We start from the raw sequence: 72,089 nt of genomic DNA, 5'->3' as shown, positions 1-72,089 counted from the left end.
TATTTTATTAGGAGCTTGAGGAGATTTGGTATGTCAACAAAGACTCTAGCAATTTTTTACAGAATTCTAACTGTTTGCATCACTGTCTGGCATGGAGGGGCCCTGCACAGGACTGGAAAGATCTGCAGGAAGATGCAAACTCAGCTAGCTCCAACATGAAATCCATCATTAAGGATCCCCATCACCCTCTTCTTATTACTACCATCAGAGATCCTGAAGAGACACACTCAACGTTTCAGGAACAGCTTCTTCCGCTCCACCATTAGATTTCTGAATGGACAATGTACACTACCTCACTACAATATTTTTTGCTCTCTTTTCATGTTACTTATTTAATTTAATTATATATGTCTTATTGTAACTTATAGCATTTTTATTATGTATTACTCTGTACTGCTGCCACAAAACAACAAATTTCATGATAAGTGCCAATGATATTAAATCTGATTCTGCCTCAACAAGGCAAAATCCCTCATTATGGACACTATCACCCAGGACATGCCCTCTTCTCATTACTATCATCATGCTGAAGACACACATTCAATGTTTTAGGAATATCTTCTTCCCCTCAACCATCAGATTTCTGAATAGTCAATAAACCCATGAACACTTCCTTGGTATTTTTGTTCTCTTTTGCACTACTCACATGTTTTTTTAAACTATATATATTTCTTCTTCTGATTTATAGTATATTTTATGTGTTGCACTGCAGTGCTGCCACAAAATAACACTTTTCATGACATTTATCAGTGACAATAAACTTGATTCTGATTCTGAAATTATAGAGAGAAAAAGGATAAAAAATGTAATGGTTTTGATGTAGGATCCCTAATCTGAAATATCAACCCTGTTTCTCTCTCCACTGCTGCTGACTGTTTTCAGCATTTTCTGTTTTTGTTTCAGATTTCCAGCATCTGTAGTTTTTCCACTTGCTGAGAACTTTATACTTGAGTTAATGCTTACCTGGGGGACACATTGTCAAGCACGGTTATAGCGTGGTAATAGGATTTGGTATGCATTGTGCTAGGATGATCAATTTTCAACATTGTCAAACAAGACATACAGTTTGAGAAATTGGTCACAGAATCCTATGTATTTTCCAGCATTAAGTTTTAGATAGAGACATTTTTCCAGAGGGAAATGTGATAATGATCATTTAGAAACATAGAAAACCTACAGTACACTACAGGCCCTTCAGCCCACAATGCTGTGCTGAACATGTACTTACTTTAGAAATTACCTAGGTTTACCCAGAGCCCTCTATTTTTCTAAGCTCTGTGTACCTATCCAGGAGTCTCTGAAAAGACCCTATCGTATCTGCCTCCACAACTGTCGCTGGCAGCTCATTCCATGCACTCACCACTCTCTGCGTAAAAAACTTACCCCTGACATCCCCTCTGTACCTACTTCCAAGCACCTTAAAACTGTGCCCTCTCATGCTGGCCATTTCAGCCCTGGGAAAAAGCCTCTGACTGTCCACACGATTTCCAGTCTGTTTTGCTTTACTCTAGAATATCAACCAGTCATTTGTTGGAGAGGTAAAGACTTGTATAGATATACATTTACAACCACAGATTTGTAACTAGTGATGTTGATTTTTTCATGTTTTAATGAACTTTGGGTGTTTTATGCCAAACACTGATTGGCCACTCCCACACCAGCTAGATTTTCACAGAGATAAACAAAGGATTACAATATTATTTGACTACTTTTTTATTCTTTGCAGGATTTGTTCTTCCTTTGTTGTATATTGGATGTTTGACTGACTGTGTGGGGTGGGGTTTTTGTGAATTCTATTGTGTTACTTTGTTTTGTGACTACGAGAAGATGAACTTCAAGTTTACATATGGTATACATTGAAAATAAATGAACTTTGAACTCCTCATTCTTATTCTCTCTATAATCTTTTCTAATTCTGTAATCTTCTGAGTTACCTATACTGTTTTAGTTCTGTCCTCTTGAATATCTGGATATTTGGTTACTTCACCATCCACCCTCATTGAATCCCACATGGACAATTAGTCCTATCTTGACCCCTTGAATAGGCAATATCCACACAAGCTAAGCTTTACAAATGTACTAATCCAAGATATGTCTTCAGTAGGCAACTGTAGGTTTCTCCCTGAGCCTGGACTAAGACAATTAGTAACCTCTTTACCCCAGGATCATTCCTGAGGTGTGGCTGATCTATGACATATCCTATGGTTTGCTGCTTAACATGACAATAGGAAGCTTGCTGAATGGAAAAAATTGAGAAAGCCCAGATCCGGTCAGATGAGATACAGTTCGGCAAGGATTTTCCTGCATTACTGGGCTCTCCAGTGCAAGCTCATAATGAGGTGAGTTGTAAGACCAAGTCCATCTTATAGTACAGGAGGTCTGTTCATGAGACTGAATACAGCAGGAGAATCTCTGTGTATAATGGGGAGGAGAGAAGAGAGAATGTCCGGGACAGGCATGGTTTTTGATTATGCCAGCTACTTTACCAAGGCAGCAAGAGGTGTAGACTTAGTCTATAGAGGGGAGGCTGGTTCCTGTGATGTGCTGAGCTGTGTCTGTAACTCTGCAATTTCTTGCAGTCACATGTAGAGCAGTTATGCATCCAGATAGAATGCATTTTATTGTGCATCAATAAAAATTGATAAGAATTGAAAGGGACATGCGGAATTTATTTCACCCTCTGGGGATGTAAAGACGAGAAAGAAGTTACGGGAGATGGGGTCTGGGAAAAGATCTGGGTCATTACCAAGGACACCAATAGCAGCTGCATGTGGAAGAATTATATTTGTCCTTCCACCCCTTCCACTTTTTTATACTGACATTGGTGAGGCCTCACAAGGAGTATTTTAATACATATAAAATGTGGAGGAACTCAGCACACCAGATAGCATTGATGGAAAAGAGTAAACAGTCGACATTTCAGGCTGAGACCATTCATCAGGACTTGCAAAAAAGAGATTAAAAGTCAGAGTTAGCACAGAGGGGGAAACAGTGAGAGAGAGTCTCATTGAACTCCTGTTGAAGGGAAAATTTGAAATTCTTCAGGGTCCCTGGAAGAGACTTTCCAGTGTAGTTGTTGAATCACAAACAAGAGAAACTCTGCTGATGCTGGAAATCAAAGTAATACACACTCTCTCACTGCTCTCCCTCTGTGCTTAATTCTGAGAAACTTAGTGTTGCATTTATTTTCTATTTATCATTCAATTTTCAGTATCTGCTTCATTGCTTCTTGTCTTCCTTCATCAGTCTTGGCCTTGGCAAGTGAATAGATCACTAGGCCTTTTCAGAGACCAAAAGTCAACTACATAGAAGCCAATCTTTGTCCGTTAAAATTCAAAGAAAATTTATTATCAAAGTACATATATGTCACCATATACAACCCTGGGATTTATTTTCTTGTGGCCATTTACAGTAAATACAAATAAACAAAGATAAAGAATAAATATTGAGAACATGAGATGAAGAGTCCTAGAAAATGAGTCCATGGATTGTGGGAACAGTTCAGGGTTGAGTTGAGTGAAGTTATCCCCTCTGTTCATAAGTTTGATTGCTGAGGGGTAATATCTGTTCCTGAACCTGGTGGTGTGGTTCCTAAGACTCCTGTACCTCCTTCCTGATGGCAGCAGTGAAAAGGAGAGCATGGCCTGGATGGGGGGTGGGGGTTACTTGATGATGGGCACTGTTTTCCTGCAATAGCACTCCATGCAGATGTGCTCAATAGTGTGGAGGATTTTACCACTAATCTTTGTAGGCTTTCCCATTCAGTGCATTGGCGTTTCCATACCAGACCGTGAAACAATCTGTCACTATACTATCCACTGCACATTTATAGAAGTTTGTCAAAGTTTTAGAGGACATGCTGAATCTTCACAAACTTCTAAGAAGGGGTGTTTATGAATCAATGTGGTACCTTTGTGATCATGACTAGGATCTTCAAAATTCCAAATTACTCTAAGTCGGCCCAGGTTATGGCAGGGCTCTGTTTTTGAGAGCTGTTCATAATCCAAGCTTATTATCAGTGGGAAATAAACAAAAGCAGTGTATGCGAGAGGATTACAGAAACAGCTGTGCTGGGAGAGCAAGCAGATATGAGAATAGCGGCTGCCAGCCCTGACTTCACTGACTCAGTAAGTCTGCTCAGCTTTCCCAACTCTATTCAGCTCAACCCCAGCCCCTGATTATTGAGGCTTTTGGCAGCAGGTAGTGCAGAATGCCTCATTTGTACTGTAAGTGTATTTAAAGATAATTTAACTATATTTGTCACACGTACATCAAAACATACAATGAAATGTGTCGTTTGGGTCAAATCAAATCACCATGGATTGTTTTGAGGCAGCCTGCAAGTGGCACCATGCTACCATGCCAACATAGCATGCCCACAACTTATTCACCCTATACCATAAGTCATTAGAACATGAGAATAAACCAGAGCACCCAATCCTGGGGAAAATGATCAAACTCCTTATAGACAGCATTGGGAATCGAACCCCAATCGGTGATTACCATAAAGCGATTGCACTATGCTATATCGGAATTTAAATTCCACAGTTGCTACATTTGAACTCTGGTTCCAGGCCTGTGAGTAAGGCCAGGCCTTACTCAAGTGTCATCACTCGAGTCGAGTATGATGTTCTCCTTTGGGGTTGCCTATTGGTGGGTCCTCAGGTGGCTGTAGAGGCCAATCAGGGATGCACATATACTGGTAAGTGGTGGCTGTGGTTAATAACTGGGTCTTTTGCTTGTTCAGTCTATCCTTTTGCAGCTGCTGCCTGTTCTCTGTGGCACAGCAGAGTTTGCTCTCAGGTAGCACAGCTCCCTCTTGAATAACTTTCCTATCTATTGAGTGCAGTTCTTTCCAGTTTTAAGATGTGATGTTGAATTTCTTCAGGCTGATTTTAATCTTAGCTTTGAAACATTTCCTTTACCCACCTTAGCTGTTACACCACCACCATCTCCCAGTGACGAAAGAGATAGAAGCAGGAGTGGGCCAGCTAGTCCTAGGCCTTCTCTACCATTCAGTCAGAACATGCCTTATCTCAGTACCACTTTCATGCATAATCAAGGAATAGCAAGCCCCTTATCAAAAGGGGTTGAAAGCAAAGCATTCCTCCTGTGTGATAGCAGAGAACACAGTATATTCATCTCAATCATAGTAAGAAGACAAGTACAAAACAACTTCGAAACACACACAGTCCAAAAATTGGTATCTGATTAACCATGTTATCACTCAATAATGACACATACTTGGCATCAGAATTATCAGGATAATGTGTGATGAAGAATGTAAGGCAGACCACAAATCCACAGTTAAGTCCAATGTTCAATCTGCATATTCTCCCTACACAGCACAAGTGCTCTGAGCTCAGCAGAGCAGCCTTTGAGTAACTGCACATACAGCAGATGACAGGCTTACTTCACGGTCACCACAACTGCAGGCACATTACAAGACATTCCATCCTTGCATTCTACATTGATACAAAAGGTAGGTTATAAGCTTAAGAGAAAACAGCCAAAATAAGTATATACGTCTGACTAATTCAATTATGTCACTGCCACAGATCATGTAAATCTAGTACAGGGCTATTTATAAAGTCATAGAGTAAGCAACTGGCACTTCAGCCCATCTAGTCCATGCCAAACTAATTTCCTTCGTCCCGTCAACCTGCACCTGGAACACACCCCTCCTATCCATGTACTTTCCAAACTTCTCTTAAATGCTGAAATTCGACCTGTGTCCACCACTTCTGCAGACAAACACGAGAAAATCTGCAGATGCTGGAAATCCAAAGCAACATATACAAAATGCTGGAGGAACTCAGCAGGTCAGGCAGCATCCATGGAAAAGAGTAAACAGTCTATGTTTGGGGCCAAGACCCTTCATCAGTTGGATTTGGCCACATTGATGAAGGTTTTTGAGAGATTTATGAAGAAACATATCAACTCCTGTCTGAAAAGCAATTTGGATCCACTCCAATTTGCCTACTGGCATAACAGGTTCACAGCAGATGCCATTTCATTGGTTCTTCACTCAACCCTGGAACATTTGGATAGCAAAGTTGTATACATCAGGATGCTCTTTATCGACTACAGCTCGGCATTCAATACCATCATCCCCTCAAAACTAATCAGTAAGCTTCAAGACCTTGGCCTCAATACCAATCTTGTGCAATTGAATTCTTGATTTCCTCACTTGCAGACCCCAGTCAGTTCAGATTGGCAACAACATCTCCTCCACAATCTCCATGTGCACAGGTGCACCCCAAGGCTGTGTACTTAGACACCTGCTCTACTTGCTTTACTCTTATGACCATCTGGCTAAGCACAGCTCCAATGCCATATTTACGTTTGCTGATGATGCCACTGTCATAGGTCGAATCAAAGGTGGTGATGAATCAGCATATAGGAAGGAGATTGAAAGTCTGTCTAAGCAGTGCAACAACAACAACCTCTTACTCAATATGAGCAAGACCAAGGAGCTGGTTATTGATTTCAGGTGGAGGAAACTGAGGGTCTATAAGCCTGTCTGCATCAGGGAGTCTGAGATGCAGAAGGTCAGCCACTTCAGATTCCACGATATTATCTTTTCAGAGTACCTGTCCTGAGCCCAGCATGTAAGTGCAATTTTGAAGAAAGCACAGCAGCGCGTCTATTTCCTTAGGAGTTTTGTGAAGATTGGGTGGCACAGTACTATAGCAGCACAGCACTTTACAGTACCAGTGACCTGGATTCAATTCTCACCACTGCCTGCAAGGAGTTTGTATGTTCTCCTTGTGACTACATGGGTATCCTCTGGGTGCTCCAGTGTCCTCCCACAGTTGGTAGGTTAACTGGTCATTGTAACTTGTCCTGTGATTAGGCTAGGATTAAATCAGGGAAATTGCTGGGCGGGGTGGTGCGAAGGCCAGAAGGACTTATTCCACGTTGTATCTCAATAAGATTTGTCATGACATCACAGGTAAATCCTTCCCTACCATTGAACACATCTACATGGAGCATTGTCACAGGAAACCAGCATCAACCATCAAGGATCCAGCAATGTTTTGGACCGAGACTCTTCATCAGGACTATTCATAAATCCTGATGAAGGGTCTTGGTCAGCACGTTGACTGTTTATTCTTTTCCCCAGATGCTGCCTGGCCTGCTGAGTTCCTCCAGCATTCTGTGTGTATTATTGTGGATAATGTAGAAGGTTGTCATAGGTTACAACAAGACATTAACAGGATGTATAGCAAAGAAGTGGCAGAAGGAGTACAACCTGGAAAAGTGTGAAATTTGAAGGCAGAATACAGGATTAATGGCAGGTTCTTGACAGCGTGGAGGAACAGAGGGATCTTGTGGTACATGTCCATTGATCCTTCAAAGCTGCTGTGTAGGTTGATGGGGTTGATAAGAAGACATATGGTGTATTGACCTTCATTAGCTGGGGGATTGAGTCAAAGAGCTATGAAGTGATGTTGCAGTTCTGTAAAACCATGGTTATACCACACTTGGAAAAGCATGTTCAGTCTGATAGCCTCATTATAGAAAAATGTGGAAGCATTGGAGAGGGTGTAGAGTAGATTTACAAGGATGCTGCCTGGTCTACAGGGCATATATAACCTATCAAAGATAGGTTGAGTGAACAATTTTAATGTGATTGGAAAAACATATAGGGAGGATGTGAGAGGCAAGTTCTTTACAGAGAGTGGTGGGTGCATGGAATGCACTGCCAGGAGTGGTGGAATTGCAGATACATTAGGGCATTTAAGAACCCAATGTGCAAAAGAAGACAAACTGTACAATACAAAAAAAGAGAATAATAAACAAATAAATATTACACAAGTTGTAGAATCCTTGAATGTGATTCCACAGGTTGTGGAATCAATTCAATATGATGTGGGACCCAAGTCACCTGCACCTTCTTTGTGATAGCAACAGTGAGGAGAGAGTATTGCCTATATGGTGGAAGGCTTTGATGATGGATGCTGCTTTCTTGTGACAGTGCTCCTTATAGATGTACTGAATGGTGGTGACGGTAACGGAATGTTGTGTGGTAACCACTCGAAGACGATATTCCTGTGACAGGTCATTTTTGGTGATACAGTAATTGGGATGTGGATTTGGATCAACACGATGGACAAGATCTACGGTGACTAATACTTTGTTTACCTGGCATGGAACCTGTGGAATACTTTGTACTTACCTTTTCTCTCCATTACAACGTGGATTACAAATATCTCTCTCCCCTCATTTATTACATGGATGACTGAACTTTCCTACTTTACCATCTCAGGACTCAAAGCCTTGTTCTCCCCAAGCTCAATATAGTTTGGGAGCTATATTTACACACATATACACATAACACTGTTAACTTTTGTTTATCTTGGTTAAGTTACTATATTATAAGTAGATACTAATAAAGGTAGTGATTTTAAAATTAAAACCAGACTCAGTGTGAAATCTCTTGCTGTTGATTTGTTTCTAAAACATTGCAGTTTGTAACGCCGCTACTTTTTGCAGGTTTTTTTTCCATTCTTAAGTATTGGCGTTTCCATTCCAGCCTTGATGTAACCAGACAGGATACTCCCCATTGTGTATCTATAAAAGTTTTGTCAAAGTTTTAGATGACATACCAAATCCGTGCTAACTTCTAAGAAAGAAGAGGTGCTACTGCGCCTTTGTTATAATGACACTTACATGCTGTTCCCAGGGCAGATTCTCTGAAATGGTAACTTCAAGGAATTTAGTTACTGACCATCTCCACCTCTGATCTCGTAATGAGGACTGGCTCACTGACTCTTGAATCATCATTTCTTTGAGTTTGCTGATGTTAGAATCAGGTTTATTATCACTGGCATGTGACGTGAAATTTGTTAACTTAGCAGTAGTTCAAAGCAACACATAATACAGAAAAGAATAAAAATAATAATTAAATCAATTACAATATACAGATATTGAATAGATTAAAAATGTGCAAAAAACAGAAATAGTGTATATTTAAAAAATGAGGTAGTGTCCAAGGGTTCAATGTCCACTTAGGAATCAGATGGCAGAGGCAAAGAAGCTGTTCCTGAATCGCTGAGTGTGTGCCTTCAGGCTTCTGACCCACCTACCTGATGGCAACAGTGAGAAAAGGGCATGCTCTGGGTGCTGGAGGTCCTTAATAATGGACGCTGCCTTTTTGAGACACCGTTCCCTGAAGATGTCCTGGATACTTTGTAGGCTAATGCCCAAGGTGGAGCTGACTAGATTTACAACCCTCTGCAGATGTTGAGTGAGAGGTTTATGTTATGGCACCATTCAACCAGATTTTCCATATCCCTCCTATATGCAGATTCAACAACAACTTTGATTTGGCCAACAACAGTGATGTTGTCAGCAAACTTAAATATAGCTGTACTTGGCCACACAGTCATATGTATAAAGCAAATAGAGGAGCGAGCTAAGCACACAGCCCTATGGTGCACCTATGCTGATAGTGATTGTGTAGGTGTTGTCAATCTGAACTGACTAGCAAGTGAGGAAATCAATGATCCAGTTGCACAAGGAGGTTTTGTAGCCTAGGTTTTGGAGTTTTTTGTTTAATTTCAGGGGGTGTTAGTGTCGAATGCTTAGCAGTAGTCAATGAAGAGCATCCAATGGAGGGCTATGTAAGAAGGAAGGGCTAGAGTGATCTTAGAGTAGAATAAAAAGTCAGCAAAACATTGTGGGCTGAATGCTGTGCTGTAATGTTCTATGTTCAGATTGCTGCTACTCTAATCTCTCTCAATTGTTTGCTTCTAAATGCAAGATTATATACCTCATTGCTTGCTTCCCTCATCAAAAGAAATGCTTTTCTGACCTGAATTGTGTACACCCAACAGTTATCTATCTTATTAGTGATTATCTAAACAAATCAGATTAGTCAAGCATGACTGTGCATGAACAATGTCATAGTTGCTCTCTCCAGCTAGCTTGTACTTATGAAGTGCTTTGTCACTCCATGACTAATTCCATTTGCATCCTTACAACTGATGGCCTCTGCCTACTTTTTCTTGCTTCCACCCATCTGATACATAGATGTGCCAGTTGCACTCTGAAAATATTATTAATGCTTCTGCAATTTCATGAGGCATTTTTTTTACTAACCTTGAGAAGGAAAGCATCAGATCCTGGTTGTGACATATTATTTTCTTCATTGCAAAACACAGAATAGGAACTAAGGAGGTCAGCCAGAATCTATGGAAATGAACAGTTGACATTTCTAGACGAAACCCTTCTTAGGGACAGGAAAGGAAGAGAGAAAATGCCAGAATAAAAAGGTTGGGGGTGGGGAAGGAGGATAGCTGGAAGGTTATAGGTGAAGCCAGGCTGGAGAGGAAGGAATCTGATAGGGGAGAAGAGTAAACCATAGGAGATGGGAAGGAGGAGGGGCATCAGAGGGAGGCGATAGGCAGGCGGGAAAAGGGGAGGGGAGGGATTTTTTTTAATGAAGGGAGAAATCTATGTTCATACAATTAGGTTGGAGGCCAGCCAGATGGAATATAAGGTGTTGCTCCTCCAGTGTTTGATTGGTGGAATGACAGGCTGGATTAATCTGCAGGACTTGTTGTTCAGGGTCTCTGACTAAAAATGTGTTTTCTTATATGATGACTTTTTAAAAAATTTCTTGCTATTTTGAATGTATGTGTATGTTTTTGCACTTTGGCCCCAGAGGATTACTGTCTCATTCACGTGTATCCATATACGGTTTGAATGACAATTAAACTTGATTTTATTTGAAGGTGGTTTGGGATGCACAAGGTTCTAGGGAGAAATGAGAACAAACCTAATGTTTCTATTCCTGTATTTGTTATTTAACTAACTCCTATGCTCATCCAAAGAAGAACCAATTTTGAATATATACAAGAAGCCATTTAGCCGCCCAAACCAGGTCTGCCATTTGGTAAGTTGAATGGCCAAGAAAGGAATAGAATGAAATCATAGGCTGATGAAACAATGTACAATCGGTGGCCTCTTTATTTGATACACCTGCTCATTAATCTAATCAGCCAATCATGTGGCAGCAACTCAATGCTTAATAAAATGAAGATGTGGTCAAGAGACTCAGTTGTTGTTCAGACTATACATCAGAATGGGGGAAGAAATGTGATCTAAGTGACTATGACTGTGGAATGATTGTTGCTGCCAGATGGGGTGGTTTGAGTATCTCAGAAACGGCTGTTCTCCTGTGATTTTCTCACAGAATTCTTTAGAGTTTACAGAGAATGGTGCCATAAACAAAAATACATCCAGTAAGCAGCAGTTGTGTGGGCAAAAACGCTTTGTTAATAAGACAGGTCATAGAGGAAAATGGCTAGACTAGTTTAAGGATACAGTAACTTAAAAAAACATGCATTACAACAGTGTTCTGCAGAACAGCATCTCTGAATGTCCAATAAGTTGAACCTTGAATTAGATGGGCTACAGCAGCAGAAGACCATGAACATACAGAAATACACTTAATAGCCACTTTATTATGTACCTTCTGTACCTAATAGTGGCCACTGAGTGTAGTTACTAATTGAATAAAAACATGACAATCAAGAAATGAAAATTGTAGCAGCATCTCTATCACAAAGGAAGTTGTGGGAAATATTAAAACTTTATTCCAAGCAAATTTTTTGAGATATTTTAACATAATTACTTTGCACCATTGCAGTCTATTGTTAGCAACCCAAAATAAAGCACACAAAGCAGCTTTTGGGTGATAAAATTGCCTCATTTGGGCTTTAGGTTTAGTAAGACTTCAAGTCAACTATTTGCCTTAAGTAGATACATTTATTAAAATGACAGGTTGAGTTTAATTCTAATAGGTCAACAGCTTCTTAGACAAAATCTAAGATGCAAATATTTAATTTTAAGATTTTATTGCATTAAGTATTTCCAATAATTATAATTATCATCAACCATTAACAAGATCATTACACTCCTCATACCGTGAAAGACTTCACTTTTAAATACAGATATGCTTCATAAACAATGTAAATGTAAAACAGCAAATAGATACAGTGATTACAAATCAGCAATGAATCAAAGTTCTTTTCTTTACAGTGGAATGCAGCAAGACACCAGTAACCAAAGCTGACTTGTGGTGAAATCACTGTCTTCAATCCGAATCTGAATCATCTGCTTCATCTGTCTTTTGGTGGATTGGGATTAATCCTTCGCCTGTGATACCTTTAAACAAAAACATTTTTATTCCTTTATCATGGATTCACAAAATATTTGTATAAATGTTTTGGTGCTTCTTGAATTAAACTTCATTAATGGTTCTATTACAACAATGAACAGTAAAGAATTTCCATTAACAGAGTAATTCATAGAGTAAATAAGCAGGCAAAAGTCTGTTTCAAGAGCGAGGTCTCAGCCATTTGAAACTGCAGTAGTAGAGTTACAAAGATTTAAATGGTAAGAAGTTAGGGTCCTAAGACAAAGCTAATGGTTAAATGTAAAGCAACACACACAAAATGCTGGTGGAATGCGTCAGGCCAGGCAGCATCTATATGGAGAAGCGCTGTCGATGTTTCGGGCCGAGACCCTTTGTCAGGACTAACTGAAAGGAAAGATAGTAAGAGATTTGAAAGTAGGAAGGGGAGGGGAAAATGTGAAATGATAGGAGAAGACTGGAGGGGGTGGAGTGAAGTTGAGAGCCAGAAGGTGATTGGCAAAAGGGATACAGTGCTAGAGAAGGGAAAGGATCATGGGACGGGAGGCCTAGGGAGAAAGAAAGGGGGACGGGAGCACCAGAGGGAGACAGAGAACAGGCAGAGAGAGAAAGAAAATAAAGGGAGGGGGAAAAAAAACTAAATATATCAGGGATGGGGTAAGAAGGGGAGGAGGGGCATTAACAGAAGTTAGAGAAGTCAATGTTCATGCCATCAAGTTGGAGGCTACCCAGCAGGTATATAAGGTGTTGTTCCTCCAACCTGAGTGTGGTTTCATCTTGACAGTAGAGGAGGCCATGGATAGACATATCAGAATGGGAAATGGGAATGGGACGTGGAATTAAAATGTGTGACCCCTTCTCCCGTCTTCAACGTTCCTCCTCTTCATGGACACCCCGCTCTGGTCTTCTGCCTGCTCTGGATCTCTTTATTGCTAATTGCTGACGGGACCTCAACCATCTCGACTTCACCACACCGTATTCCAATTCCAACCTCTCTCCTTCCGAATGCTCTGCTCTCTGCTCCCTCTGCACCAATCCCAACGTCACTATAAAACCCGCTGATAAGGGGGGAGCTGTTGTAGTCTGGCGTACTGACCTCTACCTGGCCGAGGCACAGCGACAACTATTGGATACCTCCTCTTATTTACCCCTTGATCATGATCCCACTAAGGAGCACCAGGTCACTATCTCCTATACCATCACCAACCTTATCAGCTCTGGGGATCTCCCATCCACTGCCACCAACCTCATAGTTCCCACACCCCGCACTTCCCGTTTCCACCTCCTACCCAAGATCCACAAACCTGCCTGTCCAGGTAGACCCATTGACTCAGCTTTCTCCTGCCCCACCAAACTCATTTCTGCATACCTTGACACTGTTTTATCCCCCCTTGTTCAATCCCTTCCCACCTATGTTCATGACACTTCTCACGCTTTGAATTTTTTCAATGATTTTAAGTTCCCTGGCCCCCACCGCCTTATTTTCACCATGGACGTCCAGTCCCTATATACCTTCATTCCCCACCGGGATGGTCTCAAAGCTCTTCGCTTCTTTTTGGATTCCAGACCCAACCAATTCCCCTCTACCACCACTCTCCTCCGTCTAGTGGAATTAGTTCTTACTCTCAATAATTTTTCCTTTGGCTCCTCCCACTTCCTCCAAACCAAAGGTGTAGCCATGGGCACCCACATGGGTCCCAGTTATGCCTGCCTTTTTGTTGGCTTTGTGGAATGGTCCATGTTCCAAATCTATACGGGTATCCGTCCCTCTCTTTTCCTTCGCTACATCGATGACTGCATTGGCGCTGCCTCCTGCACACATGCTGAGCTCGTTGACTTCATTAACTTTGCCTCCAACTTTCACCCTGCCCTCAAATTTACCTGGTCTATTTCTGACACCTCCCTCCCCTTTCTTGATCTTTCTGTCTCCATCTCTGGAGACGGCCTATCTACCGATATCTACTATAAGCCTACAGACTCTCACAGCTACCTGGACTATTCCTCTTCCCACCCTGTCTCTTGCAAAAATGCTATCCCCTTCTCACAATTCCTCCATCTCCACCGCATCTGCTCTCAGGATGAGACTTTTCATTCCAGGATGAAGGAGATGTCTTCCTTTTTTAAACAAAGGGGCTTCCCTTCTTCCACCATCAACTCTGCTCTCAAACACATCTCTCCCATTTCCCGCACATCTGCCCTCACCCCATCCGCCCACCACCCCACTTGGGATAGGGTCCCCCTTGTCCTCACCTACCACCTCACCAGCCTCCGGATCCAATGTATAATTCTCCATAACTTCCGCCACCTCTAACGGGATCCCACTACCAAGCACATCTTCCCCCCCCCCCCCTCTGCTTTCCGCAGGGATCACTCCCTACGCTACTCCCTTGTCCATTCCTCCCCCCCATCCCTTCCCACCGATCTCCCTCCTGGTACTTATCCTTGTAAGTGGAACAAGTGCTACACCTGCCCTTACACTTCCTCCCTCACCACCATTCAGGGCCCCAGACAGCCCTTCCAGGTGAGGCGACACTTCACCTGTGAGTCGGCTGGTGTGGTATACTGCGTCCGGTGCTCCTGGTGTGGCCTTTTATATATTGGTGAGACCTGACACAGACTGGGAGACCGTTTCGCTGAACACCTACCAGAGAAAGCAGGATCTCCCAGTGGCCACGCATTTTAATTCCACGTCCCATTCCCATTCTGATATGTCTATCCATGGCCTCCTCTACTGTCAAGATAAAGCCAAACTCAGGTTGGAGGAACAACTCCTTATATACCAGTTGGGTAGCCTCCAACCTGATGGCATGAACACTGACTTCTCTAACTTCCGTTAATGCCCCTCCTCCCCTTCTAACCCCATCCCTGATATATTTAGTTTTTCTCCCCCTCCCTTTTTTTCTTTCTCTCTCTGCCCATCACTCTGCCTGTTCTCCATCTCCCTCTGGTGCTCCCGTCCCCCTTTCTTTCTCCCTAGGCCTCCCGTCCCATGATCCTTTCCCTTCTCTAGCTCTGTATCCCTTTTGCCAATCACCTTTCCGGCTCTCAGCTTCACCCCACCCTCTCCGGTCTTCTCCTATCATTTCCTTTTTACCTCCTCCTCCTACTTTCAAATCTCTTACTATCTTCCCTTTCAGTTAGTCCTGACAAAGGGTCTCGGCCCGAAATGTCAACAGCGCTTCTCCCTATAGATGCTGCCTGGCCTGCTGCGTTCCACCAGCATTTTGTATGTGTTGCTTGAATTTCCAGCATCTGCAGATTTCCTTGTGTTTGCGGTTAAATGTAAACATAATTTAAAAAGCCCAGTGTAGTGAATGCTTCTATCTCAAGAACAGTATGAAAATGTGGACGTAATGTCTCCACTGTACAGAAATACCTCGTGTACCTAATAAAGTGGCCATGACACTAGACACTAGAATACTACAGCACAGTACAGACCCTTCAGTCCTCCATGTTGTGCCGACCCATATATTCCTTTAAAAAAAGTACTAAACCCACACTACCCCATAATCCTCTATTTTTCTCTCATCCATGTGCCTGTCCAAGAGGATCTTTAATACTGCTAATGTTTTAGCCTCCACCACCGTCCCTGGCAAGTCATTTCAGGCACCAATAACACTCTGGGTAAAAAAGTTACCCCTGATGTTTCCCCTCAACTTCCCTCCCTTAACTTTGTACATATGCCCTCTGGTGTTTGCTATTCATGTCCTGGGAAACAGGTACTGACTATCCACCCTATCTATGCCTCTCATAACCTTGTAGACCTCTATGAAGTCCCCTCTCATCCTTCTACGCTCCAAAGAGAAAAGTCCCAGCTCTGCTAACCTTGCCTCATAAGACATGTTTTTCAATCCAGGCAACATCCTGGTAAATCTCCTCTGCATAGCTTCCATATCCTCCCTATAATGAGGTGACCAGAACTGAACACAATACTCTATGTGTGATCTCACCAGAGATTTGTAGAGTTGCAACATGACCTCTCTACTCTTGAACTCAATCCCCTTATTAGACAGACAGACAGACATACTTTATTGATCTTGAGGGAAATTGGGTTTTGTTACAGTTGCACCAACCAAGAACAGAGTAGAAATATAGCAAAATAAAACCAGAAATAATAACATAATAATAGGTAAATTATGCCAAGAGGAAATAAGTCCAGGACCAGCCTATTGGCTTAGGGTGTCTGACACTCCAAGGGAGGAGTTGTAAAGTTTGATGGCCACAGGCAGGAATTACTTCATATGACGCTCAGTGTCACATCTCGGTGGAATGAGTCTCTGGCTGAATGTACTCCTGTGCCTAACCAGTACATTATGGAGAGGATGGGAGTCATTGTCCAAGATGGCATGCAACTTGGACAGCATCCTCTTTTCAGACACCACTGTCAGAGAGTCCAGTTCCACCCCCACAACATCACTGGCCTTGTGAATGAGTTTGTTAATTCTGTTGGTGTCTGCTACCCTCAGCCTGCTGCCCCAGCACAGTCAGATAAAGCAAAAGAAAAGCGCTAGGTAAAGTATTTTTCCCCTTTCCTTCTTTATATCTGCTTAGTAAGGACAGTGGAGATGCCAGATCCTTCTGCACTTCTAACAATCCATGTTAAGGAGTTGGAGCTAGAACCGATGAACTCTGGATCATTTGGGAGGCTGACGGGGTGATAGAGAGGACATATAGAGAGGTAATTACACCAATGGTACAGGACACAGGAAGCTGGATGACAGTCAGGAAGGGGAAATGGGTTAAGGAGCCAGTGCAGAGTACCCCTGTGGCCATTACCCTCAACAACAGGTATATCACTTTGGATACTGATGGGTGGAATATCCTAACAGAGGAAAGTCACAGCAGTCGGGTCTCTGGTGCTGAGTCTGCCTCTGTGACTCAGAAGTGGGGAGAAGAGGTGCGTTGTGGAGACAGGGGATTTATTAGTAAGGGGAATGAATGGGAGGTTCTGTGGATGAGAACAAGATACCTGGATGGCATGCTGCCCCGGGTGCCAGGGTCCCGGACATCTCGGACTGAGTCCTCAGCATTCTTAAGTGGGAGGGTGAACAGCCAGAGATTGTGGTCCATGTAGGATGACACGGGTAGGATGAGTGATGTAGTTCCAAAAAGGGAATTCAAGGAGTTAGGTAACACACTCAAAATGCTGGAGGAACTCAGTGAGCCAGGCAGCATCTATGGAAACGAGTACAGACGACGTTTCGGGCCGAAACCCTCCGTCAGGGAGTTAGGTGCCAAGTTAAAGGGTAAGACATCCAGGGTTGTGATCTTAGAATTGCTACCGTGCCATGTGCTAGAGAGGCCAGAACTAGGAAGATTATATAGTTTAACACATAGCTAAGGAGTTGGTGCAGGAGGGAGGCATAAGATTTTTGGATCATTGGACTCTCTTCCAGGGAAGATGGAACCAGTTCAAAAAGGACAGTTTCCACCTGAACTGGAGGAGGACTAATATCGTAGAGGGAAGGTTTGTAAATGCTGCACAGTAGGGTTTAAACTAGAGTTGCAGGGGGATGGGATCCTGAATGCCAGAACAGATAGTGGGGAGGTTGTGAAGACAGATGTTGTTAAGACCCCAAAGTCAGGCATTAAAAGGTTGAGTGTGGTGCAACTAGTGTCTTGAACTGTGTATATTTCAAAGCAGAAGAATTGTAGGAAAGACGGAATAGCACAGGGCATGACTGTCAGCTCAGTGTTCCATTGTTTCAGATGAGACAGAGCAGGAGGGGTGGCCTTGCTAGTCAGGGATAATATCACAGGAGTACTCAGTCAGGACAGACTGGAGAACTTGAACAGTGAGGCGTTATAGGTGAAACTGAGAAATAAGAAAGGCATGACCACATTAATAATTAATAACCACATTACAGACCACCCAACAGTCCTAGGGATTTAGAGAAATAAATTTGTAAAGAGGTGCAGGCTGCTGCAAGAAACATAAGGCTGTTATAGTAAGTGATAGTAACTTTCCGTATTGACTGGGAATCCCATACTGTAGAGGACTAGATGGGATAGAGTTTGTCAAATTGTTCAAGAAAGTTTCCTTCATCAGGACGTAGATTTCCCAACGAGAGAGCGTGTGATAGTGAATCTACTTTTAGGGAATGAGACAGGACAGGTGACAGAAGTTTGTATAAGGGAACACTTTTCATCCAGTGACTACAATGCCATTAGTTCCAAAGAAAATATGCAACAGGATAGGTCTGAGATTCTAAATTGGGAAAAGGCTATTTTTGATGGTATCAGTAGTGAGTTGGCAAGTGTGGATTGGGACAGGCTGTTTTCTGGCAAAGCTGTTCTTGGAAAGTGGAAGGCCTTCAAAAATGAAATTTTGAGAGTACCAAGCTTTTATGTGCCTGTCAGAATAAAAGGTAAAGATAACAAGTGTAAGGAACCTTGGTTTTTCAACAGATATTGAGGCCTTGTTTGAGAGAAAAAAAGGAGGTGCATAGCAGGTATAGGCAAGAAGGAACAAATGAGGTGCTTATGGAGTACAAGAAATACAAGAGAGCATTTAAAGAAATCAGGAAGGCTAAAAGAAGACATGAAGTTGCTCTAGCAGACAAGGTGAAGGAGAATCCTAAGAGATTCTACAGATATGTTAAGAGCAAAAGGATTGCAAGGGGCAAAATTGGTCCTCTGGAAGACAGAATGGCGATTTATGTGTGAAGCCAAAACAGATGGGGGAAGATCTTAAATTAATTCTTTGCATCTGTATTTCACTTGGGAGATGGATACAGAGTTGATAGAAGTGAGGTAAAGTGGCATCAAATTCATGGACCCTGTACAGGTTACAGAGGAGGAGATGTTTACTACCCTGAGGTAAATCAGGGTGGATAAATCCTCAGGGCCTGACAAGGTATTCTGTCAGATCCTACGGAAGGCAAGTGCAGAAACTGCCAGGGCCCTAGCAGAGTTATTTAAAACATCCTTAGCAACAGGAGAGGTTCCAGAGAATTGGAGGGTAGCCAATGTTGTTCCACTATATAAAAAAGGCTCTAACCACAAATTATGAAATTATAGGTCTGTGAGTCTGACATCAGTAGTGGGAAAGTTATTGGAAGGTATTCTAAGTGATCAGATTTATAAGTATTTGGATAGACATGGACTGATTAATGATAGTCAGCATAGCTTCATTCATGTAGGTCATGGCCAAACAATCTTATCGTTTTTCAAGGAAGTTACCAGGAAAATGGATGAACGCAAGGCAGTTGTTGTCTACATATCGTACATTCGACAAGGTCTCACATGGGAGGCTGGCCAAGAAGGTTCAGTCACTCGGCATTCAGGATGAGATAGTAAATTGGATTAGATATTGGCTTCGTAGGAGAAGCCACGGAGTGGTAGTAGAGGGGTGCCTCTCTGACTGGAGGCCTGTGACTAGTGGTGCGCCGCAGGGATCGGTTATGGGTCCTCTGTTGTTTGTCATCTATATCAATGATCTTGATGATAATGTGGTTAACTGGATCACCAAATTTGCGGATAACACTGACAGTGAGGAAGGCTATTGTGCCTTGCAGAGGGATCTGCATCAGCTGGAAACATGAGCTGAAAAATGACAGATGGAATTTAATGCAGACAAGTTTGAGGTTTGGCACTTCAGAAGGACCAACCAGAGTAGGTCTTACACAATGAGGGGTAGGGCACTGAGGAGTGTGGTGGGAGAAAGGAATCTGGAAATACAGGTCCATAACTCCTTGAAAGTGGCATCACAGGTAGATAGGGTCTTAAAGAAAGCACATTGGCCTTCATAAATCAAAGTACTGAGTACAGGAGATGGGATGTTATGTTGAAGTTGTATAAGATGTAGGTGAGGCCTAATTTGGAGTATTGTGTGCAGTTTTGGTCACCTACCTACAGGAAAGATATAAACTAGGTTGGAAGACTACAGAAAAAATGTATGTTGCTGGGTCTGGAGGACGTGAGTTATAAGGAAAGATAGAATAGGTTAGGACTTTATTCTTTAGAATGTAGAAGATTGAGAAGAGATTTGATAGAGGTGTACAAAATTGAGGGGTATAGATAGGGTAAATTCAAGCAATCTTTTTCCACTGAGGTTGTGTGGGACAACAACCAGACATCATGGATTCAGGGTGAAAGGTGAGAAGTGGAACATGAGGGTAAACTTTACTCAAGTGGGTCATGAGTGTGGAATGAGCTGCTAGCACAAGTGTTGTTTGTGAGCTTGATTTCCACATTTAAGAGAAGTTTGGATAATAAAGATATGGAGGGCTATGGGCCCAGTGCCAGTAGATGGGAGGAGGCAGTCTAAACGATTGAAGCATGTACTAGATGGGCTGGAGGGCCTGTTTCTGTGCTATATTTCTCTATGACATGTGATTGGCTGATTAGATATATGCAGTAACAAGCAGCTGTACAGGTACACCTAATAAAGTGACCACTAAGTGTATGTTTAGATCAACATCTGTCAGAGTGCATTCAGTGACCTACCTGAGGGAGGATGTACTGGGACAAGTCCTCCACCAAGGTCTACACAGAGCACACTCTAGTGCAGTGGTTCCCAACCTGGGGTCCACAAATCCCTCAGGAAATGGTAGGGGTCCATGGCATAAAAAAGGTTGGGAACCTCTGCTGTTAGCGGATACATCTGTAACTAAGAAAATCAAAGCAGCTATTCTATAGCCTTCCACTCAGTCAAGCGCAATTCTAAGAAGCACTGTAAGCAGTGGAATTGGAACACTGAATACAATATAGGAAAAGAAGGTTCATCAGGCTGATTCTTGGGATAAAGAAATTGGGTTATGAAGAAAGAATGAGCAGGTTGGGCCTTTATTCAAAAGGTCAGAAGAAGATCTTGTTGAAATTCATAAAATTTTGAGAGGATTTGACAAGGTGGATACTGAGGAAATATTTTCCTAGAGGGGGACATCCAAAACTACTACATATAGTTTCATCACGAGTCCATTTCAGACAGAAGTGATGAGGAATCTCTTCTCTCTCAACATGAGTAATGGAAAAGAAAGGGTGTGGCGATCAGTAACATAGAAGTCACAAAGTACAGCATTGGTCCTAAAGTTTCATTATTATTCATTAAGGAATGCAGATGTAATATTTAAGGGATTTTTAGTGAAGGTGAGACTACTACAGTTCTCAATAAATAATGATGAGATGCTTTGCAAGCTTAAAGATGGCTAAATCCCCAATGCTAAATGTTGAGAGAGAAAGGAGAGATTACTGGGGTTCAACTGAGACTGTAAAATCCTTGCTGACTAAAAGCAAAGTTTCAATTGACCTTTCAGCAAAACATCATTAGAGGGAAGTTATTGGAAAAATGGTGAGGGACAATATTGTTATATTGTCTTGGGAAATGGGGATCTAATTAGAGAAAGCCTATATGACTTTGCCTGACCAATCTAATCCTATTTTTTGAAGTGGTGATAAAATGTTTGATAAAGGCAATGCAATATATGTGATTTACATGGACTTCAACAAGGTCCATATGGGAGACACGGCCTAAAGCTTGGAGCCCATGGGATCCAGGGCAAGTTGATAAATTGGATCTAAAATTGGCTTGACATTGGGAAATAGAGAGTGATGGCAAAGGGTTGTTTCAGTAATGGGATACCTGTTGCTACCCAGAAGGCCAATCTCAGGATATTTGCTGTTTCAATATACATGAATGATTTGTATGTAGATGTAGGATGCACAATCACTAAATTTGCAGATTGCATGAAGATTGACAAAGGCATCTTACTCTGTAGGTGGTTACATTGTGTTGGTGAAAAGGGCTTAGAAATAGCAGATAAAGTTCAATTTAGATAAAATTGAGGTATTGCATTTTGGTAGCACTAATGAGCATAGGCCATATACCATGAATGGCAAGGTCTTAGGAAGTACTGATGAACAGAAGGAAGTTCAAGTTCAGAAATCTCGAAAGGTGGCAGTGAAAAGTAGATATGTGGTTAGGAAGACATCTATGAAACTGGCCTGCATTAATTAAGACACCAAATAAAAAAATTATGTTACAACTTCATAAACTTTGGGTCAGGCCTCAACTGGAGCCTGGATGCCACGCTATTGGAGGGTTGTGATAATGCTGGAAAGAGTACAGAGGAGATTCACCATGATGGAATAGTTCATCTATAAGGAGAGTCTGGAAAAGGCAGGTGTGCTCCCTGAAGTAGAGGAGGTTAAGAGTGAACATGATTGAGGTATATAAAACCATGAGGGGAAGAGTATAGGAATCTTTTCCCTTATCAGAGATGAATAAACCTCACATATTTAAATTTAGGGGAAGAGATTTGAAGGGGTTTTCATCCAGAGGGTGCTGAGGATCTGAGAGTGGTGGAAGCAGAGTTGCTGACAGCACGTCAGAGTCTAGTTGAGCACTTGGGTTCTCTTTGCATAGAATGCCACAGATCACTTATGCTGCCTAGCCTAGAGAGAATGCAGAGGAGATTCAGTTATGAGGAGTATTTCTAGAGAAGCGTCTGTGTTCTTTCTAAAACTAGGAATATTCTTCCTGGAGGTTAAGGGGGTACAAAACTGAGGTATATAAAATCATGAAAGTTTGAGACAGGGTAGACTGCAGGGAAATTTTCTCTATATCAAAGAGGGAAGAGATTCAAAGAGGATCCAAGAGAGTGCAGAGTACCTGGAATACACTGCCAGAGGAAGTGGAGGAAGGATTCAAGACTCCAGGTGAGCATTTGAATCACTAAGGCATAGGTGGTTACAGGCCAGGCACTGAATTAGAATTTCAGTAGATTATTGCTCACTGGTTGGCATAGATACGATATGACAATTTGGTTAGTTTCTCTGCTGAACATTTCTATATCCTGGGAGTCACAGACACTGTGATGGGAACTAAGGAGTATGAGGAGAAGCAGGAGAGGCTAAGGTCAACCATATCTTATTGGAAGGGTGAGCATGTCTGAGGGACCAACCAGCCTTGTGTTCTTTTCTATTTTGGCTCGGCTTGGAGTCCAACACGGCAGCATGAACTTCCCCAGGTTTCCCAAATGTATCCACTCAACCTGTCCAGATTAGCTCCCCACAACTGCAATGGGCTCATTCAAACAAAAAATGAAATAAGCTCTTGTGTGTAAACCTTTCTATTCAGTTATGGCCTTCAATCATGATCTATTTATGATCTTGTAGAGACAGTAAATCAGCCATGATGGAATGCAGAGAAGACTCGAGCTGAATGGCCTAATTCTGCTCCTACGTCTTATGGTCAATTTAGCTAAATTACATTATGTGTTTTCAATTCCTTCCTTATTTATTTTTTAAAATGTTAATAATCCTGATCTATTTATTGAACAAATGAGTGATTTTGAATGTCTGTGAATGTCAAAGGAATTCAAAATTGCAATTTAAATGCAGGTTTGAAAGTAGTAAGCTGGGTGGGGTGGGGGGGGGCAGGTCTTAAATGACACTAGGAACTCTCAAAGCTGTACTGTCAGTGCAGCCAACTAGCTGCACTACCCTGGGCCTCGCAGACAAGCTGGGAACAGGGAGCAGGCAGCTGCTTATCTTAAGGCAATGACCTTGGAGCAAGTGCATTCAAATTCTCTAGAATGATGCTGTTGTTAAAACTATCAGCCAGGTTTGAATTTCCTGGAATGAAGTTTTAAAAGCAGGTAGCAAAATTAAGATGTTTAAAACAAAAACTCATGGATGGAATGCATTGGTAGCCATATATGTGACATGCTGAAAGATCAGGACTGGAAACCTTGTAACCTACTATCTTATTTACAAGAAAGATGACCACATGTTAGAGTAGAGCTGAGGTTTTTAAAATTAGCAAAGAAAAATCAGATCAGCAATAAAGAGGATATAACAGAAGGCTGATGAGCAACTCTGGTTTTACGGCTAGAACTGAGAAATTAGACAAGTGCTCTCTACAGTAGTGGGAAATATGCCCCTTGTTGGAGCTGGTAAAATGTATAAATGCTAAAACCGGAAAGCGTGAGGCGACAGCAGACCTATATGATGGGAGAAGTTAACCTGAATCTAGATTTGGATAAAGAGACTATCTCATATCAGAAAGGTAATGCGTTCAGGGTTATTTTCTACAACAATGTTCCACACCCCTACAAGAAAGCAGGCCATATTGGACTGAATTCTCAAATCATGCAAATTAGAATGATCCAAATTTAGTTAAGAGTGCAAAGGTGCATGGGTATTTTATCTAACAGTGATTGAATTCAACATATTTGAAGAGATAGATATTAAGGAGCTACTGATTCTACGTTTAGGCAATGCTGGTATATTCTCCCAGTGAGTTTCCCTTGGGTGCTCTGTTGTGTATTAGGAGATTAACCAGCTACTGCAAGTTGCTGTCAGCGTGTAAGTGAGTGGTAAAATCTGATGGGAGTTGATGAGAATAAACTAGGGTAAGTATATGATTAGTTTAATTGGGTGGTTGCTGGTCAGTGCCAACTCACTGGGCCGAGGTGCTTGTTTTTATGCTGTATAACTCCGACACTATAAAGGTTAACAAATCTGCAGCAGAATCTTAAAGTATATTTTAAGTTCTTGCACAGTGCTAGTGCAATTTTGCAAAGTCGTCATTTGAAAAGATTGACCAATGCAAAGTCAAAAGGTTTTGTTTTTGACACGTGGAAAAGTAGGTCAATTGGCCTATGAATCAGGAAATGACTCGCATCTACAACGTATGTTAAAGTATTGATCAATAGCTGCTGACTGGCTGAGGCCTCCATCAGCCAGAGTTAACCACGGATATTGCATCCTAGCTGTCTAGATACGCAAGCCTGAGCAGTCCGATATGGAGACTGAGCTGTTGCCCATGTAGGAAGCTCCCCCTCTCCATGTATCTGATGAACCCAAAGGAATGGCAGAGACTGATAGAGTTTGGTACCAACAGCATTGCTGGAGTTTCCAGTCAGCATTGAACTCAATGCAGGACTGCCTTAGGGCTCCAGTTCTGGATTTTCCCATGGGGTTTGCTCCCAAAGCTTTTCCCATGAGTGGGTATAGCTGCAAGCCAGTGCAGGTTTGAGATGAGAGTTTTCCTTCTCCTAGAGAAGCTGCCAACCACAGTTGATGAGCCTGGTTTTAAGGTGCCAGTATGCCTTTTCTTTCTCCTGTCAGTAGAAACTCTTCCGCCAGGCTTAGTAGCTAAGCCACATGTGAAGGCCAGGAGCTGGACTTGGTTGCCAGAGGGTCAGTGATTCCTAAGGTCATCCAGCAGGTTCAGACATTGGAGCCCTAACTCCACAAAATATAGGAGCAGAATTAGGCTATTCAGCCCATTGAGTCTGCTCTGCCATTCGATCAAGGTTGATTTAGTATCTCTCTTAACCCCATTATCCTGTATTTCTCTTTGTAACCTTTGACACCCTTACCAATCAAGAACCTATCAACCGCCGCTTCAAATACACCCAATGATTTGGCCTCCACAGCTGTTTGTGGCAATGAATTCCAGATTCATCACCCTCTGGCTAAATAAATTCCTCCTCATGTCTGTTCTAAGTGGATGTTCTTATATTGAGACTATCCCCTCTGGTCCTAAACTCTCCCACTACTGGAAACATTGTCTCCACATCCACTCTATCCAGGTCTTTGAATATTCAATAGGTTTCAATGAGATTCCTCATTATTCTTCTAAGCTCCAGTGAGTACAGGCCCAGAGCCATCAAACACCTCTCATATGTTAACCCTTTCATCCCAGGAACATTCTCATGAACCTTTTCTGGACTCTCTCTAATGCCAGGACATCCTTTCTTAGGTAAGGGGCCCAAAACTGTTCACAATACTTCAAATGCAGTCAGAACAATGCCTTAGAAAGCCTCAGCATTACATCCTTTCTTTTATATTCTAATCCTCTCAAAATGAATGCGAACATTGCTTTTGTCTTCCTTACTTTGACTCAAATCTGCAAGTTAACCTTTAGGGAATCCTGCACTAAGGCTCCCAAGTCTCTCTGCATCTCTGATTTCCAAATTTGCTCCCCATTTAGAGAATAGTCTATGCCTTTATTTCTTTTACCATAAGTGCAATGGCCATACACTTCTTATACTCTTTCACTTCTTTGCCCATTCTAATATGTCCAAGTCCTTCTGCAGACACCCTGCTTCCTCAACACTGCCTGCCCCTCCACCCATCTTTGTATCATCCACAACGTTCACCACAAAGCTCCGAGGTCAGTGAATCCAGAGTTTGGCGAGTCTGGAGCCAGTTGCCTGTGAGTCCTGTCTATGACCTGGAAGTCAAGAGGTTCAGAGGTAGCCTATCTGTTTTCGTGAATGTGGGGTTTTGTTTGTAATGTTGTTGCTGCTTGTTGTACATTGGCTGCATGTTGTTGTGCTTCTGTGGGCATGCTGTGTTGGTGCTGGAATGTTGGCAGCACTTGTGGTCTGCCCCCGCACATTCTCAGATTGTGTTGGTGGTTAATGCAAACGATGCATTTCACTGTAACATTCAATGTACAGTTATTGGACATTACTGAAGTTTTACAATCTGGAAGGGCATGAGCTGAGTAGATTAGATTGAAACCACTTCCACAGCGAGGAGTCTAAGATGTATAGATTTAGTTCAGAGACTGGAATCCCCTTCTGAATGCAGCATATAATGCACGTCAACTATTAGATTTAAATATGAGATTGATAGGCTTTTATTCATGAATTGTATTAAACAATACTGGGCTAAACTGACGTATGGAGTCAGGTCACAGATCAGCCATGATCTCACCAACTGAATGGTTGACAGCTATTCAACCTTTTTTAAAAACTTCTGATTAGATTTGATGGGGTAATCAGAAACTGTTTTCTCCAGTGAACATGTCCAGAACATGGAAGCATAATTTTAAAATGTATCCACAACAAAGGGCAGTGAGATTTCAAACTTTCTTCCCGAAAACCTATTGAGAGAAGGGTTATCAGGGGTGTCAAACTCATTTTAGGTCACGGGCCGGATTGAGCAAAATGCAGCTTCATGCGGGCCGGATCAGTCGGACGCGTGCGAACGCAGCTTTCGTTGCCTCCGTTTTTTCAGCCTGCTCTCATGTGTCTCAGTCTCTGCTATAACTACAAACTGTTTCACTTTACAAATTCCATTTCTTATGAAGAAGACTGCCGAGCAAGACTGCCGAATAAACACTAAAAACCCTGAAAACCTGGTACCTGAATAAACTCAGCATTAGCCATATCATATGCCATAGGCGCTTCGATTACTGGGGCCAGCTTTAATAGTAATTAGATATTATCTCGCGGGCCAAAGATAATTCCACCGCGGGCCTTGAGTTTGACATATATGGGTTAAGTGAACATGTCAATGCTGATATTTTTCTCACACCCTCCTCCTTTCCTTTCTCCTCTCTTATCAGATTCATCTTTTTTTAAATCCCTTTACCTTTTCCACCTGTCACCTCCCAGATTCTCACTTCATTCCCCTCCCTCACTCATCCACCTTGCCTCCTCACCTGGTTTCACCTACCACCTTCTAGCTTGTATTCCTTCCCTTCCCCTAACCTTTTTATTCTGGCTCCTTCCCTCTTCCTTTCCAGCCCTGATGAAGGGTTTGGGGCTGAAATGCTGTTTATTCCTCTCTGTAGATACTACCTGATCTGTTGAGTTCATCCAGCATTTTCTGTGTTTTGCTCAAGATTTCCAGCAATCTGCAGAATCTCTTGTGTTCATCAACACTTATGGTTTGGTTTTAAGTAGGTAAGAGCATAAAGGCTTACAGTATCAAGGCAGATAGATGGGACTTGAGATACAGATCAACTATAATCTAAATGACGTGATACAAGACATGCTAGGTACTGATTGGTTGCCATCTATACAGCAGAACTCCTATGGAATATTTACTTTACACTAAGATCCACTCAGACCTGGAGAAAGTGACACTGTGTAGTTAAAATACATGGAAGAGATAAGCTGATTGAGAACATCCCATTACACACCCCAAAGTGGAAGCACTCCCAGTGTAGGACTGGGGAGAGGAAAGAAAGAAATTCCAAGTAATTCCAAATACTCAAGTCTAGTCCTACCACGATTGATCTTTGTCAGATGAATTGCTTTAAGGTTACATCAAACACAAACTCACTGCACATTTCTTAGAAATACTGAAATCTACTGTGGTTATGAGAACTGGACAAATAGTACTTACTGTCCAAATGGATACCAACGGTGTTTCGTTGTGTAGAACATTTTGCTGAGTTCTTCGATTGTAGGCCCCTGTTTATCTTGCAGCCCTTCTTTTTCTAATCTGGCCTTTAGTACCTGTTCGTGAGTCTCCTCTTTATTCTCCACAGGGGATGGTCGTGGGATGGGCTGAAAACAGTATGAATCAAATTTGGGAACTGATCAGCCAATAACAGTGAACCATAGCAAATCAATTGTTAGAATATGGCAAGTATTCCTGCGGCCGACTGATCATGTGGTGAACCAATTAGGCTTCCTATGTATGAGAGGCACTCTCTTTTGAGTGCAGGCTTTTGAGTGTGCATTTTTTTTTATATCACTGGGTCCAGTTCATAGCTCCCTCATTGTAAGTCGCCCAGCATATACGGCGGCTAACATGACTCATTAAAAAACTTTTAATCCTGCTGTTCATTTCTCATTCATGCTCCGCACATATGTAATAAATGGGACAACTTAAAAATTGCTTTTGAGGTCCTTAAATTTAGAGAATTGAAACAGTGAGGATGGTTATACAATCTGCACCAGGCTCTACTGATAACATACCCCCATCTGTTAATCACTTCTCCTCTTTGTCCAAGCTTTAGGTTACCCCCCCTTGACCTATTCTTAAATAATTAAAAGTAACAAACAAACATGTTTTCAACACTAAATATAAATACGTAAAGACATATTGGTACTGTTATTCTGCAAAGTTCTGACAGCTTGGGTTTGTTGTCTTTTCCCCCTTACCCTAGAAGAGGATATTCCAAGTACATTTATCAAAGTATGTACACAGTATACAACCTTGAGATTTTCCTCCTATAAGCAGCCATGAAACAAAAAGCACCATGGAACCCATTAAATAGCAAAAAAGACAAACCAGAAACACATGGAACATGAACCAAAGAACCCTCTGAAAGCAAATCATCGGAGCACGTTCAGTGCTGAGGACATTAAAAATTAAACCGCAGATTCCCCTGAGATAAAGTCCCATAGCCATGAGTCACGCCGCCAAGGAGATCAAACCCAAGACTCCAGCACTTTTCTCCAGCAGCAGTGACAGGGAGACTGGTCGAACACAGGCAGATGGCATTGAACATCCGTTTGCCTTCTGCTCTCGTCCTTGTCAATTTAAATCTCGCTCCACACTTTAATTGTCAAGAAGTAATAGAGCCGAACATGACTTCATGTTCTGTTATTATAAAACAACGGCTTTATATTAACCCAACAACCTCACTGAATTCCCCAAGTGATAGTATAAATACCAATTTTTCAGTATTTTTCCAGCGGGAAGGTTGTCAACAAATGTAGAGCATGGTATCAGGATTGTACACCTCTTAAGTCTAATGCTGTGTTAATTCAAAATTTAAACACTAACAGGAACAAACACTAAGACCCAGGAACTATTATAAGCACAAGAGATTCTGCAGATTTTGGAAATTCAGAGGAACAGACACAAAATGTTAGAGGAACTCAGGTCAGGCAGCATCTATGGTGGGGAATGAATAGTCAACATTTTGGGTTGAGACCCTTCATCAGATCTTATTCAGCAGGAATTCCTTAGACAAATAAATCCAAAAATATCACTCTAGTTAAAAAATCAAAACACCTTCTTCAACAATACTATTTAAATTTTACCATTATTGTTTGTATCCCATATTTGTTCCATTAAAAATACCAAATCTGGCAGACTATCTGTATTATGATATCCACCTGTTTAGTTGATCCTCTAGAAAAAACACTGGGGTGCATTATCAAAGTCACAGTAAACCAGTTTCTCCCTCAAGTGCCTATAGCTGAGGTCAGGAGCCAAAGAAGGACAAGTCAGCTTATGAGAAATATCAAGATATCAAGAGCTCAAAAACTAAAAAGTCTGGAGTATAAAAACTCATGCTTGTTGCTTAGCCTATCACCCCTGCTGGGGCATATGCTGCTGAAAGCATCTTGCCAGAGTCCCCTGTCCTGGGCCAGTCTTTTAAGTTTTTACCTAGGTGTGGCCCATCTTTGAAGATGCTTCCTTTCCCAGGAATGAGGTCTTTGGGCTTCTTTTGATGTTTCCGAAGCTCTGGGATTTTATGGGATGTGGTTGCTAGCTGCTTGGCCAATCCTCTCCCTTTCATGGCCAAGCTTGAATCTAGCTATGACAGAGTTATAAAAAATGAAGATATTACATTAAAAAATGAAATTGGGCAAGCAAAATAATTTTTACAGCTGTAATAAAGGAAGATCCTTAAGCAGTGTATGAATGAAGGAAGGGAAAGAGAATCAGAAAGAAAAGGAAAGAGTGAGCTTTATTAAAGGTCAAAACTGTAGCTTTAATTTGTAGGTGGAAGACATCTGTCCTCATGAAGAAGGTGATGTATTGGCAGTGAGGAGAAAAATATGAAATACCATAAATGGGAATAAATAGTGAGAAACAACATACAAGGAGGCTCAACAACTTTAAAATGTGGATGCTATTTCCCAGGCTTTTAAAAAGTAAGGGAGGAAAAAGTGCACATTTGATTATAAGTTTCCATTAGCCTTTGGCTAAGGATGTGAACCGAAAAGAGAGGAAGGCTGCTGACATGTAGTTGTTTCCTGTAGTGGAATCTAGAACCAGAGGGCACAGCCTCAGAATAGGAGGACCACCCTTTAGAACAGAGATGAGCCAGAAGGCGGTGAATTGGTGGAATTCATTGTCACAGACGGCTGTGAGGTCAAGTCACTGAGTACACTTAAAGTAGGTTCCTGATTAGCAACAGCATCAAAGCTTATGGGGAGAAAGCAGGAGAATGGGGTTGCAAGGGAAATTAAATCAGCCAAGACTGAATGCCAGAGTAGACTCAATGGGCCAAATGGCCTAAATGTACTCTTACAGCTTATGGTACTTGGAGCAGGCAAACAAAGCAAGTGAATGTACTAATTGTGGTGGAACAGAGGGCTTTGAGACACGTATACACTCATTATTGAAAGTAGCAACAGAACAGAATAAAAATAAATCAATATTCAGAGAAGCACAGATTAATTAAGATATATAGATGTTGATTGTGCCAGAACTGTGTAAAACTGTAATCAGTCAATAGTAGTGCTCTCTGTACAGTGTCAGTCACTACACTATGGGAAGGAATGAGAAAGCACCAAAGAGAATAAGGGAAGATTTACAAGAATTCTTGTAAGACTGGAGAAATGTGGTTTGAAAGAGTGATTGTCTGTGCTGGGGTTGTATTCTTTGGAATAAAAGAACTGATGTGGAGATTTGAATGAAATCCATAAAATTATTACAAGACCTACATGGAGTAAACAGGAATGGCATATTTCTTTCAGCAAAGAAGTCATTAAATAGATGTAACTTCAAGTTCATTGGTAGAAATATTAGATGAAAGTTGATAAAAGATTGAACAGGTAGCGGGAGTGTGGAACTCTTAATCTGCAATGTCGATGAAGGCAGAAATCTTCACCAGCACTTAAAGGAGCACTAAATAAGTGCAAGATTAGAGACTCAAGGTCGCGAAATGGGACTGCTATGGTTTATTAAATTGTTCTAGGTATGAACTGTATAAAATGATTCTAAGTTATCTTGTCAATGTTGAAATTGTATTGAGTAACACTATGTCTACAACAAAGTATACACAAAGTTTAAAAAAAAACTCCAGCATAAACATGTGTAAATATTCAACCCCACCTTGGTGTGTTCGTATGGGATGTCCACCGATGGATGATAACAAACAATTGTCCGTCCATCTGACGTCAATGCAAGTTCAACTTTACTGTTAAGAAATGAAGGTAAAAACATAAGACCAGGGCAGTTAAGAATCCCACCCCTCCTGCTTCTTCCACCATTTAATGATGCCTCGACTTCACTGCCCAGTTATTGTCTAGTTCAATAACTGGGCATCATGGCCCTGACAAGTTATGATACAACCTCCACAGCTCCCTTGGGTACAAGACCATCAGCGAAGAAATCCCCTCTTCACTATCGTCTTAAATTCTGCCTTCAGTTCTAGAGTCCTCCTTGCGGGAAACATCCTCTCAACAGCTAACCCATTAGGCTTCTCAGAATCTCATGGTTCAATAGGGCAAAAAAGGCCTGATTCTATGCTGTAATGTTCTATGGTTCTAATAAAATCACCTTTTTCGTCGGAACTGAGGGTTAAAAGTTGGCTTACTGGCAGTCTTCAAATATAGTCAAATCTTTCATTGTTAATCAACCCCTCATTCAAGAAAACAGCCTGGTGAATCCTCTCTGAGGTATGATCAATATTAACAGATTTCCCCTTAACTAAGGAGACTAAACCTGCATTTGGTATGTGATCTCTCTCACATCTTCTTTAGTCATGGTGTGACTTTGTAACTTATATTTACTGCAGGAAAGTCTAGCTTTCAGTAAAAGTATCAGAAATGTAATTACTCACCAGTTATAGTCATTGGGAAGAGCAGTATACGTAGATTTCTGGCAAACACAACTCCAGCCTCCACCTAAATAACAGAATGTGGCTCAAGTATTATTCACTTACACCACTGCTTTAAATGTAATCAACTCACTATCAGTGTATTTCAAGAATCTTTATGGAACAAATTAAATTAAAACCTTATGTACAGACTTTCTTGTCTTTAGATGTGACACAAAACAGCTGGGCAATAAATGTTAATTTCTCTGCTAATGTATTTTGAAGTTTAAAATTCTAAGAAATTATCAAGGTTAATATATGTCACCATATATAATACTGAGTTCATTTTCTTGCAGGCATTCACAGTAAATACACAGAATATCGAATATATAACAATAAACAGGCATTAAATATTGAGAACACAAGCAGAGCTTCCCAGTGACCAAACATTTTAATTCTGATGTGTCGGTTCATGGTTTCCTCTTGTGTCATGCCGAACCAAAGCCATCCTCAGGGTGGAGGAGCAACATCTTATATTCTGTCTGGGTAGCCTCCAAAATGGTGGCACGAATATTGATTTCTCCTTCTGGTTAAAAAAAAATTCCCTCCCCTCTTCTTCTATTCCCCACTCAGTGTCTTACCTCTTTTCACCTATCACCTTCCTCTGGTATCCTATGGTCCACTCTCCTCTCCTGTCAGATTCCTTCCTTTCGAGCCCTTTACCTTTCTTACCCACCTGGTTTCAGGTATCGCCTTCTAACTATCCTCTTCCCCTCCCCCCACCTTGTTATTCTAGTGTCTTCACATTTCCTTTCCAGTCCCGAAGGAAGGTCGACTTTTATTTCCATGGATGCTGCCTGATCTGCTGAGTCCCTCCAGCATTTGTATGTGTTGCATAAGATGAAGAGTCCTTGAAAGTGAGTCTATAGGCTGTGGGGACAATTCAGTGTTGGGGTGAGTGAAGTTGTCTCCTCTGGTTCAACAGCCTGATGGTTGAAGGGTAATAACTGTTCCTGAACTTGATGAATTCAAGTCCACCAGACTTGAGTTTTCATACACTTGCAAATTTAAAATTCTAACTAAATTTCATCCATATTGTACAACAGATCAGAATACAATGAAAACATCCTACACTACATGAATAATGGTGTATCCCGGAGGCCATTAAAATCCTACAATAAGTTGCATGATCCCCAGAGAAACAAACCAGCCGTTTCCCATCCAATTTCAGTATTTTACCCACCAGCTCTGTACAATAGGGTTGTGTCCTCAACTTTCTTCTTTCCTGATCACCTTTCATGCCCCACAAATCGATGTGGCCCACCAGAGATTTATTCCCAAAACGCTCAATCCCAACACAAATGGCCATTCTTGTTTCCATTGAACGTACTCCCTTATACCTAACACACTGTCGGACAGTACAGGGGTGCAGCTGATAGACATCAGTGTCATTCTCACAATGTATAAACTTGATATGCAAGCCTTCAGAGTCAAATCACATTCTAAACAATGTCTGGGAAATTCAACAATAAAGAAGTTTGAAAATTGTGCAATGAATTTCTACGTCACATCCTGAGAGTTCAGTCAGCAGGAGTGAAGGTGTTGCAATGAGAACCTGTTTCTGTACCATAAACTTTCAAAACAACCATTGTTTTTGTTATAAACAACTTCAGGGTTGCTCAGTTGGTAGTCATGGCCCTCAGTTAACTGTAATATCAACACTTTGATAATTTGAAGCCCGAAGGTTGATTGGCAATCTGAAAGTCCTGGGTTTTCGAGTCCACAGAGGAAGTCAATGCCCATTGTCTGTGAATCCCTGTGTTGGACTGTGCATGTGTGTGGGTGGGAGGGAAGAACAAAACTTGTTTTGTTGGTGTGAAGTTTTCACTCTCTCACTATGAGACCAGAAACTAGTCTCCATCTGAACCATAAAGACATGCAGATTGGTAGATTAATTCACCACAGTAAGATGGCCCCTGGACAGGTGAGTATAGTGGTGGCAGGATATTGATGGGAATGTACGGAGAATAAATAGCATTAGTGCGTACAATGTGTGCTTGACGATCAGCTTACATTCACATGAAAGGCTACACAACTCGTAGAATCACAACTCCTGCAGATTTGCCTCATACACTCCCATACTTTTCCCAATCACATTAATGTGCATTCAGCACTTATAGAAACATAGAAAACCTACAGCACAATACAGGCCCTTTGGCCCACAAAGCTGTGCTGAACATGTCCTTACCTTAGAGAGTTACCCATAGCCCTCACCTTTTCTAAGCTCCATATATTCATCCAGGAGTCCCTTAAAAGACCCTATTGTTTCCGCCTCCACTGCCAGCCCATTCCACGCACTCAACACTCTCTGCATAAAAATCTTACCCGACATCTCATCTGTACCTATTTCCTTTCACTCTCGTTGGAATGTATCTACAGAACGCCACGCAAATATCCCCTGAACGTTTGCCACATTTCTTCAGTATGTTTCCCTGAGAACATCTGTTTCCAATTTATGCTTTCAAGTTCCTGCCTGATAGCCTATTTCCCCTTACTCCAATTAAACATTTCTCTAACTTGCCTGTTCCTATCCCTCTCCAGTGCTGTTCTTATGATACACTTCCCTCAATGCTGAGATGACCAACCACTTGACTGCTAAGAATCTGAGACTGGACTCCCTCTTTCCTTTACAGGAAAACAGACCAATGACCCTTCAGACAAATCTTTGCAGTTTCAGGGAGTAAAGCGGGAAATGATGACAGCTTTCATCATTGATCATTATCTATTTGTAGCACAGGTGGAGGCTTGATCACCTAACATCTGTCTGGACAGAAATCCTCAGACTCTAGATTTCAAAACTTCCCCAAAACTGTATCACCTCAATCTATAAAGGGCTTCCGAGATGGCAATACGTCTCTTTATTGCAATGTACAATTATTACTTGCCAAACCATTGTTTCCCTTTAATGACCAGTCTTGAAACAATGATTCAAATTTCCATTTCCCATCCCTTTCTGAATGGGAAAGGATGGCGACTGTACTAAACTGGCCTGATAGATAATACATAGATGTGTGTTTGTGCTTATCAGAGGATAATGCTGATCATGAAGTCTCTGGTCACTGAAAGCTAAAAGACTGGAAACAAGTGGTGATGCTGTTAGTTCTGAAATAGTAAAGGGTTGTAAATCATAACTGATCTGCCTGGAGAAGCCTTAGTTAAAACGTGGTGAATGAAGGTCGAGGACAGGTGAAAAATTGTTTCTTGCTCCAAGGACTCTACCCAACTTGCTGAGCATTTCTGGCAGTTTCAGATTTTCATGTAGCCATGGGATGGTACAATGTCTAAAAGAAAACTACAGATGCTGGAAATCTGAAATAGAAACAGGACCTAACAGAGCCAATAAACTGAAATTTGAACTGTTTCTCTGTCCACAGATGCTGTCTGACCTGCTGAGAATTACAACACTATTTTTTTAAATTTCACACGAAAATATTGTATTCCCAGTACCAAATGCTGATGTGTGCATGAGCGAAGGGGATGAGGCAAGTGTATATATGTGTCAGGGTGGTGACGTGCGAAGGCTAGTGGAGTGAGGAGAGGTTGAGGTTATGTCAGGCCCGGCACGCTCCAGACACCGATAGTCCAGGGACTGGGATGGGGTTGGGCCGGCGGGATGGAGTACTCATGAATATAACAAGTCGGGATCAAAAGCAAAGCTGGGAAATGTGTTATTTGTGGTTCCCTATTTAGACGTCTTTAATCATGAAACTCAGATTACTGGTGTTTGTCTGAAGCCGGTAAATCAGTCAGTGAAGGGGGTTGACTGAGTTCCCGAGTAAGTGGGGACCCTTAATCAAAGGTTAGGTTCTTTATCAACACCAATGACCCCAGGCCGCCTGTGTCCGTCTCTCCTCTGCCCCCGGTACCGCTGACGTTTTTGCCGCAACAGGTACCTCTGATTGCCACCGCTCCAACCCCGGTAACCAGCCTTCGTCCGACCAGCAGCGCCATTTTGCCGCTTACCGGAAACAGAAATGAGTCTTCCCCATCAATCTGTTCCGTCTGGAAACTGCGGCCGGGGTCTGGAGTCCGGGCGTAGAGCAGTGTGGCAAATTCGCAATAATTTTATCAATAGTTTAAATGATGGTGCGGGTGGAGTTTGGGCTTGAGAAGACAAGGCATTCAAGACAGTCACACTGAACAACTGAGTTAATAACTAAATTACGAATCTCACTCTTTGGTCCTCAGAGTTAACTCAATATATGCCATTGTCGCTGCCACAAAGTTTGGAAATGAACTGCAGTGGAGGAACAATGCCAGCTCAATGCTTCAAACATTTTCATAACTGAAGAAAGCCTGATAAACATATTTGTAATGCGTTAAGGAGGTGGAAGGGATAGAGGCAGCGGGACAGTTGAAGATAGGAAAAATTAGACAGGATGGAGTTAAAATGAGAGAGAAGGGACTGGGATCTCAGCCAAAAGACAGAGAGTAACTTTAAAATCATTCCCGTTACTTTCAAGGTAGTTATGGGGGGAAATGGGACTGGCCTTGAGATTCTAAACTAGAGTGAGACCAATTTTGATGGGATTTGGCAGGCATGAATTGGGATTCGCTGTTTTCCTCACATCTGAACCTGAATCACTGATAAACGGTATGTGGTGAAATTTGTTTCTGTAATGCAGTGCTGACAACAGTACAGTGAAATACATAAGGATACTACAAATTACAATTTTATATATAAGTAGTGCAAATAGGAGACCAAGTATAGTGAGTTATTGTTCATTGTTCACAGATTTTTCGGAAATCTGATGGCTGAGGGGAAAGAAGCTGTGCCTAAAATGTTGATTGTGTGTCTTCAGGATCCTGTACCTCCTCTCTAAAGGTAGTAATGAGAAGAGGGCATTTCCTGGGTGGTGGGGGTCCTTAATGATGGATACTACCTTTCTGAGGCATCATTTTAAGAACATAGAACACAGAAATCTACAGAACAATACAGGCCCTTCGGCCCATGATGTCGTGCTGACCACATAACCTACTCTAGAAGCTGCCTAGAATTTCCCCACCGCATCGCCCTCTATTTTTCTAAGCTCCACATACCTATCTAAGCGTCTCTTAAAAGACCCTGTTGTGTCCTCCTCTACCACTGTTGTTGGCAGTGCATACCACACACCCACTAATCTGTGTGAAAAACATCCCCCCTGTACCTACTTCCAAGCACCTCAGCACACCATGATGGAAACAGTTGACATTTTGGGTGAGACCCTTCATCAGGGCTGGAAAGAAAGAGGTTAGGGTATGAAGATGTGGGGTGGGGGGGGAGGAAGAAGAATGAGGATTATAGATGATTCCGATACTCCTCAGTGGTCAAGGAGGTTACATGCTGAACAAATAATTATTTCATTGTTTTTAGGGACAGCACATTGCCTTACAACTCCAACAAACTGGTTTCAGTCTGGACCTCTAGTGCTGCCTGTGTGGAGTTTGCATGTTCTTTTTCTGGTCTTAGGAGTTTCCTTTGGGTATGTGGGTTATAGACCTCATGGCCAATATAAATTCCACTAATGGTAAGAGTTTCCCTTTAGCCCTGGTTGTGTTCCAGTACTCAGGAACCAATGCTTCTTGCAATTCTAGTGTAATTTCCCTGGTCTTCAAAGTAAATTTATTATCAAGGTCTGTATATGTTTCAAAATTCAAAGTTTCAAAGTGCTTTTATTATCAAAGAATGTATAAATTATACAGCCTTGAGATTTGTCTGCTTACAGGCTGTCATAAAGCGAGGGATCAGAAAGAACCCAATGAACTAAATAAGACCAAATCCTCAGAGCCCACAGAGAAAGAGAGAAAGAAAAACACAAAATAAATTATATAAACGATGGAAGAAAGTAACAATAGCATTCCAAACCAAATGGAGTCCTTAGATCCAATTCCCCGGAATAGGCCCAAAGGTTCGGTATTCAGTTAGTCATATTAGGGGGGCAAACCACCACAAAGTCCGCAAACATGAAGTACAGCAACCGGGGGCAGTCTCACAGCCTCAGCATTGCAGAGAGAGAAGCCCCAGACTTATACTAGCTTGAAATTCATTTTCTACCAGGCATTCACAGGAAAATAAAGAAATAATTTACAATAAAATGGTCTTTTATTCTGTCTTCTCACAGCATAAAGGAAGGCATCCTATTGGCCTGTCCTTTTAAAGATATGTGCCCCCGCCCAGCTGTTCCTAGAGAAAAAACTACTTGCTGAAGGCAAGATGTTAACACCAGAGCAGGAGGACTAGTGGTTTCAGAGCCACTGTGGCTATGAACCCCGATAATGCTGAGTACTCCTGCATGTAAAGAAGCCCTTTGGCCAAGCATGATGCCAATTCAAACTAATCCCACCTGCCTGCACAAAGTGTATATCTCTCCATTATGTGAAGGCACCCACTGTTCTCTGTATATCAAATAAAAATCTAAATACTTGCTTCACAAACTTGCTTGAAACTTTTCCCCTCTCACTTTAAACCTCTTTAACTTATTATTTTGAGATACAGCACAATAATAGTCTTCTGGCCTACAAGCCTGCACTGCCCAATTACACCCTTGTGAACAATCTCACCTCAGGTATTTTGTAAGCATGATTTTGTTGGTGTGCCATTCCTGTAGATGCTGAATTGTGCAAAGTTAAGCACAATATACCGTAAACCGGACTATAGAACCCTGTACTCCAGAATTGTATGTTTGATATCATGATCCGCCAACACTGCATCCTACTGGCAGATGTTGGTACTGCACATAGCAAATTGGCGTCTGGTACAACTCAAGCCTCAAATGTGCTGATGTGCATCAGTTGCCGTATTAGAATCATTGCTACCTGTTGTACCCAGACACTGGGTTCTTCACAGAAAACTTCAGCTAATCTCTTCCCATCTAGTTTGTCCCAATCCATTTGTAGTTTTAGAGTCTGCTTTTGTGAAGATTAAAAAAAAGCCATTCAATCTTTTTGTTAGCTGCAACTTCTCAGAATTTTTTTTACTCGAAGGAAACTAGAACTGCAGAAAATATTTAAGGTATCTGTCCCAAAGGTGTTTAAAATATCTTCACAGCTTTATCATTGGGTACGTACTTATTTCAACCTAATTGGATAGAAACACCAATGTGCAGGAACAGAAGGGTCTCTGGAAAGTGGTTGGTATAGCCCAGTCATCACAGGCACTGCCACAAGAAAGCAACATCCATAATCAAGGGTCCGCACCATCCAGACCAAGCTCTCTTCTTGCTACTACTGTCGGGCAGGAGGTACAGGAGCCTTAAGTCCCACACCACAAGGCTCAGGAACAGTTATTACCGTACAACCATCAGGCTCCTAAACTGACATGGATAACTTCACTCACCTCAGCACTGAACTGATTGCACAACCTACAGATTCATTTTCATGGACTCTGCAACTCATGTTCTCAGTATTATTTATTTATTTATTTTTGCATGATTTATCTTTTTTTGCACATTGGTTGTTTATTAGTCTTTGTTATGTATCGCTTTTCATCGATTCTGTAGTATTTCTTTATTTTCCTGTAAATGCCTGCAAGAAAATGAAGCTCAGGTAGTGTACACGTACATGGATATTACATTCTCTGGGACTAACTGAGCAAACCATGTACTTGTGAAAGAATGTGACAACTTTCTGTGATAAACACTTTGCAAAGTGTGACATTCACTGATCAATGAGATAACACATACTACACTACAGAACATTGCCCGATGGATGTTATATTGGTCTCGTCCAGAAGATTTTTCTTACTGATGAGTCTTAATCCATTATTTGATCAGTGCTTAAGGCAACAAAGCAATGCAAGTTATTGTCCTCCTGGGGAACGCTAAGAGGAAGCTTCCAGCTGACACTGAAAACACTTATCTGCAAGATGTTCCAGTAGGATGCAATCAACACTTCCTTTGGGATTCAGATTCAGTTGGATGGAATGTCTGTGATCCACGGGTCTGCTGGAGGCCGAAGACGTGTGTGTGTGTGTGTGTGTGTGTGTGTGTGTGAGTGTGAGTGTGTGTGTGTGTGTGTGTGTGAGTGTGTGTGTGTGTGTGTGTGTGTGTGAGTGAGTGAGTGTGTGTGTGCATGCGTGCCTGCGTGCGTGAGTGAGTGAGTGTGTGAGTGAGTAAGTGAGTGTGTGTGAGTGTGAGTGAGTGTGTGTGTGTGTGTGTGAGTGAGTGTGTGTGTGCGTGCGTGCGTGCGTGCGTGAGAGTGTGTGAGTGAGTGAGTGAGTGAGTGAGTGTGTGTGTGTGTGTGTGTGGGTGTGTGTGTGCGTGCGTGCGTGAGTGAGTGAGTGTGTGTGTGAGTGAGTGAGTGAGTGTGTGTGTGTGAGAGTGTGTGTGTGTGTGTGTGTGTGTGTGTGTGTGTGTGTGTGTGTGTGTGTGTGTGTGTGTGTGTGTGTGTGGCCATTGCTGGGGTTTGGAGGAATCTATGTGTGTAGATGGGAGAGAGGAACAGGTCTTGTTTAGCTGTTGTGGCTTTGTTGCTTGATACATTATTCTGTGTTGTGGGAGGTGGAGAGGGTCATTAACTTTAAATTCCTTTCATTTCAGAGGATCTTTCCAGCATGTAAGTGCCATTACAAAGATGAACACCTCTACTTTCTTAGAAGTTTGTAAAGATTCAGCATGTCATTTAAAACTTTGACAAACTTCTATAGACGCATGGTGGAGAGTATCCTGACTGGTTGCATCACAGCCTGGTGTTGAAATTCCAATGACCTTGAATGGAAAAGCCCACAAAACGTAGGGGATACAGCCCAGTCCATCACAGTCCCCCATTGAGCACCTCTAAAAGGAGTGCTGTCACAGGAAAGGAGCGTCCATCATCAAGGACCCCTCCATCCAGGCCATACAATCTGCTCACTGTTGCCATGAGGAAAGGCTACATGAGCCTTAGAAACCACAGCACCAGGTTCAGGAACAGTTATTGTTCCTCAACCATCAGGCTCCTGATGCAGAATGGATAACTTTATTCACCTCAACACTGAACTGATTCCATATTTATGGACCTCACTTTCAAGGACTCTACAACTCATGTTCTCAATATTTATTAGGTATTTATTATTATTATTATTATTATTATTATTATGATGGTTTTTTTTGTACTTGCACAACTTTTGCACATGGGTTGTTTGTGTTTGCAGTTTTTCATTGATTCTATTGTGTTTCTTTCTGTGTGCTATGGATGCCTGCAAGAAAATGAATCTCAGGGTAGTATATAGTGACGCGTGTGTACTTTGATAATAAATTTACTTTGAACTTTGAGCACTGTGGGCGTGCAATGTTGGCACCTGGAATGTGTGGTGACACTCGTGGACTGCTCCCAGTCCATCCTTGGGTGTGTTGGTTGCTAATGTAAATAACACATTTCACTGTATGTTTCCATGCTCATGTGACAAATAAATCTGAGTTTGAACCTAAGGTTCAGTGTTGCATATGGTTTGATGAGCTGATCACATGCACTGTTCACCCAATCCCTTGTGCTGCTCTGAACTACTTAACCCTACTGCAAACTCACCCCTCCTCAGCATCCTTTGTCAGTGCATTTACTTGCATCTTCAGCTGGTGGACTCCACTTGGAATTCAGCCTCATTCTTGGACAACGTAATTCCTCAGCAAAATGCTGGAAGAACTCAGCAGCATCTAAGGAGGGAAATAAACAGTCGGTATTTCCAGCCAAGTCTCTCCATTAGGACTGGAAAAGAAAGGGGAAGAAACCAGAATAAGAAGTTGGGGGAGGGGGAGGGGAGAAGGGGCATCTCTTTGGTGTGCCTATTCTATCTGATCTGATGAGTTTCTCTAGCATTTTGCATGTATTGTTCTGGATTTCCAGTATCTGCATAATCGCTTGTGTTTAAATTGTAATTCCTGTCCTGGATAACAGCATTCTCAAAATACTCACTCCAAATCACCCATGCAACACATGACTCCCATTCACTGCCTCCTTACTGGGAGAGAGGGCACAGATAACAGGGGCTAAGCAGAGGAATGGCAGTGGTCCTCAGCTGTCATCCTGCCGAGGGCAAGGCCATGGAGATCAGCACTCTTCAGGTGGGAGGTCTGAGTCTGTCTTATGGGATGCAACACTGGACAGGACAGTAAACCTGCATTTTGTGGTGGATGGAGCGAAGGTGCTCGATAGAGCCGTCCTCCAATCATTGCCTTAGGCTCTGCACCATCAGTCCCACAACCCTGGCTGTCAAGCACTGACAGACCAAGGCATTTGGTAACTCGTTGCTATTGGGTGGAAAGGATGGTGATGACGGGACTACGGGAGTTTATTTTGAATGGCGTGTTGGCCTGTCTCATCCTTCAACCCTCACCTCCCAAATCAGAACCTACATACCCCCCCCACACCCCCTACCCCCTAGCCTGCAGAGCTGCAGGGCAGTAGCCTACACCTATAGGGGCACCTACACCTTCCCTTCGAGCACAATACAGGCCCTACGGCCCATAAATTTGTGCCGGCCTTTTAACCTAATCTAAGATCAATCTAACTCTTTCTTGGCTTGGAGTGACCATGCTGATCCACCAAGACCAGCCACCCCAGGAGGAGGAATATGGGATGAACGACTGCTCCCAATGAAAGGTCAGTTTGCCAGTTATAGGAAGCTCCACTGGGAAGTAAAAAAACTCACTTTTTTTTGGACTTTTACTCACTACTCTCTTACTTCTAGAGTTGAACAGAATGGTTTAATAAAATGTGTAGATTTAAGAACAAGTTAGTAGACTTACAAGTGTTATGACCCCAGCCTCCTCCTTTGTGAGAATTGCAAGAGCCCTAGTGTAGGGGGGGGGGGGGGGTCAATGACCCAAGAGAGAAAGCGACGTGCTGAATTGGACTCAGGAGAGTGAGGGAGCGGCCTCAAGGTTTTGGAATGTGGTCTGGCCTCTCAGCCAGACAAAAGCCACGGAAATGGCCATTGTCTCTTGGAGACACCTTTGTGGAATGGGGACTGGGTTACGTGCAAACCCTCAGGGCAATGTGGGCTGGGAGATGAGGAGAGATTGCCTCACCCCACCCTGATTGACAGCTACAACCCTGCAAGTCCCGATAAAAGGTGGGCTGCCGAGGCGGCCCCTCAGACGCACCAAGGAGACACACTAAGAAGACACGATAGTGCTTCCTGTCAGAGTGGGAAGCCATTTTGAAGGAAGCCACGTGCGTTAGATTCCTGATCGGGAGTCTGTGGCTGAAACCAAAGGAAAAACCGTTTTTAACTAACAACAGGGATTTGCTTCGCAAAGACAATGGGCAAGTGTTCCTTTCTCTCACCAATCCCTCTCTCCAACACGTGAAATGCCAGCGGTTCCCAAACGGAAAAGCCTGCAGACTTCTGAGTGACTTTTATATTTCCATTGGACTCAGTATTATCCCCTAGACAACGATAGAGCTTATTTCTGATTGATTATTACTATACCTGTGCTTTAGATTGAGTATTGACGATGTATATGATCTGAATGTTTTGTATTAACTATACGTTTATGCCCCTTTATAAATAAAAAAAACGTTTGAAAATAGTACCATCAGACTTCAGCGGACCTCTCTATCTTTGCTGGTAAGCCACCCAGTTACAGGGTACGTAACACAGGGCTATAGAGAGCTGCAACACCATCAAATATGAATTTACACCAATCCTAGTTTTATTCTCCTCAGTTCCCCAGATTCTACCTCTCACCTGCACCGGGTGGTAATTTTCCACTGTACTGCTGACAAAAACAACAATTTTCATGTCAGTTAAACTGAGTGATCACATTACTAGGTAGACCTATACACCTATTCATTAATATAAATACCTGATCAGGCAATCACGTGGCAGCAACTCAATGCATAAAAGCATGCCTGATATGGTCAACAGGTTCTGCTGTTTAGGTCAGACATCAGAATTGGGGAAGAAATGTGATCTAAGTGACTTTGACCATGTTGGTGCCAGACGGGGTGGTTGAGTATCTCCGAAACTGCTGATCTCCTGGGATTTTCACGCACAACAATCTCTAGAGTTTGCAGAGATTGGTGTGAAAAACCAGTGAGTGTCCGATTCTGAGAGTTAAAAGTACCTTGTTAAGAGAGAGATAGAGGAGAATTGCACGACTGGTTCAAGCTGACAGGATAATAATGGTAACTTTCTGGTTTTATTTTGGATTTCTAGTAACCACAGTACAATATTTTGTGACTGGAAGTGTTATGGGCCTTCTTCATCCTGCAACTTGGTGGATAAAATTGTCCATCTCTTGCTGAGCTGATATCATAATAAAAATGAAGGCTGAGCAAGTTCAGTAGTGGCTGAAAAATGTTACCTCAGATATGAAAATGGCACAAGGGTAAGTAGTACGACCTCATGAGAATGGGGCTTACTGCACAGCTCTGCACAGGAATAAGAGCACCAGGTTTCTCAAGACTGTCCCAACATGAAGACATTGGATACAGGAGCAGAGTTAGGCCATTTCACATCTGCTCCACCATTTGATCATGGCTGACTTATTATTCCCCATTCTCTTGCCTTCTCTCCAGAACCTTTGACACCCTTATTAATTAAGAACCTATCGACCTCTGCTTTAAATGTACCCAGTGACCTAGCCTCCATGGACATCTGTGGCAATGAATTCCACAGACTCACCACCCTTTGGCTAAAGGAATTCCTCATCGTTTCTGCTCTGTAGTGACATCCTTGCATTCTGAGATTGTGCCCAGACTCCTCAACTATTGGCAACATCGTAGTCACACTCACTCCATCTTGGCCTTTCAACACTAGATACGTTTCAATGAGATCCCCACTCATGCTTTTAACCTCCAGCAAGTACAGGCCCTGAACCATCAAACACTCCTCAAAATCTTCATGACTGATCTATGCTGGCCTCAACTGTCCTGTGCTAATTCCCCATAATCATCAATTCCTCGATCTTTCACATATGAATCTGTCTCCTCGTTATATATATCAAGTAATCTGGACTCCAGCGCTCTCTGGGACAGTTCTTGATGTTCAATATCTTCTGAGAGAAGAGTTTTTTTTTACACACTTTAGTGTGAAACGACTAGCCTCTTGTAACTATGTGCCCTTGTTTTTGACATTATCACACTGGAGTGCATCACCATTTCACAGCGTAAGTACTCTACACCCTACATGACCTCATGCAGTTTTCTGGGACCAATGATTAAAAAAAAATTACAGGAAAGTATTTACAAAATTTCTCAAACCTTCGTCCAGTAAAGTGTCACAATAGTTGCCAGCTCACTATCTCTTGTAAGAGGGGACATTGGCATTGCCAAAAATGATTCAGCTCTCACTTTGATTAACTTAAGAATATTCACAAGAACCACAACCTGTTCGTTAGGTCCACTGTTCTCAGATGCTGAGGACCACCTCCCAATGTCTAAGCCTTGCACTAACTGAGATTCCAATCTTCACTCTTCAGTAGGTGCATGATGAGCAGCCAGTCATGGTTTGGGCAAAATGGTGATTGGTTTCCAACCCTCTGAGAAGTGGCTCCCTGCAGTGTGCTGTTGGAATGAATCATCTTTCATTACATAAATGTATCTTGTAATTTCAAAGCTGATCACTGCTTGCAAGTTCAATACATTGTGAACTAACACCATTCCCTCTTAGGTAGAAATATTTACTAATGTGTGTTAATGCTTTTAGAACATTGCAGGGCATGTTTATCTCTGTCTTGGGGAACATTGGATATAAAGGAGGGGATCTGAGTTGTATTGTCCCTGGGCTGCTCTCCTGAGGAGAAAGAGAATAGTACATCTGTTTAGACAAAGGGTCTTGACCCAAAACGCCAACTGTCCATTTCCCTCCACAGATCCTGCCTGACCTTCAGTTCGTTTCTTGTCCCAGATTCCAGGATTGGCGTCTCACCTGTCTCCTTATTGTGTATCTTTCCTGGGCTGTGGTGTCCATCTAAAACTGAATACTGTGAAGCCTCATCTAACACGGTGAGATGTGGGCAGGAATTCTCCAGGCTGCTGCATATCAAAACCAGTGGTTCCTTCCCTGGGATGCCTCCAACTTAGCAGCATCCACCCAGTAGACCATCACCCAAGCCAAGCACAACCAGCGATGACACTGAGGACTGAGGTTTGGCGGGACTCATGACTGAGAGATACCCAGGCACAGTAAAGCTGTGCTGGATTCACACTGATGCATTTGGCACTCTATGAGGGACAGGGGAGGGATAGGGACTTGCTCAGCTCTGGTGATGACAGTAAGGAAGGAGAGGGTCACCATACTGAAATATGTAATTAGTTTATTATTGTCACATATACTGAGACAGAGTGCTCAGTAGTGGGGAGGGCTTTGCCTGTGATAGACTGGGCTGTATCCCCAGTAGACTCTTCCATCCCTGGGCATTGGTGTTTCCATACCAGGCCGTGATGCAACCAGTTAGATACTCTCCATCCTTCTTGTTGCCAATTGGCGGGTGGGCGATATGTTACCTTTTGTGCAAGACAGGAGTTGGGAATTTGGGGTCTGATGTTCTTTTTGTTGTGTTTCTGTGTGGGCCATCTGTTAATTTTTGTGTGAGAGAGAGGTGATTGGGGATTTGATGCTGTCCTTTCCTGCAAGAGAGGGGTTGAGGGTTTGATGTTATTGTTGCTGTTTTTTTTGAGATAGAAAGGTTTTGGAGTTTTTGATGATCCAGCTGCCATTTTTCTGGTGGATGATCTGTTAGTTTTTGTGTGAGGGAGAAGGTTAGGGGTTTGGGGTTTGATATTCTAGCTGCCATTTTCCACGTGGGCAATCTGTTGTTTTGTGTGAGGGAGGGGGGTTGTGAGATTTGTTTCTTTTTCATGCGGGGGGGTGATGACTTTTCTGTTCAACAACTCCCATGGTTTCTCTGTATTTCGTGACTATCTGGAGAAGATGAATATCAGAGTTGTATTGTACATGCATACTTTGACAATAAAATGAACTTTGAACTTTGGAACCTTTGAATCATGCATCTATAGAAGTTTGTCAAAGTTGTAGATGACTAGTCAAATCTTCACAAACTTCTTAGGAAAACAAACTGTTTAGTAAAAACACATTATGTCAATATTCACAATTTATTATTCCCTTCATCTTCTTATAAGCTCTGCTAGTCATCCCAGTGTCCACTAAAATGAGCCCTTCTGGTGGTTAAGAACTGCACATTGGAAATTCATTTTGGAGCATGCCTTTGTATTCATCCAAGGAATGTCACTCATTTATTTTTGCCCAGTCTAATGTTTACAGCTGAAGTTCTCCATGGAAACGAGTATACATTCCATGACACTGTGCAAGGCTTGAAGGTGGTTGTCATGTTTAGCTGGTGTCCCTGATGTCTTCGCTCAATTCTGCAATGTGAGACAGTGACTGACGCAGACAAATCCAACTCATAGTAGCATTTCATAAATTACTGGCTGTTGACCAAAGGAACCTGTCATGAAATGACTGGCTTTTGTTTTGCCTCTGCTGGAAATATTTTAATATACCTTTGAGATATTTTGAAGTTTGACATCTGGACATGGATGCCCAGCGGCTGTGGGGCCTCAAACAAGGTATGAGATGAGATGGGGGCTTCTGCTTAGAAAGTAGGGCCAGGAATCACAGGAAACTCTGGGTAGGAAGACGGCTTCTGGGAGAGAGTGAGAAAAACTACTTAACATTTCAGATCCAAGACTTTTAGTCAGAATCTTACTAGTTCTGCTAAAGGGTCCACTGATGTGAAACATCAATTCCATTTTTCTCTCTGCAAACACTGCCTGATCTGCAAGTGCTTCTGGTATTTTTGGTTTCCATTTCAGCATCTGTAGTTTTAACCTATAAGACCATATACATAGGAGCAGAATTAGGCCATTTGGCCCATCATAGCTGATTGATTATCTCTCTCAATCTCACTCTCTTGCCTTCTCCCCGTAAACTTTGATCCTCTGATTAATCAAGAATCTATCAAACTCCACCTTAAATATACCCAGTGAACTGGCCTGAACAGCTGTGTGGCAATGAATTCCACAGATTCGCCACCCTCCAGCTAAAGAAATGTTCCCTCATCTCTGTTCTAAATGGGTGTCCCTCAGTTCTGAGGCAGTGCCCTCTGGTCCTAAATTCCTCCGCTACAGGAAACATTCTCTCCACTTCCATTCTATCTAGGCCTTTTAATATTCAATAGGTTTCATTGAGATCCCCCTCATTCTTCTAAACTCCGGTGAGTACAGGCCCAGAGCCATCAAATGATCCTCATATGTTAACCTTTCATTCCTGGGATAATTCTCATGACCCTGCTTTGGATCTTCTTCAATGTCAGCACATCTTTCCTTAGCTAAAGGGCCCTAACTGTTCACAATATTCCAGAGCGGTCTGACCAATGCCTTATAAAGCCTTAGCATTACATCCTTACTCTTGTATTCTAGTCCTTTCAAAATGAATGCTAACATGCTTCTGCCTTCTCAACCTGCAAGATAGCCTTTAGGGAATCCAGCACAGGCACTCCCAAGTCCCAATGCACCTCTGATTTGTGAACTTACTCCCCATTTAGAAAATACTCCCCACCTTTATTCCTTCTGCCAAAATTCATGACCTTGCACTACTTTACACTATATTCAATTCGCCGCTTCTTTGCCCAGTCCTCCAATCTGCCCAAATCCTTCTGCAGACACCCTGCTTCCTCAATACTACCTGCCCTTCCACCTATCTTTGAAGCATTTGCAAAAAATGACGACAAAACCATCAATTCCTTTATCAAAATCATTGATATATAACATGAAAAGAAGTGGTCCCAACACTGACCCCTGCGGCACTCTACTAGTCACCAGCAGCCAACCAGAAAAGTCCTCCTTTATTCCCACTCTCTGCGTCCTGCCCGTTAACCAATCTTCTACCATCCTGTAATATCATGGCCTTTTACCTTGTTAAGCAGTATCATATGTAGCATCTTGTCAAAGGCCTGAAAATCCAAATAAACAATATCCACTGACTCTCCGTTGTCTATCCTGCCTGTTATTTCCTCAGATTTAATTCCAACAGATTTGCCAGGCAAGATTTCCCCTTGAGAAAACCATGCTGACCTTGGCCTATTTTATCATGTGCCTCCAAGTGCCCCGGAACCTCATCCTTGATAAGAGATTCCAACATCTTTCTAACCACTGAGGCCAGGCTAACTGGTCCATAATCTCCTCCCTTCTTAAAGAGTGGAGTGACATTTGCAATTTTCCAGTCCTCCAGAACCATTCCAGAATCTAGTGATTCTTGAAAGATCATTATTAATGCCTCCACAATCTTTTCAGCTAGCTCTTTCAGAACCCTGGGGTATAGTCCATCTGGTCCTGGGGACTTACCTATCTTCAGACTTTTCAGTTTCTCAAGCAACTTCCTCAGAAAGCTGAAGCAGGCCAAACTCCCACAAAAGCTGTTGCTTAACTTCTACAGAAGCACAATTGAAACCATCCTGACCAACAGCGCCACAGTGCGGTATGCCAGCTGCACAGCCACTGAGCGACAAGACCCGCATCGTGCGGTGAAGGCAGCCCAGCGAATTGTCAGGATGGAGCTCCCAGCACTGGACACCATCTATTTCAGCAGACTCAGGAGGAAAGCAATCAGCATAAACAGAGACACCATACACCCCGGCCACTCCCTGTTGCCGTCCAGTAAAAGGTTCAGGACACTAAAAGCCAGAACAAATAGACTGAGGAACAGCTTCTACCCCAGAGCTGTGGCCTCCATCACACCACTCCCACAGAACTATGACTGAAACTGTGAGCACACACAAGGACTCAAATACTAGCACTAATGGCACTTTGTGCATTACTGTGATATTCTGGTGCTGCTGCAACTTATTTTCTGCTACTTATCTATTTAATACTGTTTTCTATTAGTATCTTGTTTTTATCTACCGCTTTGTTTGATTGCCTGAGAGGAAGCCAAACAGAGTTTCATTGTACCTATGTATAATGACAATAAAAATCATTCATTCATTCACCTTCTCCTTAGTAATAGCAACGACACTCACTTCTGCCCCCTGACACTCAGAGTTCTGGCATTCTGCTAATGTCTTCCACAGTGAAGACTGACATAAAATACTTAGTAAATTAATCCGCCATTTCTTTGTCCCCCAAAACTACCTCTCCAGCATAATTTTCCAGTGGTCCAAAATCCACTTGTCTCTCTTTTACTTTTTATATATCTGATAAAACGTTTTGTATTCTCTTTTATATTATTAGTTAGCTTACCTTTGTATTTCATCGTTTCTCTCTTTGTGGCTTTTTAATTGCCTTCTGTTGGATTTTAAAAGCTTCCCAACGTTCTACCTTCCCACTAATATTTGCTCTATTGTATGCCCTCTCTTTTGCTCTTTTGCTAAATATTCCTTTAGAATATTTCTTCATCTTTGGGATGTATGTATCCTGCACTTTCTGAACTTCCCTCAGAAACACCAGCCATTGCTGTTCTGCCATCATCCCTGCTAGTGTCCCCTTCCAATCAACTTTGGCCAGCTCCTCTCATGCCTCTGTAATTCCCTTTACTGTACTGGTAGATCTGATTGTAGCTTCTCCTTCTCAAACTGCTGGGGTCCTTTACCTTAAGTTTCCTAATCAAATCTGGGTCATTATATAACACCCAATCCAGAATAGCTGATCCCATAGTGTGCTGTACTTACTGCTGCTCCAAAAAGCCATCTTAAAGGCAGACTACAAATTCCTTCTCTTGGGAACCCGTAATAATCAACTTGCATATTGAAATCCCCATGATTATTGCAACATTGTGCTGTTTCTATTTCCCACTGTAAGTTATATCCTATGTTCTGGCTACTGTTTGGGGGTCTGTATATAACTCTCAAGCTACTTTTACCCTTGCAGTTTCTTAACTCTACCCATAAGGATAATATATCTACATCATCTGTTTCTAAGAATTTGATTAAATTATTTACCACCAGAGTCATCCCCCCACCTTGTCTAACTGGCTGTTCTTTCAATACAATGTGTATCCTTGGATGATAAGCTCCCAACTATGATCTTCTTTCAGCCACGTCTCAGAGATACTAAAACACCACACCTGTCAATCTCTAACTGCGCTACAAGATCATCTACCATATACTGTCTGCATTCAAATATAACACCTTCAGTCCTGTGTTCATCACCCTTTTTTGATTTTGGCCCCTCCCGTTAGACTTTAACTCATCCCACTGACTGCGATATTGCTCTATCAGCTGCCTGTCCTTCCTCAGATTCTCAATACACGATACATCAACTTCTGTACAAACTGCTGCAGCCTCCACCCTATCACTTGGGATCATATCCCCCTGCCAAATAAGTTTAAACCATCCCCAACAGCTCTAGCAAACATGCCCACAAGGATATTGGTCCCCTCGGGTTCAGGTATAACCCGTCCTATTTGTACAGGTCTCACCTTCCCCAGAAGGGATCCCAAAGATCCAGAAATCTGAATCCCTGTCCCCTGCACCAGTTTCCAGCCACGCATTCACCTGTCATATAATTCTATTCCTACCCTCACTGGTGCATGGCATAGGCAGCAATCCAGAGATCATTTCCCTGGAGCTCCTGCTTTACAGCTTTCTGCCTAACTCCCTATATTCTCTCTTCAGGACCTCCTCCCTTTTCCTACCTATATCGTTGGTATCAATATGTACCGTGACATTTGATTGTTCACCCACCCCCTTTAGAATGCTGTGTATCCATTCTGAGACATCCCTGGACCCGGTACTTGTGAGGCAACATACCAAACAGGTGTCCCTATCACGCCCACAGAATCACCTGTTTGCTCCCTGCACTTCTAATTATGGAATTCCCAATCACTACTGCACTCATCTTCTTCCCCAATCCACTTCCCTTCTGAGCCACAAAGCCAGACAGTACCAGAGACCCTGCCACTGTGGTTTCCTCCTGATAGGTTGCTCCGCCCCCCCCCCCAAACAGTTTGAAGTGGTATACCTAATATTGAGGGTAACAGCCACAGGGGTGTTCTGCATTGGCTGCCTATTCCCTTTCCCTCTCCAGGTATTGGCCTCCTACAATTTAGGAGTGACTACTTCCCTGTAGCTCCTATCTATCACCTCTTCATTTTCCTGTATGAGCTGAAGATCCAGTTCGGTTAACACAGTCTCTAAGGAGCGGCAGCTCAGTGAGCTTCATGCAGGTGTAGACATCAGGAGACTGGAGGTCTCCCAGAGTTCCCACATCTCACGCAGGCCACACATACCACTACCTCTGAACCCATCCTCAGTGCACTAACTACGTAGTAACAGAAAAAAACTTAGAAACTTATTTAGAACCTCCTACTGTCTTTGCCCAAGCCTGTTCTCACCAAGGCCTGGCCATTCTATCATGGCCCACTCACACCATGTTTTTTAGTTCTCAGTCCCTGCCCGTGAAGCCTTGGCAGTCTGGAAAGTTCTGTCCCAGAGCTGCCACCTGCAAGCTGGCGATGGTTTTCAGTGTTTCTCACTATCTGACATTCAGGACATTTAAATACTGTGAAAATGAAGTAACGATAAATAAAACGTGCCTGACATGCTTCCTTATTGCCCTATGCTCCCTCTCCGAGGCTTGTGAGTTCCTGAGATCCCAACATCGATGGTATCTAGAGTTGGGTCATCACGGCAGTAAGGTCACGAGGCAATGAGCAATCCAAACCAAGACCTTAACAGTGGAGCCGGTGGAAGATGCTGGCACATCACAATGGCAGTGAAGACAGAGGCAAGGGGCAGCAGGGAAGGGTCCCCAGTCATCTTGCATTCCACGTCACCCTTATCTGTCAAAGACTGTGTAGCGTCTGCCCAAGCACCAGCCTCCCCACATTAAACAAAGTTATGCATAGGTGTTCTCCGTTCAGGAAGTTCACCACAGCATCCCAGTTTAAATCCCGGGATGATCAGCAAATGGTGAAATGGGCAGGATTGTGAGGTCTGGATGCTCTTGGGAATATACGGATCCTGTATCGGCCTCGACAGCCACTTGAAAACTCACCAACAGAAAACCCCTTGGGAAAACACCATACTAGACTCGACTGAGTGCACTAGGACTACCACTACCCTGTAATCTCCACTTAAATAGATGTCCCACTTGACCTTCAAGGGCATCTGAGAACAGAGTGCTCTGTAAAAGTGGTGCGGTCACTCAGCCAGCTCCAGCTCTGCTTTGGGACCTCATGGGGAGGCTACCAGCAGATCACAGCAGCAAAATGGCTGGTAGCTGGCAAAGCACAGGCAGTAAGGGTGGCATTTCTCAGACTGCACAACCTCAAGACAACTTAACATCACTCACAGAGATATGTTGACAGCCTTCTACAGAGCTGCGAAAGCAAAGTACAGCTCACACATGGACGAATGCTCAAAGGATGCCTTTAACCAATGATTTTAATACACGCTTGCATTTGAGCAGAACTACAACATGTGACCAATATTTGGAATGATATGAAAATCTTCTTTTTATAACGTTCTCTTTATTCTTTTGTGGCCTGGTGCCTAAAAAGTTCAAATTTCAAAGTACATTTATTATCAAAGGATGTGTAAGTTATACAACCTTGAGATTCACTGTACAGAGGCAGCCACAAAGCAAGGAACCTGAAAGGACCCAGTTTAAAAAAATACCAACACCCAATGCATAGAGGGAGAAAAAAATGCAAGTCATTCAAATACAAGCAAGCAATAGCATTTGGAATGGAAGTAAGCAGACCAGAAGCCTGAGCAGGCTGCAGCCACCGACTCAGCCTCGGAGCAGAGTAAAGGCCACAGCACAGTGAGCAGAACTGGCCTGACCCTCGCCTCTGGTCCCAAAACCTTGCCTTTTCAATCCATCCAGACCTGCGTTTAAATTGCCCAAGCATCAGGTTATCCCTCGCACTAGGACCCGGGCCCCGCCACATCGATACACCTTGGGCGTGGACCCTGCCGCTACGTACTGGCCTGTATCCAGCCTTTCCAAATTGGCCCAGTTCTCAGATCAATCCCACCCCGCACCTGATTTGCGTGGATTGGCTCCAAAACTCCTCTGCTTGCTCCAACTCCGTCTCTGACTTCGACTCCATCTCCATCTCAAACATGCTCCGAGCACTTTCCCTGACCATGCTTCAACCTCACTCCAACTCTGCATCACACTCGCACACCTCGTCCCTCGAGTCCGCTTTGGCTTCGCTCATCTCTTCATCGTTTGCTGTGACTGCTTACCACAACTTTCCACAGAAAAAGTGTTATAAATAATTTAGTTGTATTTCTTGCTTTATGAACCATCGGTAAGTTGTCACCCATTTTCAGTAGAGTCATCTTAATCCAGACTGAATTGAATTGAATTGAAGTGAATTGACTTTATTACATAAATCCTTCATATACATGAGACGTAAAAATCTTTATGTTACATCTCTGTCTAAATGTGCAATGTGCAATTTATAGTAATTTATAATAAATAGTATGTACAACAAGATAGTTAATATAACATAGGAATACAATTGTATCAGCATGAATTAATCAGTCTGATGGCCTGGTGGAAGAATCTGTCCCAGAGCCTGTTGGTTCTGGCTTTTATGCTGTGGTACCATTTCCTGGATGGTAGCAGCTGGAACAGTTTGTGGTTGGGCTGACTCTGATCCCCAATGATCCTTCCGGCACTTTTTACACACCTGTCTTTGTAGATGTTCTGAATAGTGGGAAGTTCACATCTACAGATGAACTAGGCTGTCCACACCACTCTCTGCAGAGTCCTGTGATTGAGGGAAGTACAGTGTGAGACCATGTGAGATCCTCAGTGATGTGTATGCCGAGGAACCTAAAGCTTTTCACTCTCTCAACCCCAGATCCATTGACATCAATAGGGGTTAAGCCTGTCTCCATTCCTCCTGTAGTCCACAACCAGCTCCTTTGTTTTTGCAACATTGAGGGAGAGGTTGTTTTCTTGACACCACTGTGTCAAGGTGATGACTTCTCTCTAAACGGCCTCATTATTATATGAGATTAGGCCCATCAGGGTAGTACCGTCAGCAAATTTAGTTAGCAGATTGGAGCTGTGGGTGATGACACAGTCATGGGTATACAGAGAGAAAAGGAGGGGGCTTAGGACACAGCCCTGAGGGGCACCTGTGTTGAGGGTCCGAAGGGGCAGAGGTGAGGGATCTGACAGGAAGTCCAGGATCTAGCTGCACAAGGCAGGGTGAAGGCCAAGGTCTCTGAGCTTCCTGTCGAGCCTGGAAGGAATTATAGTGTAAAATTCTGAGCTGTAGTCCAAGAACAGCATTCTCACATTAGCATCCTTCTTCTCCGGATGTGTAAGGACGGTGTGTAGAGCTGTGGCTATTGCATCATCTGTCGATTGGTTGTGTCGGTAGGTGAATTGTAGGGGGACCAGTGTGGGTGGTAGCATGCTGCAGATGTAGTCCTTGACCAGCCTCTCAAAGTATTTGCGTATTACTGAGGTGAGTTGTGAGGATTATGTTGTATACAGCATAAGTGTTGGTCCGTCTGGCTTTATATAACAAGTTTAAAACACCGCATCTACAAAATTCCTGCAATTAGGAAATACGGTTCCTCTGGAACATGAAAATAATTCTGAGTCCCGAAGAAGGTCTCAGCCCAAAATGTTGACTGTTTATTTATTTCCATTGATTCTGCCTGACCTGCTGTGTTCCTTCAGCATTTTATGTGTGTTGCTTTGAAACTAATTCTGTTGTTACAACAAACACAAGCGATTCTGCTGATGCCAGAAATCCAGAGCAATACACACAGATTTCTGGAGGAACATATCAGGTCAGGCAGCATCTATGGAGAGGGATAAACAGTCGATGTTTGGGCCCTTCATCGAAGAGTCTTGTTTGTTCATTTCCACAGATGCCGCCTGACCTGCTGAGTTCCTCCTGCATTTTATGTGTTACAGTGGCATATAATGATAAGCGCTACCAAAGTTCAAAGTAACATTTATTATTAGAGTTCATGCATGTCTCCACATACAACCCTGAGAGACTTTTTCTGCAGGCATACTTAGCAAATATATAGAACAGTAACTGTAAACAGGATCAATGAACAACAAACTGTACAAATGCAGATATAAATAAACAGCAATAAATAACAAGAGCATGAAATATGTAACAAGATAAAGAGTCCTTAAGGTGAGGGAATCAATTGTGGGAACACCAGACATAGAAAGAGTGTAGTCAACGCCTTTTGTTCAAGAGCCTGATGGTTGAGGGGTAGTAACAGTTCATGAACCTGGTGGTGTGAGCCCTGAGGCTCCTGTGCCTTCTACCTGATCAAGTTCCAGATTAATAAACCAGTTGGGCGACATTGAGTCAATGAAAGATCTTCAACCACTTCTCTCTCTCCAGATGATGTCCAACCTGCTGAGTATCTCCTGCATTTTCTGTTTTTATTTTGAGTTTTCAATATCTACTATGTATTACTTTTTTGAGTTGTTTTGTTAAGTATTTTGAACTCGGGAATTCTGCCAGTCTCAGTTTTACCAGTCTAACATCAAAGTCAGAAGGCATTGGTTTAAGTCCAAATTCTAAGACAAGCATGAATAATTTTAAACATACAGTTGAGCAGACACACTGCTACAGACTGAAAGAGTGCAACACTCTCAATGTTGGACCCTTTCAGACAAGACACTAACTCAAATTGCGATCCTTATTCTCAGTTAGACATAAAATATCACATAGTACAACCCAAGAATTTATGTTTGGAATCATCTATGCCTGTCTTATTTTCCTCATCCTTAGTTCCCCTTTTACCCATTAGTGGAAATATTTTTGATATCCACACCAAAGCTCCTCGGTTCTGCCTTTTATATCTTTGCTAGAGTAAATAATTTTTCATAATGGAGATTGGAAATGTTCACAATATTCCAAAGTAAACTTTATGGACATTGAAGAACTTCTAAGGGGCTGTCACTGTTCTAACAAAATGATGGCCAACATACAGTAAGCTCTCACAGGTAGCAATGAGAAAAATGCCCAATATTTGTGTTGACTGAAGAAGGATTCCTCAGGGTAGGACATACAGTGAATGGCAGGGCACTGAAGAGTAAAGTAGAAAAGACGAATCTAGAAATACAGAACTGTAACTCCTTGGAAGTGGCGTCACAGGTAGGTAGGGTTGTAAAAGGAGCTTTTGGCACATTGGCCTTCATACTTCAGTATTATTTGAAGTTATATAAGGTGTTGGTGAGGACTAGTTTGCAGTATTGTGTGCAGTCGAGGGAAGTTGAGGAAACACATACCAGTCCTCACTGAGGGATGAGAAGTGAAACAGGTGAGCAGGTTCAAGTCCCCAGGTGCCAACATCTCTAATATGTGCCCAACATACTGATGCAATTGCAAAGAAGAGATGACAGTGGCTATATTTCATTGGGAGTTTGAGGAGAAGTGGCATGCCACCAGAAACACTCACAAATTTCTATGGATGTACTGGTTGCATCACCATCTGGTATGAGAGGGTGGGCACTGCACAGGATCAGGAAAAGTTGTAAACTCAGTCACCTCCGTCATGGGCACTGGACTCGTCAGCATCCAGGACACCTCAGAAAGGCAGCATCCATCATTCAGGACGCCCACCACCCAGCCATGCCCTGTTCTCATTGCTTCCCTCAAGGAGGAGATACACACTCAACATTTCAGGAAGAGGTTCTTCCCCTTCGCTATTAGATTTCTGAATGGACAGTGAACCCATGAACACTACCTCGGCATTTTCCCTCCCTTTTTGCACCACTTATTTAGTTTAATATTCTTATATATACATAGTAATTTATAATTTTTATTGCTATATATTGCAATGTGCTGCTACTGCAAAACAACAAAATTCATGAAAAAGTCTAGTGATATTGAACCTGATTCTGATTTAGTCTGGTCACCTGCTGTACCTATAAGGATGCTGTTAATAAGACTGGACGAGTACTGAGAAATTTTACAAGCATTTTGCTGCATCTAGAGGACCTGAGTTATAGGAAAAGGTTGAATAGGTTAGGACTTTATTCCCTGGAATGCAGGAGATTAAGAGGAGAATTGATAGAAATATACAAAATTATGAGAGGGTATAGATACAGCAAATGCAAGCAGACTTTTTCCACCGAGTTTGGGTAAGGCCACCACTGGAGGTAATGGGTTAAGGGTGAAAGGTGAAACATTTAAGGTGAACCTGAGGGGGAACTTCTTCACTCAGAGGGAGGTGAAAATGTGAATTGTGCTGCCAGTGGAAATGATGAATGCAGGTTTGATTTCAACATTTAAGAAAAACAAGAATAAGTACATGGATTGATAGGTGTGGAGGGCTATGATTCAGGTGTAGATCGGTGGGACTAAGCAGAATAAAAATTACAGATTAAATGGGCTGAAGGGCCTTTTACCATGATGTGGTGCTATCTGACTCTAATGATTGGCTGGGACTTCAGGTCCTGCTCCAAATTCCACAAGGAAGAACAGTAGTATATGCTTCAAACAGACAAATCCTCACAACCCTTAGCAACCCCTGCTGCCTGTTGTGGTGACTATGTATCGCCTTGCAAGCCTTGAGCACATTTTCAGCTCCAGGCATTATGGCAGAGGTCTGAGCTCCACCCAGATGTAGGGTAGCAACTGCCGGTGTTGCAATGGAAGATGCAACATCAGCCATCAGATGCTGCTTCGTGATTGGGTCCATGAATGCACCGGCAGAATCTCGTCCACATTAGAAAGTATGAGGATCCAGACTCTAACTGCCTCTCCTTGCTCCTTGACATTGGGCATCCTCACTTACTGGCAGCCTAGCTGATGCCCTGGCAATTTCATTGTCATCCATTATTGGTTCTGCTGCCTCACATACTTCCCCTCCAAGTAAAATGGCATCTATGTTGTCCTTCCCTCTGATCCTGACCAAAGGCCATCCAATCTGATGACCCACTGCACCGCAGATCCCAGCTTTGTGCTTTGCCCTCTAAACTGTACATGTTTGGTTATCACAATGAAAAGTCAAAGTAAATGTATTATCAAAGTACTATATACAACCCTAAGGTTGCAGGCATTTACCAGAAAGTAAAAAAGTACAATAGAGTTTATTTTAAAAAACTATGCATAAACAAAGACTGACAAGCAACTCAGGCAAAAAAAGACAAATTGTCCAAATAAAATAATAAATAAATAATACTGTGAACATGAATTGTATAGTTCTTGAAAGTCTGTAGGTTGTGCCATTGTGATGTTGAAGAAATAGGTCTGATAAGGACAACTTTGCAATGAAGCGTAAGAGATTGAGAACATGGGAGATAGAATATGAGGAGGAGGATGAATTAGGAAGATGCTATCCTCTAAGAGATTTCAGCCAGAGCTCCACTGGTACATTGACTTGCAGGCATTGCTTTCCTGCACTGGGGACCTTGGTGGCCTCTGCTCCCTGTCCTGTCGGGAGAGGGAGAAGTGTTGGTGAACACCGTGGTGTGGCACTGGTAGTGGACCATCTGGTGGCAAGCACAAAATTTGTGAAATTTGCAAACAGTGCACTGGATATGTTAATTTATTTATTTAGACTTCAGCTGCACAACAGGCCTTCCCAGCCCCATGAGGTGCGTTGTCCAGCAACCCACCTATTTAATGCTAGACTAATCATGGGACAATTTACAATGATCAATTAGCCTAATAACCAGTACGTCTCTGGACTGTGGGAGGAAACTGGAGCTCCTGGAGGAAACCCACACACTCACGGGAAGAACATTCTTACAGAGGAGCTTCATGCTTACTGCTACGCTATGGTTACTGAGGATGAAGCTGCCGGTGCCCAGTGTGTGGGAATGGGTTCAGTGCACTGAGCGGCATCTGGGGCTTATTGTGCACACTTACCCAGCATCCACGCCCATTACTGATCACACTTACAAGGAGCACTGCCACACAAAAGCAGCTGTCATTCTCTTGTTTGTAATCCATTATCAGGGACCCCGACCATCCAGGCCGTGCTGTCTTCTACCTACTTGGGCAGGAGGTCCTGAGGTCCCACACCACCAGGTTCAGGAACAGTTATTACTCTTCAACCATCAGGCTCCTGAACCAGTGTGGATAACTTCACTCACCCCACACCGAACTGACTCCACAACCCACAGACGCACTTTCAAAGGCTCCACAACTCATGTTCTCAGAATTATTTGTATTTTTATTATTATTTGCACTGTTTGTCTTGGGTTGTTTGTCAGACTTTGTTCATGTATAGTTTTTATAAATATTGTATTTTTTTATTTTCCCGTGAACGCCTGCAAGAAAAGGAATCTCGGTGACATATACATACTTTGATAATGAATTGACTTTGGCTGAGTTGGTGGGCTATGTCACTCCACGAGTGAGGTACCCCGTTTGGCCTTGACTCCCCACTTGTGCGTTTTGGTTTCTCCGTCCCTTCCCCATCACCAAAGCCAGCTCGGAGCACGCACACTTCCCTCCTTCGGACTAAGCCATCCTTCAGCCTTTCCCAGACTACATCCACTTCTTCCATACCCCTTCACCATGCTGCGCTCCAACTGAAAGCCGGGTGGCATCTCGAAAACCAGAGCTGCCAACCTTCACTGAGAGCCCATCTCTCACCATCCTGCATCCCGGAGATGCTGGAGCTGGTTTCCCGTGTGCGTTGCCTCTAATCCGCTGGGACTGTCGCGCATCTTTATATCTGGACATTGGTATCCGCTCCCTGGAATTTCTACATTTAAAATGCTGCTGGCACTCAGCAAGTCAGGGGACATCGATAGGAATACGGTTCGGCTCAGTTGTCCTCCATCGCAGCTATTGAGGGAGCATCGACCTGCGGGCTGGTTCCAATTCTTCCGTTGTTACTCGGGATTTGCGGCAGCCTCACACTACCGATTCCACGATTCTTATCTCTCCCCGACAGCAAACGGGGAAACTGCCCGTCACCGTGTATGTTCATACAGGCTTGAACTCTGCGTTGTACAGCCGGATACAGACAGATGGTACGAATTTGTCCCGAATTCTCGCTCAGTAGATCGGCTAAGGAATTTTAGACAAAAGCCGGGTCGGTAATTAAATACTTCCCGAAATGAGCCTGTGATCGACAGCTTCGGAAGTGTACAGCCTCGTCTTGCCCCGCACTATCCGGCCACCCGGCTCTTTCAAGGACACTAAATGACTCCATAGCATTTAAAAGGGAACTTTGCATAACGTGCATGAGGTGGTTTGACTCTGGGGAGACAAGTCACGCGAACACTCAATGGAGGGAAGGCGCGCTCTCCATAACCATTGTAAAAAGCCGAAGATTTCTCTCTTTCCTGATCTTCATGTCTAGGAATTCTTGGAAACACATCGCAGCTGCCCCCACCTCAAAGGGGCAATGGGATTTGAAGAGACAGTGGCCTGGTGATTTTGATGCGGGCGGGGTCTGCAGAAGCTCCGGGTAGCCCGAGAGGGAGGAGACGTGCTGCACCGGGCGGGGGCAAGACTGGGGGCGTGCCAGGTCATGTGACTCAGTTCTTGGAAAGTTCCTGGAAAGCGGCCTGCGTGTTTCTAAAGGGAGGAGGAGGGGTGAGGAAGCTAGTGAGGGGCGAATCCTCTCCCTCCAATGCAACAGCTTGTTGCTGGACTGGAAATATTCTCAGTAGAAGCACAATTTCCGAGTCCGTAGACTTTGTGTCTCTCACACCTTCCCTCTGTCACAACCTCCCTCATCAGTCGCGCTGCTTCGCTCTCGCAGCTAACTCATTCTCTCCCTCCCATCACCCTACCTGACTCCGCTCCCTTCCTCTCAAACCCTCCCCTCCGGTCTTTTCCTAATCGTCGAGTGGGTGGGGTGAAGCGCCAGAGAGCTGTCGTTTTGTTGTTGTTGACGCCAGTCCCCAGTAAATGGCATTTCCTCTGAATTGTATGGCGCTGGCCCAGAGTCCGGGATCAACTATCCACTGCTAGAGAAATAATTTAAAGCAGCGACCATTAATGGGACCCCTCTGATAGCCATGGGACGGAATGGTCGCCCCGTTACCACATTGGCTCTGCTCAATTCTTTTACACGTTCGTTTGTTAACAAGTGTGAGTGAGTACACATCAAACGATTGTTTTCTTTGGAGTGTGGTTAAAAGAAAACATAAAGTGGACCGGTGCACGGGGAAACTGGCAGAGCTCGCTGAACTTGTCCTAACTGAGCAAACTCGGTCTCGCACTCACTGCGCATCTGTCGGGAAATCCGCGGTGTTCACTCATGGGGCTGACTGTCAGTTTCCTCACACGCGGGGGTTCATTTTCCCAATCTCATGAATCTATTGAAAGGACTCTGCCCACGCCGTCTGGTAAAAATGCCTTCAGTAATGAACCTCGATTTTCCAAGCATAGATGTCCCGCAGGTGATCACAGACTGGAGAATTTCTCTCAGACTATCTCTCTCTCTCTCTCTCTCTCTCTCTCTCCCTCCCTCCCTCTCCCTCTCTCTCTCCCCCCACTCACTCTCACCCTCTCTCTCTCGCTCTCTCGCTCTCTCTCTCTTTTCTTCTTCCACATATCCAAGAATGCGAGTGAGTCGATACAATCTTGTTTAGCAGAAAAGTCAGTGGAAGTTCTTGGTAACGTACATGAGAGTGGAGCTTTTCATTGTTTGGAGTAACTTTTCTTTATTTGGACAATCATTTCGCCGAAGTTTCCAACCAACCCAATGACTTGCCAAGAGGCGTCGGACGATGTCAACTCGATGCGGACTGACCGGGGTCCTCAGCGTGCGTCGAGGGCGCCGGAAAGCGACCAGGACCGCATTTCGGTGGCCATGGCTGATCTTCGAAGGACAGGTATCCCATCCAGCATGCCTTCGTTCCATTGCAACCTGTGTGTGTGACTGGTCTCCCCAGACTAAAACCTCACTGCAAAGTCCCCTTAAAACAAAATATATCTGGATTTTCAATTCTTCTGGTATTTTGGGAATGGACACATTTGTAGCAATTCAATACTCTTATCTCGCGTCTCGATCTTTGGCGAAGTTTATTGGAAAACTGTTTACAGAATCTCTTTATTTTCATTGCCCATTACTACTGCTGACTATAAACTCGAGATCTGTACTTAAAGAAAAGCCGCTAAAACGTGCTATATTCCTGAAATTGGCTAAAGCTTACGCGGGAATGATGTTGTATCGTCGCCGTATTTGAAGATCTCCATTCGCATCTCCCACTTTACCGAACAAAGTTTTCAATTTCTGTTAATCTGCATGAAAACAATTCGTATGTTGTTTATTCCTTTAAAGTTACCGAAGCCGCCCTATCGGCGATGCCTCTGAGTTGATGATTTAAAATGACTGAGACGCCATAGACTTGAATAGAAACTATTATGATGAACGAGAATTGACATCCGAAAAATGTTAAAATCTTCAAAACTAAAACTGAGATGTCGGGGCGGGTTTAATTTTGTTTGCGTGTGGATATGAAAGTGTCGTATTTAAAACGATCTTCAGAAGTAAGTGGTATCAGATTTTACCACTTCCGAAAAAAAGATGGAGTGGATACACTGAAGAATATGTGCACAGAGAATGGTGGGGGGAGAGTACACGGGCACCACGCACCAAGGCCGTGCCACTGAGTTTTGTGCTGTCATTATCCTGGCCAGTTCCATTTTTGGACAACTCCAGCCCGTTGGGGTAAAAGCTGGCGTGAGTATAAGGAAGTCCGATTAACTTTAAACATCTCAAACCTAAACTATAAAACGATACCTTAATTACTGGCAGAGACTTTAAGGTGTGTCCACACTTCCGATTTGTTTATGTACACTTATTTTAATTATTTTCTTAAAAGTACTACCTCCCCTCCCCCATGAAGGGAAACAAAATCCGCTCAGCTGGGTTCTAGAGCGGAGTCATTGCCTCCGTTTAGACAAGTGAAACGCGCAGGTGGGCATTACATAACGAAGGATTATTTGTGGAATCCGGTTACTGTAGATAGTTCTCACCCTCTTGGGTCCTTGTTGCATTAAACTCTATTGTCTGGCTGGCTGGGATTGTCCTCCCAGCCTCTGTTCTCTATCCAGAGGAGTTACTGCAATTGGCTTCTGCTCCTGCACTTGGCCGAAGCTGCATTTCGGAGGCCTTCCAGTTTCTGTTTGTATGTGGCATCTTGGTGATGCTATTGGAAGAGAGAATGCTAACGTTTCCAAGTATGGCTCCAGGTATTCCTACACGAGCTCGACTAGCTCGGTCTCCTTGCACCACTCCTCCGTTATTCAATGATAGGTGAGCCAAAATGTCTTCAAGTAAACGTAGGCTTCGTAACCACTGCGGCCCGATCGGTTGTAATAGGCAAAATCTTTGGGCCGGGACCGCTCCACACGCTCTAGTGTTGCCACTGACACGTAGTCAGATTTTGCGGTGGTCTGCAAACTGCTTATTCATCTAAGAAACGCAAAACGCTTCAGGAACTCGGGCTGGAGGCGCAACACCTCACCCTTTGGGTAGCTTCCAACCTGACCGCGAGAACATCGATTTCTCTAACTCCGAAAATTTCTACTGGCTCCCTTCCTACCCCTTCTCTTCTCCTCGCGTCCCTCTGGTACCCCTCCTCCTTCCCTTTCTCCCATGGTCCACTCCCCTCTCCTATCAAATTCCTTCTTCGGCCATTTACACTTCTATCAGCTCCAGCTTCTCATTACATCCCCCTTTCCCCACCCACCCATCTCCCCCCATTAGCTGGTTTCATCCAGCATCTGCTAGCTTGTGCATCTTCTCCTCCGCCCATCTTCTTACTTTGGCTTTTCCGCCCTTTCTTTCCACCCTGACGAAGGATCTCGGCCGAAATGATAAATCTTCTTTCCTCTCCATAGATGCTGCCTGACCTGATGAGTTTCTCCAGCATTTGGTGTGTGTTGCTCTGGATTTCCAGCATCTGCAGAATCTCTTGTGTCTGTTCTTCACCTACAACTCTTACTTTCCTACACCCACCCATATCGGCCCGCTGTCCGAGTCAAGAACATTCATTGCCGGCTGTTTGAGTCAAATCCATTCATTGCCGGCTGTCTGAGTCAAGAACATTCATTGCCGGCTGTTTGAGTCGTCCATTCATTGCCGGCTGTCTGAGTCAAGAACATTCATTGCCGGCTGTTTGAGTCAAATCCATTCATTGCCGGCTGTCTGAGTCAAGAACATTCATTGCCGGCTGTTTGAGTCAAATCCATTCATTGCCGGCTGTCTGAGTCAAGAACATTCATTGCCGGCTGTTTGAGTCGTCCATTCATTGCCGGCTGTCTGAGTCAAGAACATTCATTGCCGGCTGTCTGAGTCAAGAACATTCATTGCCGGCTGTCTGAGTCAAGAACATTCATTGCCGGCTGTTTGAGTCAAATCCATTCATTGCCGGCTGTCTGAGTCAAGAACATTCATTGCCGGCTGTCTGAGTCAAGAACATTCATTGCCGGCTGTCTGAGTCAAGAACATTCATTGCCGGCTGTTTGAGTCGTCCATTCATTGCCGGCTGTCTGAGTCAAGAACATTCATTGCCGAGTGTCTTGCGCGCTGTAATACTTCTGAATATCCGCAGCATTTAGAAAAAAAAACAAGTAATGGATCAAGAAAATTTTAAACGTTTAAATGTTAATTTAAATACATTTTACAAAACTCAACTAATTAAAAAATGATTTAGTGCATACCGGTCTCACTCACAACCCTCCCCCCCCTCGCCCCAAGTTAGCATGAATAGAATGGGCAGGTCGTGGACCGAGAACAGGCAAGACCTCTAGTGCGGCTCTGGCCATTGGCAGCAAGTTCACTTCCGCACTCTGCTCCACCCGTAGCGCAAAATCGGTGTAGCGGGTCCAGCAAGTTGTGGACTTGTGTTTACCAGGGACTCCGGACTTGGTGGTTCCCAACAAGTTCCAACTATTTAGCTTTTTGCAATTATTGGTAAAAATCTGCAAAAATATGTATGCCTATAAATGGTTTTGAGTACGTTATTACTTTGGCTACGCTAACATTGAAGTTTGCTTAAAAACTGAGTTAGTTGTATTGTGTGCAAGGTTTGTTTTACCTAAAATTACTGCATGTGGCTATAATGGTGTTGTCAAAGCCTTGCCTGCTGCTGATTAATGATTTCTATTGAACAATTGTGGACTGAAATGAAGTTTATATAAGTAAAGGCAAGAGCTATAAATCCTATAAATTAGTGGGCGAGGTTACTGGAAACTTTGCTGGTGAAGCTCTTACGGGGATGGTGTTATATCTGCAGCTTACTGCCATCCTACCCTTCTCCCTATCCAAAAGCTCTTGTTGATTTATCCACTAACTTACATACGTCACATCTCAAATGGTCACGTTCTGTTACTGATGTAAATCAAAACAGCAGGAAAATAAGTTAATCATTAATCTGGATTCTAATACGTAAACAACTACAATTGTTTGGATTCCCACTGAGAACTTGGTTCTTTAAAGGGACTGAACCTATCCGCGAAGCCTGGACCGCCCACTAGCTCTGACCAAGTTGCCCATTTCTCTGACGCATTCACTGTTGTTCTTTGTTAGAAGTTTTCATTGCTGGTTTTGCGTGGTAGGCATTCCCACTGAAATTTACAAGAAACTTCTGCAAGTTCGTAACTTTATACCATAAAATCTTTCAAAAGCAACTGAAAAAATAAGTGGCTTTATAAAAAAGCATTTGGCCCCTGTAATGTCCAGGATTGGTTTGCGTTGCATGAGAGTGTCTAGAGAGGAATTTTGTTCAGTTTTTATTCCCTGGCTGTTTCTAGTTGTGCTTTATTTTGTTTGACCCAGAAGATTACATCAGTTCACTTGGAGGTGGAAATTATGAGTCAATTGGTTAGCAAAACCACTTGGTGGAACTGGGCTGCAGATTAATTTATCAGGCAGATGTTTTGACTGGGAAGAACCTGATTACTTCTACAATGATTTTAAGGAGGGTATTCAAGCATTTTGACCAAGGGATGATGAAGGAGCAAAATACAGAAAGGCTGTTGGTAAAATTGTCATGTTTATAACCTCACTATTTCCTGTAAGTACTTTACTGTGTTTCCTCTATTATAACAGTGCCTCCACTTCCAGATACAAAACTTCACATTCAGGTAACAAGGAGCATCGTCTCACAGTGATGGCTAGATAATTGGTATTTTGTTGGCTGATTGTGGGACAAGTGTGCTGTGCAGCTCTCCTGGTTATCTCATGAACAATATAACAGAATAACTTCCTTTGCACTCGCTTAAGGGAGCAAGTGAAGCCATAGTCTAACATTTCTGCAAATTAAGAATGGCAGCATATCTACTGATATGGAACCTTATTTATACAGAGGCTACAGTTTAGATTTTCAGCTTCAATGTAGAACTGTCTTAACTAGGAACAAGAGTATTAACAACTGATCCTCTGACAAGCACTGGAACAAGAAGCAGATCAAAGATATTCCCATCAAAGGAGCTGAATTAGGTCTTTTTCAGCACGTTGATTCTGGCCACTGTTCTATCATGACTGATTTATTATCCCTCCAATGCCAATTGATTAGTATTGAAAATGGAAACAATAATTGTTACCTGTCATGAAAGATGTCTGATTTAGATGATATCGCTAAATAAATAGATAATTGGTGCTTTGAACATGTTCTGCACTTGTAAAGAAATCCAAGGGCGTAAATGTGACCCCAACAACATCAGAGAAAAGATAAAAGAGACTTGAATACATAGTTAAGAACAGAAATGGAGAGGGTGGATAGTTTTCTCCCCTTTACAAAGGCAGCAAGCTTGTTATAGAAAGCTTCTTAAACCTAATCCAAACAGGAGGAAAATAAATACAGTAACTAAAGAGGAAAAAAGCCTAAAGTGTTTGCAGATATGGAGCTGATTTAACTAGATTCTTGTATGTAATAAAACAAACTAATAAATGTACACATATAAAGGAACATGGGGCCAGAACAGGCAAAAGTAATTGACAATGATAATATCAGATTGAATTATTATACCAGTCAAAACAGAGACTCTTCATTGACCTGATGCTATTTAGCTTTTGGATGAATTTAAGAGGGCAGATGTTGGAGTAGAGTAAAACTTAAAGCCACAAATGCAAGATTGTGTCTAAAAATTCCAGAGGAAGATTCAGGAGAAGCTCTTTATCAGAGACTGATTAGTATCAGGAACTGTTATCATATAAAGTAGTTGAGACAAAAAGCACTGAGTTGAGGTAGATAAATAAGTAAATAAAGAGAGAAGGGAATAGCTGGAAAGGGTAAATGTAATTGGACTGGTAGGCTGTTGATTTGTCTATGCATCAGCTTGCTGGGCTAAGTGGTCTGTTTCTCTCTTGTTCACTGGAGTTGTGACAAAGACCAATGCAAACCCTGCTGTCAAATTAAAATTGGAGCAACTTTATTTAATCATTACTACTTTCACTGTAATCATCCTGGATTTGTACCTGTAGTTGAAGGAGAGATTGTGTCATAGTGTAATATAAGTGACAACAAACTAACAGGTAACCTAGATCACACAAAGTACACTGCAGATGCTCTGGTCAAATCAAGATGTACAAAAAGGCTGGATGAACTCAGCAGGTCGGGCAGCATCCGTTGAAAGGAGCAGTCAACATTTCGGGCCGAGACCCTTTGTCAGGACTAAAAAAGGAGGGGGTAGGGGCCCTATAAAGAAGGTGGGGGGAGGGTGGAATGTGCCTGGTGAAAAACCAATCAGAGGAAAGATCAAGGGGTGGGGGAGGGGAAAGCAGGGAGGGGATAGGCAGGAGGTGAAGAAGGTCTCCTCTTCTAGCTGCCTATCACCTCTCTCATGACTCTGCCTTCTTCTACTACCCATAGTGCTTTCCCCTTACATTCCTTCTTCACTTTTCCTGCCTATCCCCTCCTTGCTTCCCCTCCCCCACCCCTTGATCTTTCCTCTGATTGGTTTTTCACCTGACACATTCCCCCCTCCCCCCACCTTCTTTATAGGGCCCCTAGCCCCTCCTTCTTCAGTCCTGACAAAGGGTCTCGGCCCGAAACGTTGACTGCTCCTTTCAACGGATGCTGCCCGACCTGCTGTGTTCATCCAGCCTTTTTGTACGTCTTGAGGTAACCTAGATCTCCTGATCCATGCTTTTATTAAGGTCAAAACTACTGACTTTGTAACCATCATGACAAGTGTTTCACATCAGGGAGCACACAGCAGGGGTTAGGTCCTTTGGTGACCTGATGTTGGTGGGTCAGGGTGGGGAGATTCATATATGTGTTCAGCAGCTTAAGCTTGACCAATGTTAAATATGTGCATGTGTTGAAAGTGTTGGTAACTGTTGTGGTGCATCAGTGTAACGTGCCCAGCATCTCAGTGTCACTCTATCAACAATAGCAAGTTTGTTTGCTCAGCAGTTGAAAAGGCAAGCTTTGGACCTCAAATTTTGTTCAATGGTAAGGGCTTGGAAACAAATTGTGGAGATTGGGTGATCAGGAACGGGACAAGGAAAGGAATTTCTTAGTAAGACAAAAGGATGTGTTTCGGCTGCTTTCAAAACCATGATATATCAAGTGTCTTTATAAATCTTAGATAAGAAATGGTGTGTAATGTGGGTCTAAAATGAGTAAAGATGTAATTTCAAAACTGAAATCTGCCTTTCACGCTGTGTCACCTGCTGTGGGGTGTGATAGTGTTTCAAAACCATGATATATGAAGTGTCTTTATAAATCTTAGGTAAGAACTGGTGTGTAGTGTTGGTCTCAAATGAGTAAAGATGTAATTTCAAAACTGAAATCTGCCTTTCACACTGTGTCACCTGCTGTGGGGTGTGATAGTGTTTCCTGTTGCTGAGAGTTTTCCCCCAGTTCTACCATTGCGTATCTAGAGTAGTGTGAGGCTATCCATCAAAGGAGCAACAAACCCACCCTCAAAAATATGGTCTGTTCCCTCCACTTTCTACACCCTTACTGATAACATCAATTAGCATGTAGACACTAGTTGTCACTCAAATGGAGAAATGCTGCTCTCTTTGCTTTAAATAAAATTGTTGAATATGGATTAAAGTCAGTGTAGCAGCTTCATGCTATGTTCCTTTTCTGAAAACACAAACAGGAATCTATTCCCACACCCTAACACAGAACACCCTGATATCTCCAAGAATTGATAAGGTTTGAGTAGTCATGGGCACCAGTAGTTAATATTCCCTTTCTGCATTTCCCATTTAATGTACTGGAAGCCTGGGATTGGGCTCTCTCAAGATTTTGGATCTTTTAATTAACATACTGAACTGTCTGGCACATTCGCTCTTCACCACAGTAGAGTAACAGTGTTGATCAGCTTAATATTAATACAAGGCTCCTGCTGGACACCACAATCTAGCATTCAGTCACCAGTTAAATTGATATAATGGCCAACTAAACTCTACAAATCCTCGTAGCAATCTCAAAACATTATCAAATGGACTGGATGACCATCCATGTAAAATCAATATTGAAGCAATGTTTAATTTTGAAGAGCATTTGTGAATCGAACAAAGGATATGATAACATTTTATTTCATCCTTGCATTGAAAGCCAAAAGTTGTGGGAAAATTTCAACTGGAATATAATCACTCATTTCTTTTTCTCGTATTTTAAGAATAAATTAAATGAAAAGGTTAATGAAAACGTTTATGTTTATTAAATTTCATCAACTAAAATGCAGATGTTTGAATTAACCAATACAGTTCCTTCCAGTGAGTCACCGTCTCACTGAGGGTTGTACCTACTGCAGCTCAATTAATCAAAGTATTTTTTTATTAATGTCTTCATGAACACATCATTGCAAGGAAGCATAAGTATGAGGTCTAATGCAAGATTATCTTTAATATTTAGTAATATCATTGCTCCCCACCCAGAAGTTTCCTTTCTGCTTCAACAATGCCATTACATTACGATCACAGGCACACAAACCTGGAGATGTACTGTAGGTCTCTTTGTATCAAGTTAAAGGAAGAGAAATGTAAAATCTCACAGCAAAGAAAACAATCCAGTCCATTGTGCCTGCTCACAGGTACAGCATCTAATAAACCTCAATCCCCTGCTCCTTCACTTAGAAGGTCATAATTTTCTCCCCTTCAGCTACTTCAGCGGCGAGGTGGTAGTGCAAGCAGCTGAGAGATTTCATTATTTGGTATTTCCAGTGTGGCTGCACTTTCAAAGCAAGTTTCCCATGCAGCTAGTTTTGCAGTGGCCACTCGCTCATTTACCACCTCAATGTCCTTTTGCTCCATCGCTGTATTCATGACCAGACAATGTCTCCTGACGGCTTTTTGATTTTGGCTGTTGTTGTCGGAGAAGGTGACACTGGTTGGCATTTTGGTAAATAACCTATTTGTGATTTGCCAGTTAAGGCTCTCTGGGTGTGTCCTTGTATTGGAAAGACGCAGGATCAGAAATTTAAAGGAATGGCAATTTTCATGTAAGTGATTAATATATGAACAAAGCAGCATTGTGGTTAATTGGCTGGAATTATGTCCAGAAGCCTGGACCATTGATTCAGAGTCAAGTGTTCAAATCCCGCCTTGACCTCAGCAGACTTTAACTGAAATGACAATGGGATAA

General features: G+C 42.7%; 2 protein-coding genes across 6 annotated transcripts in view; one reads left to right on the top strand and one right to left on the bottom strand.

The window, feature by feature from the left end:
- Positions 1 to 11,758: 11,758 nt before the first annotated feature.
- mrpl42 (mitochondrial ribosomal protein L42) lies at positions 11,759 to 42,258 on the bottom strand. Of its 2 annotated transcripts, none has more exons than XM_073066033.1 (5): positions 42,186 to 42,258; positions 32,667 to 32,730; positions 31,937 to 32,021; positions 28,259 to 28,422; positions 11,759 to 12,177 (listed from the first exon to the last, which is right to left on the bottom strand). In XM_073066033.1, the coding sequence occupies exons 1-5, from the start codon at positions 42,196 to 42,198 to the stop codon at positions 12,132 to 12,134; spliced, it is 372 nt and encodes a 123-aa protein (XP_072922134.1). In that variant the 5' UTR covers positions 42,199 to 42,258; the 3' UTR covers positions 11,759 to 12,131. The 2 variants fall into 2 exon arrangements, with proteins under 2 accessions (XP_072922134.1, XP_072922133.1); XM_073066032.1 differs by lacking the exon at positions 42,186 to 42,258 and adding an exon at positions 36,596 to 36,695.
- A 20,140-nt stretch (positions 42,259 to 62,398) lies between these two features.
- socs2 (suppressor of cytokine signaling 2) overlaps positions 62,399 to 72,089 on the top strand; it is a 19,686-nt gene continuing 9,995 nt past the window's right edge. The window contains exon 1 of one of the 4 annotated variants that reach the window (XM_073066029.1): positions 62,399 to 62,622. In XM_073066029.1, coding sequence (XP_072922130.1) covers positions 62,550 to 62,622 — 73 coding nt within the window. In that variant the 5' untranslated portion in view covers positions 62,399 to 62,549. The other 3 variants (XM_073066030.1, XM_073066027.1, XM_073066028.1) reach the window with 3 other exon arrangements.

This window comes from Hemitrygon akajei, chromosome 14, assembly GCF_048418815.1.
Source record: "Hemitrygon akajei chromosome 14, sHemAka1.3, whole genome shotgun sequence".
Taxonomy (NCBI): domain Eukaryota; kingdom Metazoa; phylum Chordata; class Chondrichthyes; order Myliobatiformes; family Dasyatidae; genus Hemitrygon; species Hemitrygon akajei.
Note: the sequence above shows the minus strand (reverse complement) of the source record. Positions and strands in the feature narration are given on the sequence as shown.

What these genes read in the sequence shown, in the direction of transcription:
- mrpl42 (XM_073066032.1), bottom strand. Translation starts at nt 36,653, where the DNA reads ATGGCGCTGCTGGTCGGACGAAGGCTGGTTACCGGGGTTGGAGCGGTG. An exon ending in CTTCCCAATGACTATAACTG is followed by an intron (nt 32,022 to 32,666) that starts GTGAGTAATTAC and finishes ATTTCTTAACAG; the next exon opens with TAAAGTTGAACTTGCATTGA. An exon ending in TCCCATACGAACACACCAAG is followed by an intron (nt 28,423 to 31,936) that starts GTGGGGTTGAAT and finishes TACTGTTTTCAG; the next exon opens with CCCATCCCACGACCATCCCC.